At 45.0% G+C, this 72089-nt stretch overlaps 2 protein-coding genes across 3 annotated transcripts; one reads left to right on the forward strand and one right to left on the reverse strand.

Annotated features, from left to right (window-relative positions):
- Window positions 1–39564: 39564 nt before the first annotated feature.
- LOC123084165 (uncharacterized) lies at window positions 39565–49349 on the forward strand. The gene is made up of 8 exons (XM_044505910.1): window positions 39565–40071; window positions 42835–43035; window positions 43148–43627; window positions 45218–45302; window positions 46096–46562; window positions 46650–46832; window positions 47843–48075; window positions 48734–49349. Exons 1-8 carry the CDS (start codon window positions 39721–39723, stop codon window positions 49011–49013), a joined length of 2280 nt encoding a protein of 759 aa, XP_044361845.1. The 5' UTR covers window positions 39565–39720; the 3' UTR covers window positions 49014–49349.
- Window positions 49350–49445: 96 nt separating this feature from the next.
- Window positions 49446–53020, reverse strand: LOC123087826 (probable acylpyruvase FAHD2, mitochondrial). 2 transcript variants are annotated; one of them, XM_044509937.1, is made up of 8 exons: window positions 52761–53020; window positions 52484–52658; window positions 51640–51692; window positions 51024–51086; window positions 50473–50523; window positions 50260–50377; window positions 50032–50173; window positions 49446–49748 (listed from the first exon to the last, which is right to left on the reverse strand). In XM_044509937.1, the coding sequence occupies exons 1-7, from the start codon at window positions 53007–53009 to the stop codon at window positions 50058–50060; spliced, it is 825 nt and encodes a 274-aa protein (XP_044365872.1). In that variant the 5' UTR covers window positions 53010–53020; the 3' UTR covers window positions 49446–49748; window positions 50032–50057. The 2 variants fall into 2 exon arrangements, with proteins under 2 accessions (XP_044365872.1, XP_044365873.1); XM_044509938.1 differs by having other exon boundaries at window positions 49446–49841.
- Between the last annotated feature and the right edge of the window lie 19069 nt (window positions 53021–72089).

Raw genomic sequence — 72089 nt, forward strand, 5'->3', positions numbered from 1 at the left:
AATTGTACGCAAGCAAGGAAGGCACCGGAAGAATCAAGGTGTTGGTTTTGAACGAAAGTTCAATGCCAATGGAGTTGAGTGGGAAGAAGATCAATACCCCAAGACGAAGTTTGTTCCTCAACAAGAGAAGTATGATCCTACTTCTCTCAAAGGGACACAAGCTCAAGATGATCTTCCACCACAAGACCACAAGCAAAAAGGCAAGGACAAGCTTCAAGAGGAAATTGATGCATTTGAAGAAGCTCCTAAGGCCTTGGTCAAGTGGGTTCCCAAGACTACTTCAAGTTCCACTTCATCAAGTACAACTACAACACCGAGGATTCCCATCAAGATGGTGTGGATCCCGAAGAAGAAGAACTAGAGAGTTCTTGAGGGTGACTCCGCCAACATACTTCACTCTTATCATCTTGGCAAGAACAAGTGCAATCAACTTCCACATCTTGCACTAGTTCAAGGAGTCACAAACCCTCTTGTTGGTAAGACAAGGGACAAGGTAACCTAAAAGCTTTCATAGACATCATCTTGTGTGTGCATCACTCTATGTCTATGGATATCCTTGTTTGTTCCTTGTGGGACTAACCCGTGTAGGTATTGAAAGTGCAACTCACTCCAATGGATAGCTTCAAATGATCTACATCAACATTGAGCATCCACATCTTCAACATCTACATGAAGTCATCATCGACAAAACCCAAGGTTAGTTCATCCCTCTTAGGGGGGATCTCACATCTAGGGGGAGCTTTACTCTAAGAATTGAGCTAAAGCAACTCTAATGGTGTGAACACAACAAATGCTTTATGTAAAAGTGGTAACCCCACTTGTGCTTAAACGATGAGTATGACCTATGATCAAATGTTCTCATTTGACTCCTAAGTCAATATACTCATATATAGATGACCTAGTCATCGCAAATTGTTTGATAGATGCTAGAATTGGTTGTGCATGCTTTGCCACATATTTCAATTGCCATTTTATTGTGTGAGCATGTTGATTGCATATTTTACTCATTCGAGGACATCCACTTGTTGTTTTGATTGATTGGTTTTCTTTTCTTTTGCCAAGTGGATGGACAAGAATGCCTAAGAACCCTCTCTAGCTATCTATGCTTTTCTCGTCTCAAACTCTATTCATGCTACATCACAAAATTTGATCAAGTCAGATTCGAACCACTCTGTGTGAGGAGCACTCGGAGTCCCGATTCGTCATAGACTTAAACTTCCAAAACTTCTTTGTGCGTTTCGGTCTGACCGATTCATCCATTTCGGTCATACCGAGATCACTAAGTCGATCTAGGTTTTCAATCTCGGTGCAACCGATTTGAACCTTTCGGTCACACCGAGTTTCAGTAACTGCTTGCAATTATGAATCTCGGTGCCACCGAGTTGTTCCACTCGGTCACACCGACAGGGTCGGGCTATATATACTCACGGGCAAAATTTTGGAAATTTCTCCGAAACCCCTTCGCCCATGCATTGCTCGCTCTGCCTCCTGGGTCTCCGGATCGTCCTCCTCGTCGCCAGCCGCCTCCTGTCGCTGGTCTCCGCCGCCGTCAACGGAATTCTTCCCCGCCGTTGCCGCCGTAGCGAGTTCATCGCCGAACTAGGGTATGGACTCGATCACAGTGCTATCCCCATCCGATTCCTAGCACATTGTGTTCATTATGATTCTTACCACGATTGAAACGATCTTATCCAGTCAAAACACTCCGTAGATTAGAGTTGAATTGAAAATTTAGGGTTAGGTTTCCGCCGAAACCATCTCGGACCCACCGAGTTGTGGAACTCGGTACCACCGATTCGGCTCAGGCCATTGCACATGTAATTTTCGGTCTGACCGAGAATTGCAAATCGGTGTGACCGAGTTCAGGACTTTGTGAAACCCTAGCAGTCTCGGTGCCACCGAACTGTGACTCGGTCTGACCGAGTTCACTAGTTTAGGTTCCAATAGCTGCTTCGGTATCACCGAGTTTACAAATCGGTTGATCCGAAATGCTTTCTGTGGAAAACTAAAACTAAGTTTTTGACTCATTCTTTTGCAAAAACCTCTGCATTTTGTGATGCTCATCCACTCTATATCATCTATATCTATTCACAGGGTCTGCTGTCAGTGTTTGCAATATGTCTGATCAGAGTGACAGCCAGAACAGGTCAGAGGAGCAGGTTCACCTGAGTGAGGGCACTAGTCCCTCTAGCAGTTCAGATGATGGTAGCAGGAGCACTCCCAGCAACTTGCCCAAAGCTGCCACCAGAACAAGGAAGAAGAAAACTTCAGAGTCTGAGGATGAAGACTATGTGGCAGTTGAGGATGAGGCCACTTCCAAGAAGAAAGTGGTTAAGAAGGAATATAGCACTGCTGCTGCCACCAAGCCAGGCATGAAGCAAAAGGTTCCTGCAAAGAGAATTCCAATGTCTAAGGCCAGAGCATCTACTCAAGTCCCTTTGGGATCTGAACCCAAAGAGGCTGCTGCAGAAGGGAAGAAGAGGAAGGAGAGGATCAAAAAGACCACTGCTAGAGTGCTTGGGAGATCCTCAATCATGAGAGATTCTGAAGAGGAAGAGGAAGAAGAGGTTGCTGCACCAGCACCCAAGGCACAAAAGCTGATGGGTGATGCTATAAAGTCAGGGGTGCTTCATCAAAGCCCAAAGAAGCACCCAAAGCAGCCTCCAAGCCCAAGAGTGCACCTAAGAGGAATACCAGGAGTATACCAGCTGCTGAGAAGAACAAGGCCCCAGTGCCTGAAGTTGCTGCTGATGAAGATGATGAAGGACAAGTCCTGAGAAAGCTCAAACCCAAGATTCCAGACCACAATGATGCTCATCCTGTGGCTGAGAACATGAAGATCAGGAGAGACTCAGGGTTGAGGCAATGGAGAGAGACAGACCCATATGCTACCAGGAGAAGGACTGCTGTTGATTACAGGTTCCACACAAAGGAACAGCAAGACTTCTATGAGACAGTGTTGTTGGACAAGAAGCCTATAGTGTGTGAAATGAGGTGGGTCGACTGGAAGTATATCAAGGAAAATGAGGAACACTATCCTGGTGTGTTTGACAGCTTCAGTGCTTGTGGAGTTGCAGACTTTGTTGGGCAGAAGCTCACAAAGTGGAATGAGGAGCTCATAATGCAATTCTACTCCACAGCACACTTCTATCCAGATGGCAGGATAGTATGGATGTCTGAAGGTACAAGGTACCACTCAACTATTGAGGAATGGGCAAATCTGATCAATGCTCCTAAGGAAGAAGAAGATGACTTGGATGTCTATGCCAAGAAGAAGATGGATCACAACTCTATGGCAAACATGTACAAGGAGATTCCTGAAGATGATCTTGAGACTCACCAGTTTGGGTCAGTAAAACACTTGCTGTCAGGGCTGCCTACAATCAATTGGATCCTTAGGCACACTCTCTTGCCCAAGTCTGGTGATCACAGAATGATCAGAGGCCATGCAATTAACTTGCTACATATATTTGATGTGCCACAGAAGTTCAAGGTCATGAGCCTTATAGTTGAGACTATCAAGAGGACTGCAGCTGACCAGAAAAGAAGTTGTGGATATGCCCCACAGATCCAGGAGTTGATAAACTCAAAGATGGGCACAGGCACATACTTGTTGGATAAGGAACACTTGCCTATCTATCCCTGACTTTGAGGACAATCAAGTTGTGATGAATGAGAATGAACCATCATCAGTACAAGCTCAAGAGAAGAAGGAGAAAGCAAAGAAAGAGAAGGCTGCCAAGATGCCAACTCAAGAGGAGGCATCTGAGTACTTTTTGAAAAGCAAGCAGGACCAGCTTGGTTATTTGATAGCATCCACTCTGAGGATTGAGAAGGGGTTGGCCACCCTGACTCAAAACCAGGAGAGCTTGGAAAGAATCGTGGAGCAAAAATTCTATGATTTAGATGTCAAAGTAACTGAGATTCAGTCAGTTGTGGAGCAGCTACAAGATGATATGCAGGAGAGGAAGGGCAGAACAACCACTGATGCATTTGCCAGAGTGCCTAGAGCTCAGAGATCAACTGCAGTGCCAGTACAGACACCAGAGCCACTTCATCTGCACCAGCTACAGCTTCAGCGCAACCAGCTCCAGCACCAACTCCATCAGCTCCATCCACATCAAGTGAAGCCTTCGTTCTTGGAGTTCTCCGGACACGACCACCTGAAGACCAAGCTTGAGAGACGTTCTAGTGCTATGCATTTTCTATGAACTTTTTGGTAACTTGTTGCCAAAGGGGGAGAAAAATGTATAGATCATAGGCTTCGAGAGAGAGCGTTGCTTTTTATTCTCTCTTGCTTTGGTGGTTGAACTTTGTTTGTCTTTTGATTGCTTGAGATACTATGCTATTATCTGTGAGACATTGATGATCATGTGGTTGATCATAAGCTACACTTATGCTTGTTAGATGATATTATCTTACTTATCCTTATATGATCATTCACTTTGCTTGGTGATGAGTGCATGTATTTAATTCTTATCATTTTGAGCGCTCCACCAAGATGTATGTGACATGGAAGAGTAACCCATGATCCTAACTCATTGTGCATTTGCAGTCCAAAGCAAATCTTAAGATATGCACAAATTTAGGGGGAGCTCTTGCTTTTCACATACTTCTCAAAGCGACAATATCTTTCACTCTTATTATCATTTGTCGAAGCTTTGATCTATATGTTGTCATCAATTACCAAAAAGGGGGAGATTGAAAGTGCAACTATCCCTGGGTGGTTTTGGTAATTCCTAACAACATATAGCTCATTGAGCTAACATTATTCCAAGATTAATATTTCAGGAAAAGCTCAATGAATGGCATGGCATGGATGAGGAAAGTGGATCCCTCAAAATTCTAAGGACAAAAAGTTTGGCTCAAGCTTGAAGCTCAAGACTCTACATTTTATATTTTAGTGATCCAAGATCACATTGAGTCTATAGGAAAAGCCAATACTATCAAGGAGGGATGAGGTGTTGCTTAATGGCTTGCTTGCTCAAAATGCTTAGTGATATGCTCCAAAATCCTCAACTACCTTCCCACATCCACATATGACCTAAACCAAAAGTCAAACTCGGCCCCACCGATTCTTTCTATCCGGCGCCACCGAGTTTCAAATGTCATAGCCACTGCCACAAACCCTAGGCAAATCGGTCTCACCGATAGGGATCTCGGTCTCACCGAGATGGGATTGTAATCTCTCTGTTTCCCTTCGTAACGTTTCGGTCTTACCGAGATGAGCGATCGGTCCCACCGAGATTGCAATGTAAACTCTCTGTTTCCCTTTTGTAACATTTCGGTCTCACCGAGATGAGCGAATCGGTCCCACCGAGTTTACCTGACCAACTCTCTGGTTAGCTTATTACCAAAATCGGTCCCACCGAGTTTGTGTAATCGGTCACACCGAGATTACGTTATGCCCTAACCCTAACCATATCGGTCCTACCGAGTTGCATCTCAGTCCCACCGAAAATCCTAACGGTCACTAGGTTTGCTGAATCGGTCCGACCGAGTTTAACCATTCGGTCCCACCGAGTTTGGCAAATTGTGTGTAACGGTTAGATTTTGTGTGGAGGCTATATATACCCCTCCACCCACTCTTCATTCGTGGAGAGAGCCATCAGAACATACCTACACTTCCAATACACATTTTCTGAGAGAGAACCACCTACACTTGTGTTGAGGTCAAGATATTCCATTCCAACCATATGAATCTTGATCTCTAGCCTTCCCCAAGTTGCTTTCCACTCAAATCTTCTTTCCACCAAATCCAAATCCTGTGAGAGAGAGTTGAGTGTTGGGGAGACTATCATTTGAAGCACAAGAGCAAGGAGTTCATCATCAACACACCATTTGTTACTTCTTGGAGAGTGGTGTCTCCTAGATTGGCTAGGTGTCACTTGGGAGCCTCCGACAAGATTGTGGAGTTGAACCAAGGAGTTTGTAAGGGCAAGGAGATCGCCTACTTCGTGAAGATCTACCGCTAGTGAGGCAAGTCCTTCGTGGGCGACGGCCGTGATGGAATAGACAAGGTTGCTTCTTCGTGGACCCTTCGTGGGTGGAGCCCTCCGTGGACTCACGCAACCGTTACCCTCCGTGGGTTGAAGTCTCCATCAACGTGGATGTACGATAGCACCACCTATTGGAACCACGACAAAAACATCCGTGTCTCCAATTGCGTTTGAATTCTCCAAACCCTTCCCTTTACATTCTTGCAAGTTGCATGCTTTACTTTCCACTGCTCATATACTCTTTTGCATGCTTGCTTGAATTGTGTGGAGATTGCTTGACTTGTGCTAAGATAGCTAAAATCTGCCAAGAACTAAAATTGGGAAAAGGCTAGATTTTTATTTGGTCAAGTAGTCTAATCAGCCCCCCCCTCTAGACATACTTTCGATCCTACACTTACTTTTGCTGCAATTAAGATAATTTGCCTCTGTCGGTTATGTGCATCGTCTTCCTTACATTTTGTCGATATGGTCAATATGACTCCTTAGGTTTCATTTGTTGGGGAGGCAGACAAAAACGATGATAACTAATATATTTTTATTTTCACTCACAATAATATTGTCATCAGATACAGTTGCTATTAGGTTAGTGTTTTGTGAGCTTCATCATGTCCCTTTATGGAACCTTTAAATGTTGATTATGATTTATCACTGCTGCTACTTTATGCAGACTATCGATGTTAATGTACTGAAGGAAGTCCAAAAGTCCTATCGATGCAGGAAAGACACTTGATTTGACAAATTTTATCAAGTGGAAACCAACAAATATTATGTTGTTCATGGCTTGATGTCTACCTAGACTATTCTTCACTTGAAACTCGGTAATAACGAGATTTGACTCTACTATTAAATCTGATGTCGCTAATTCGGTTCATAATATTATTGTCGTTATAATTTGCTGATGTAATACTTTGCCATAAATCAATATCAAATTATGAAGCATTGATATAACTTCCAACATGGTACTAGAGGATCATATCTGAATGTACTTCATTAATGGCCATCCAAAGATATACATTTGCTAGGAAAAGTTCACAATTTCAGTAAGAATAGGGCTGATAATTGGATCCTAGCTGAAAGATAAATAACTTCGAAATCTGATATTTTCTGATGTTAACACAGCTTACAATGATTTCCATATAATGAACAGAGAAGAGAATAAGTGTTGCTGCGGCCATGACTTGAATAACAAAAAAATCACAAGATTGGTACTGGACTTTGATAATATATAAATTTTTTTGGTAGAGATTTAGAAATACTTCACATCTCTTTTTAGTGGATTTTGTGACAAGAGCAAGGGTTGAGAGTGAGGGGGTGGGGGTTGTGGTTGATTTGTTCAGTTACGGCTGTCTGAGCAGAATAATTTCCCTACTTTAGAAAAAGTTGCAAATTGCATTTCATTTGAGATGGCTTTGCAACAAATTGGATGAGCGAGCGGTCATATTTTTTTTATCAGGTCAATTTTTTAGGATAAAAGGGTAAATGCATTGGTTGGTTGTTTCAATAGTTAACAGCGGAGACAGTGGCGTATCATTACAACATGGCAATGGCTCGTGTTGTGGTTGATCTATTTGAGAGGAATAATTTCTCTACTTTAGAAAAAGTGGCACATTGCATTTGATTTGAGATGACTTTGCATCAAATTGCAAGAGCAAGCAGCCATATTTTTTTCATCAGGTCATACAAAAAAATTAGGATAGAAGGGTAAATGCATTGGTTAGTTGTTTCAATAGTTAATAATAGAGACGGTGGCGTATCAGTTGCATGCCCAACAACGGATATCATATTTTTGTTTCGTGGTAATGCATGACATTCAATTGTATGTTATAACATGGCAATAGGTCACGAGACATTGAATCTGCCTTCTGGGCTCAGGGGGTGTCATGGGAGACGCACGCCTCCTCCCCCTTGATGGTGGTGGTGGATCGACACGAACATGGAAGGAGGGGATCATGGTAGAGAGTATACGGTTGGCGGCGGGGGGGCTCTTCCTTGGTGGTCCGTGGGAAAGTACGGTATGAAGGGCAGAGATGGTGAATTGAGTCTCATCCGGTTTTAAAGGAGAGGGTTCTAGCGAGAAATGTTCGTCTACAGCAGGAAGGGGAGGGTCCGACATGAGAGAAGGGTGCGCGGTGGGGCGGGGTTTTATATTGTGACGCATGTTGGAGATAACATGGCGGTTAGTCCGGACAGCAACATTGCTCGACCAAACTGTCGAGATGGTTGAATTTTGAGGAGCCCGCAGGGCGCCATTTGATGTCCGAACATGCCAAGACGTATGAAAGAGAAATGAGCTTCAACCTTACAGACGATCATAATCATTTGTTTAATTCATTTATAAGCATTGTAGTTCATAGCAACGCACGAGCATTCTACTAGTCATGCTAAATTGACAGAAGAAACTAAGATGTTTCATGAGAGTCCAGCTCTTGGGACAATGAACATACAACTTAATAATAATGTGGGGCCCTATTTTCAAAGTGCCAAAGGGGTCTGCCAAGGTGATCCACACTCCTCATTTATGTTCAATTTGGCTGTTGATTGCCTCATGAAAATGATCACTAATTCCCAGAAAAATAAATTGTTGGTGGGTTTAGCTTCTGATCTTATCCCAAAAGGGGTGGCGGTCCTGCAATACGCTGACGATACTATCGTATGCTTGGAACATGACATCGACAAAGCAGTTAATTTGAAGCTCCTATTATATATGTTTGAAATGATGTTTGGGCTAAAAGTTAATATTCAGAAAAGTGAAATCCTCAGTGTGGGTGCCAACAAGAATATAGTGAAAGAATATGCTGATATGTTTAACTGCAACGTGGGCAGTTTCCCTATCAAATATCTTGGCAAGCCAGTCAGTTAATACTATACCCTCAGAAATTCTGACTAGGAATTTATCATGGTCAAATATGTTAAAAGATTCGAAGCCTGGATAGGAATGCTGCCTCCATGGGGGGAGGCTTACGTTGCTGGACTCGGTCGTTACTCAAATATCTATGTATCATATGTCTATGTGGCTTATGAATAAAACTTTCATTAAAAAACTTGACAAGCATAGCAGGAAGTTCTTTTGGCAAGGGTGTAATAAGAAGAGAAGATACCACCTTGTTACATGGAAGAGAATTTTTAGGTTGAGAGAGAAGGGAGGCCTCAGAGTTAAAGATCTCCGGAAACAAAACATCAGTTTAATGGTCAAGTGGTGGTGGAAACTTGAGACCCGAGAGGGGTTGTGGCAGGATATCATGCGTACACATTACTTGAGGAACAAAACTATGGCCTCGGTTGAGCCAAGATTTTTAGACTCCCCTTGCTGGAAAGCTCTTTTGAAATTTAAAACTTCCTACATCACTGGTAGGAAGATTAAAATTGAATCCGGAAACCTCATCAGGGTCTGGAAAGATCCCATTAATGGGTTGAGTCTGTTTCAAGAACAATACCCCATGTTGTTTGACATTTGTAATAACCAAGACTATACTGTTGATAAATTCGGTTCTATTGATGTTTGCACCTTCTTTACGATGAGGTTTATGAAGTAAATATGCCCTAGAGGTAATAATAAAGTTGTTATTCATATTTCCTTATATCATGATAAATGTTTATTATTCATGCTAGAATTGTATTAACCGGAAACTTAGTACATGTGTGAATACATAGACAAAAAGAGTGTCACTAGTTTGCCTCTACTTGACTAGCTCGTTGAATCAATGATGGTTAAGTTTCCTAACCATGGACATGAGTTGTCATTTGATTAATGGGGTCACATCATTAGAGAATGATGTGATTGACTTGACCCATCCGTTAGCACGATGATCGTTTAGTTTGTTGCTAATGCTTTCTCCATAACTATACATGTTCCTATGACTATGAGATCATGCAACTCCCGAATGCCGGAAGAACACTTTGTGTGCTACCAAACGTCACAACGTAACTGGGAGATTATAAAGGTGCTCTACAGGTGTCTCTGATGGTGTTTGTTGAGTTGGCATGGATCAAGATTAGGATTTGTCACTCCAATTGTCGGAGAGGTATCTCTGGGCCCTCTCGGTAATGTACATCACAATAAGCCTTGTAAGCAATGTAGCTAATGAGTTAGTTACGGGATGTATCATTACGGAACGAGTAAAGAGACTTGCCGATCATGAGATTAAACTAGGTATTGAGATACCGACGATCGAATCTCAGGCAAGTAACATACCGATGACAAAGGGAACAACGTATACCGTTATGCGGTTTGATTGATAAAGATCTTCGTAGAATATGTAGGAGCCAATATTAGCATCCAGGTTCCGCTATTGGTTATTGACCGGAGATGAGTCTCGGTCATGTCTACATAGTTCTCGAACCCGTAGGGTCCGCACGCTTAACGTTCAGTGACGATCGGTAATATGAGTTTATGTGTTTTGATTTACCGAAGGTAGTTCGGAGTCCCGGATTTGATCACGGACATCACGAGGAGTCTCGAAATGGTCGAGGCATAAAGATCGATATATTGGATGACTATATTTGGACTTCGGAAGGGTTCCAGGCAAGTTCGTATAAATACCGGAGTACTAGGGGTTACTGGAACCCCCCGGGGAGTGTAATGGGCCTATTGGTCCTTAGTGGAGAAAAGGAGGGGCGGCCAGGGCAGGCCGTGCGCCCCCTCTCCCTCTAGTCCGAATTGGACAAGGAGGGGGGCGCCCCCCCTTTCCTTCCCCCTCTCTCCTCCTTCCCTCTCTCCTACTTCTACTCTTGGAAGGGTTGGAGTCCTACTCCTGGTGGGAGTAGGACTCCCCTTGGGGCGCGCCTAGGAGGGCCGGCCTCTGCCCCTCCTCCACTCCTTTATATACGGGGAGGGGGCACTCCATAGACACACAAGTTGATCATTGATCTTTTAGCCGTGTGCGGTGCCCCCCTCCACCATAATCCACCTTGGTCATATCGTAGCGGTGCTTAGGCGAAGCCCTGCGTCGGTAGCTTCATCAACACCGTCATCACGCCGTCGTGCTGACGGAACTCTGCATCAAAGCTCTACTGCATCGTGAGTTCGTGGGACATCACCGAGCTGAACGTGTGTAGATTGCGGAGGTGCCATACGTTCGGTACTAGGATTGATCGATCGTGAGGACGTACGACTACATCAACCGTGTTGTCATAACGCTTCCTCTTACGGTCTACGAGGGTACGTGGACGACACTCTCCCCTCTCGTTCCTATGCATCACCATGAGCTTGCGTGTGCGTAAGAAAATTTTGAAATTACTGTGTTCCCCAACAGTGGCATCCGAGTCAGGTTTATGCGTAGATGTCATATGCATGAGTAGACCACAAAGGAGTTGTGGGTGTGGGTATATACATATTGCTTGCCGTCACTAGTTGATTCTTGATTCAGCGGCATTGTTGGATGAAGCGGCCCAGACCGACATTACGCATATGCATACGCGAGACTGGTTCTACCAACGTGCTTCGCACACAGGTGGCTAGTGGGTGTCTGTTTCTCCAGCTTTAGTTGAATCGGATTCAATGAACAGGGTTCTTTTTGAAGATCAAAAAGCAATCACTATACCGGATTGTGGTTTTTGATGCGTAGGTAAGAACGGTTCTTGCTCAACCCCTAGCAGCCACGTAAAACTTGCAACAACAAAGTAGAGGACATCTAACTTGTTTTTGCAGGGCATGTTGTGATGTGATATGGTCAAGACATGATGCTAAATTTTATTGTATGAGATGATCACGTTTTGTAACACAATTATCGGCAACTGGCAGGAGCCATATGGTTGTCACTTTATTGTATGAAATGCAATCGCCATGTAATTGCTTTACCTTATCACTAAGCGATAGCGATAGTCGTAGAGGCAATAGTTGGCGAGACGACAATGATGCTTCGATGGAGATCAAGGTGTCAAGCCGGTGACGATGGTGATCCTGGCGGTGCTTTGGAGATGGAGATAAAAGGCACAAGATGATGATGGCCATATCATATCACTTATATTGATTGCATGTGATGTTTATCCTTTATACATCTTATTTTGCTTAGTTCGACGGTAGCATTATAAGATGATCTCTCACTAAATTTCAAGGTATAAGTGTTCTCCCTGAGTATGCACCATTGCTACAGTTTGTCATGCCGAGACACCACGTGATGATCGGGTGTGATAAGCTCTACGTTCACATACAACGGGTGCAAGCCAGTTTTGCACACACAAAATACTCAGGTTAAACTTGACGAGCCTAGCATATGCAGATATGGCCTCGGAACACTGGAGACCGAAAGGTCGAGCGTGAATCATATAGTAGATATGATCAACATAGTGATGTTCACCATTGAAAACTACTCCATCTCACGTGATGATCGGACATGGTTTAGTTGATATGGATCATGTGATCACTTAGATGATTAGAGAGATGTCTATCTACGTGGGAGTTCTTAAGTAATTTGATTAATTGAACTTCAATTTATCATGGACTTAGTACCTGATAGTATTTTGCATGTCTATGTTGTTGTAGATAGATGGCACGTGCTGTTGTTCCATTGAATTTTAATGCGTTCCTAGAGAAATGTAAGTTGAAAGATGATGGTAGCAACTACACGGACTGAGTCCGTAACTTGACGACTATCCTCATTGCTGCATAGAAGAATTACGTCCTGGAAGCACCGCTAGGTGACAAACCCGTTGCGGGAGCAACGAAAAATGTTATGAACACCTGGCAGAGCAAAGCTGATGACAACTCGATAGTTCAGTGTGCCATGCTTTACGGCTTAGAACCGGGACTTCAACGACGTTTTGAACGTCATGGAGCATATGAGATGTTCCAGGGGTTGAAGTTAATATTTCAAGAAAATTCCCGGATTGAGAGATATGAAGTCTCCAATAAGTTCTGTAGCTGCAAGATGGAGGAGAATAGTTCTGTCAGTGAACATATACTTAGAATGTCTGGGTACCACAACCACTTGACTCAACTGGGAGTTAATCGTCCTGATGATAGTGTCATTGACAGAGTTCTTCAATCATTGCCACCAAGCTACAGGAGCTTCACGATGAACTATAATATGCAAGGGATGGATAAGACGATTCCCGAGCTCTTTGCAATGCTAAAGGTTGCGGAGGTAGAAATCAAGAAGGAACATCAAGTGTTGATGGTCAACAAGACCACCAGTTTCAAGAAAATGGGTAAAGGGAAGAAGGGGAACTTCAAGAAGAACAGCAAGCAAGTTGCTGCTCAAGTGAAGAAACCCAAGTCTGGACCTAAGCCTGAGACTGAGTGTTTCTACTGCAAAGGAACTGGTCACTGGAAGCGGAACTGCCCCAAGTATTTGGCGGAGAAGAAGGATGGCAAAGTGAAAGGTATATTTGATATACATGTTATTGATGTGTACCTTAGTAATGCTCGCAGTAGTGCCTGGGTATTTGATATTGGTTCAGTTGCTAACATTTGCAACTCGAAACAGGGGCTACGGATTAAGCGAAGATTGGCTAAGGACTAGGTGACGATGCGCGTGGGATATGGTTCCAAAGTCGACGTGATCGTCGTAGGCATGCTACCTCTACATCTACCTTCGGGATTAGTATTAGACCTAAATAATTATTATTTGGTTCTAGCGTTGAGCATGAACATTATATCTGGATCTTGTTTGATGCGAGACGGTTATTCATTTAAATCAGAGAATAAAGGTTGTTCTATTTATATGAGTAATATCTTTTATGGTCATGCACCCCTGATGAGTGGTCTATTTTTACTAAATCTTGATAGTAGTGATACACATGTTCATAGTATTGAAGCCAAAAGATGTAGAGTTGATAATGACAGTGCAACTTATTTGTGGCACTGCCGTTTAGGTCATATTGGTGTAAAGCGCATGAAGAAACTCCATTCTGATGGACTCCTGGAATCACTTGATTATGAATCACTTGGTACTTGCGAACCATGCCTCATGGGTAAGATGACTAAAACTCCGTTCTCCGGAACAATGGAGCGAGCAACAGATTTATTGGAAATCATACATACTGATGTATGTGGTCCAATGAACATTGAAGCTCCCGGCGGATATCGTTATTTTCTCACCATCGCAGATGATTTGAGCAGATATGGGTATATCTACTTAATGAAACATAAGTCTGAAACATTTGAAAAGTTCAAAGAATTTCAGAGTGAAGTGGAAAATCATTGTAACAAGAAAATCAAGTTTCTACGATCTGATCGTGGAGGCGAATATTTGAGTTATGAGTTTGGACTTCATTTGAAACAATGCGAAATAGTTTCGCAACTCACGCCACCTGGAACACCACAGCGTAATGGTGTGTCCGGACGTCGTAATCGTTCTTTACTAGATATGGTGCGATCTATGATGTCTCTCACTGAATTACCGCTATCGTTTTGGGGTTAAGCTTTAGAGACACCTGCATTCACGTTAAATAGGGCACCATCTAAATTCGTCGAGATGACACCTTATGAACTATGGTTTAGCAAGAAACCCAAGTTGTCGTTTCTTAAAGTTTGGGGCTGCGATGCTTATGTGAAAAAGCTTCAACCTGATAAGTTCGAACCCAAATCGGAGAAATGTGTCTTCATAGGATACCCAATGGAGACTGTTGGGTACACCTTCTATCATAGATCCGAAGGCAAGGTATTTGTTGCTAAGAATGGATCATTTCTAGAGAAGGAGTTTCTCTCGAAAGAAGTGAGTGGGAGGAAAGTAGAACTTGACGAGGTAATTGTACCTTCTCCCTTATTGGAAAATAGCTCATCACTGAAATTAGTTCCAGTGATTCCTACACCAATAAGTGAGGAAGCTAATGATGATGATCATGAAACTTCTGATCAAGTTACTACTGAACCTCGTAGGTCAACCAGAGTAAGATCCGCACCAGAGTGGTACAGTAATCCTGTTCTGGAAGTCATGTTACTTGACCATGACGAACCTACGAACTATGAGGAAGCGATGATGAGCCCAGATTCCGCAAAATCACTTGAAGCCATGAAATCTAAGATGGGATCCATGTATGAGAACAAAGTATGGACTTTGGTTGACTTGCCCGATGATCGGCAGGCCATAGAGAATAAATGGATCTTCAAGAAGAAGACTGGCGATGATGGTAATGTTACTGTCTACAAAGCTCGACTTGTTGCGAAAGGTTTTTGACAAGTTCAAGGAGTTGACTGCGATGAGACCTTCTCACCCGTAGCGATGCTTAAGTCCGTCCGAATCATGTTAGCAATTGCCGCATTTTATGATTATGAAATTTGGCAAATGGATGTCAAAACTGAATTCCTTAATGGATATCTTAAAGAAGAGTTGTATATGATGCAACCAGAAGGTTTTGTTGATCCAAAAGGTCCTAACAAAGTGTGCAAGCTCCAGCGATCCATTTATGGACTGGTGCAAGCCTCTCAGAGTTGGAATATACGCTTTGATAGTGTGATCAAAGCATATGGTTTTATACAGACTTTTGGAGAAGCTTGTATTTACAAGAAAGTGAGTGGGAGCTCCGTAGCATTTCTGATATTATATGTAGATGACATATTGTTAATCGGAAATGATACTGAATTTCTGAATAGCATAAAAGGATACTTGAATAAGAATTTTTCAATGAAAGACCTCGGTGAAGTTGCTTATATATTGGGCATCAAGATCTATAGAGATAGATCAAGACGCTTAATTGGAATTTCACAAAGCACATACCTTGATAAAGTTTTAAAGAAGTTTAAAATGGATCAGGCAAAGAAAGGGTTCTTGCCTGTATTACAAGGTGTGAAGTTGAGTCAGACTCAATGCCCGACCACTACAGAAGATAGAGAGAAAATGAAAGGTGTTCCTTATGCTTCAACCATAGACTCTATCATGTATGCAATGTTGTGTACCAGACCTGATGTGTGCCTTGCTATAAGTTTAGCAGGGAGGTACCAGAGTAATCCAGGAGTGGATCACTGGACAGCGGTCAAGAACATCCTGAAATACCTGAAAAGGACTAAGGATATGTTTCTCATATATGGAGGTGACAAAGAGCTCGTCGTAAACGGTTACGTCGATGCAAGCTTCGACACTGATCCGGATTACTCTAAGTCACAGACCGGATACGTGTTTTTATTAAATGGAGGAGCTGTCAGTTGGTGCAGTTCCAAGCAAAGCATTGTGGCGGGATCTACGTGTGAAGCAGAATACATAGCTGCTTCGGAAGCAACAAATGAAGGAGTCTGGATGAAGGAGTTCATATCTGATCTAGGTGTCATACCTAGTGCATCGGGTCCAATGAAAATCTATTGCGACAATACTGGTGCAATTGCCTTGGCAAAGGAATTCAGATTTCACAAAAGTACCAAGCACATCAAGAGACACTTCAATTCCATCCGCGACCAAGTCAAGGAGGGAGACATAGACATTTGCAAGATACATACGGATCTAAATGTTGCAGACTCGTTGACTAAGCCTCTCTCACGAGAAAAACATGATCAGCACCAAGACTCCATGGGTGTTAGAATCATTACAATGTAATATAGATTATTGACTTTAGTGCAAGTGGGAGACTGAAGGAAATATGCCCTAGAGGCAATAATAAAGTTGTTATTTATATTTCCTTGTACCATGATAAATGTTTATTATTCATGCTAGAATTGTATTAACCGGAAACTTAGTACATGTGTGAATACATAGACAAACAGAGTGTCACTAGTTTGCCTCTACTTGACTAGCTCGTTGAATCAATGATGGTTAAGTTTCCTAACCATGGACATGAGTTGTCATTTGATTCACATCAATAGAGAATGATGTGATTGACTTGACCCATCCGTTAGCTTAGCACGATGATCATTTAGGTTGTTGTTATTGCTTTCTCCATAACTATACATGTTCCTATGACTATGAGATCATGCAACTCCCGAATACCAGAGGAACACTTTGTGTGCTACCAAACGTCACAATGTAACTGGGTGATTATAAAGGTGCTCTACCGGTGTCTCCGATGGTGTTTGTTGAGTTGGTATGGATCAAGATTAGGATTTGTCACTCCGATTGTCGGAGATGTATCTCTGGGCCCTCTCGGTAATGTACATCACAATAAGCCTTGCAAGCAATGTAGCTAATGAGTTAGTTACGGGATGTATCATTACGAAACGAGTAAAGATACTTGCCGGTCATGAGATTGAACTAGGTATTGAGATACCGACGATCGAATCTCGGGCAAGTAACATACCGATGACAAAGGGAACAACGTATACCGTTATGCGGTTTGACCGATAAAGATCTTCATAGAATATGTAGGAGCCAATATGAGCATCCAGGTTCCGCTATTTGTTATTGACCTGAGATGAGTCTTGGTCATGTCTACATAGTTCTTGAACCTGTAGGGTCCGCACGCTTAACGTTCGGTGACGATCGGTAATATGAGTTTATGTGTTTTGATGTACCGAAGGTAGTTCGGAGTCCCGAATTTGATCACGGACATGAAGGGGAGTCTCGAAATGGTCTAGACATAAAGATCGATATATTGGATGACTATATTTGGACTTCAGAAGGGTTCCGGGCAAGTTCGGATAAATACCGGAGTACCGGGGGGTTACCAGAACCCCCCCCCCCCCAGGAGTGTAATGGGCCTATTGGGCCTTAGTGGAGAAGAGGAGGGGTGGCTAGGGCAGGCCACGTGCCCCCTCTCCCTCTAGTCCGAATTGGACAAGGAGGTGAAGGAAATATGCCCTAGAGGCAATAATAAAGTTATTATTTATTTCCTTATATTATGATAAAAGTTTATTATTCATGCTAGAATTGTATTATCCGGAAACATAATACTTGTGTGAATACATAGACAAACTAAACATCACTAGTGTGCCTCTACTTGACTAGCTCGTTAATCGAAGATGGTTATGTTTCCTAACCATAGACATGTGTTGTCATTTGATTAACTGGATCACATCATTAGGAGAATGATGTGATTGACATGACCCATTCCATTAGCTTAACACCCGATCGTTTAGTATGTTGCTATTGCTTTCTTCATGACTTATACATGTTCCTATGACTATGAGATTATGCAACTCCCATTTTCCGGAGGAACACTTTGTGTGCTACCAAACGTCACAACGTAACTGGGTGATTATAAAGGAGCTCTATAGGTGTCTCCAAAGGTACATGTTGGGTTGGCGTATTTCGAGATTAGGATTTGTCACTCCGATTGTTGGAGAGGTATCTCTGGGCCCTCTCGGTAATGCACATCACATAAGCCTTGCAAGCATTGCAACTAATGAGTTAGTTGAGAGATGATGTATTACAAAATGAGTAAAGAGACTTGCCGGTAACGAGATTGAACTAGGTATTGAGATACCGACGATCGAATCTCGGACAAGTAACATACCGATGAGAAAGGGAACAAAGTATGTTGTTATGCGGTCTGACCGATAAAGATCTTCGTAGAATATGTGGGAGCCAATATGAGCATCCAGGTTCCGCTATTGGTTATTGACCGGATACATGTCTCGGTCATGTCTACATTGTTCTCGAACCCGTAGGGTCCGCACGCTTAACGTTACGATGACAGTTTCATTATGAGTTTATATATTTTGATGTACCGAACTTTGTTCAGAGTCCCGGATGTGATCACGGACATGACGAGGAGTCTCGAAATGGTCGAGACATAAAGATTGATATATTGGACGGCTATATTCGGACACCGGAAGTGTTCCGGGTGATTTCGGAGAAAACCGGAGTGCCGGAGGGTTACCGGACCCCCCCCCCCCGGGAGAAGTAATGGGCCTTATGGGCCCTAGTGGAGAGAGAGAGGGGCGGCCAGGGTGGGTTGCACGCCCCCTCCCCCTCTGGTCCGAATTGGACTAGGAGAGGGGGGGGGGGGCGCCCCCCTTTACTTCTTCCTCTCCCCCTTCCTTTCCCCCTCCTAGTAGGAGTAGAAAAGAGGGGAGTCCTACTCCTACTAGGAAGAGGACTCCTCCTCCTTGGCGTGCCCAAGGGCTGGCCGGCCTCCCCCATTGCTCCTTTATATACGGGGGCAGGGGGCACCTCTAGACACACAAGTTGATCCTCGTGATCGTTTTCTTAGCCATGTGCGGTGCCCCCCTCCACCATACTCCCCGATAATATTGTAGCGGTGCTTAGGCGAAGCCCTGCGACGGTAGAACATCAAGATCATCACCACGCCGTCGTGCTGACGGAACTCTTCCCCGACACTTTGCTGGATCAGAGTCCGGGTATCGTCATCGAGCTGAACGTGTGCTAAAACTCGGAGGTGCCGTAGTTTCGGTGCTTCATCGGTCGGGCCGTGAAGACGTACGACTACATCAACCGCGTTGTCATAACGCTTCCGCTGTCGGTCTACGAGGGTACGTAGACAACACTCTCCCCTCTCGTTGCTATGCATCACCATGATCTTGCGTGTGCGTAGGAAAAATTTGAAATTACTACGTTCCCCAACAGTGGTATCAGAGCCTAGGTTTTATGCGTTGATGTTGTGCACGAGTAGAACACAAGTGAGTTGTGGGCGATATAAGTCATACTGCTTACCAGCATGTCATACTTTGGTTCGGCGGTATTGTTGGATGAAGCGGCCCAGAGCGACATTACGCGTACGCTTACGCGAGACTGGTTCTACCAACGTGCTTTGCACACAGGTGGCTGGCGGGTGTCAGTTTCTCCAACTTTAGTTGAACCAAGTGTGGCTACGCCCGGTCCTTGCGAAGCTTAAAACAGCACCAACTTGACAAACTATCGTTGTGGTTTTGATGCATAGGTAAGAACGGTTCTTACTAAGCCCGTAGCCGCCACGTAAAACTAGCAACAACAAAGTAGAGGACGTCTAACTTGTTTTTGCGGGGCATGTTGTGATGTGATATGGTCAAGACATGATGCTAAATTTTATTGCATGAGATGATCATGTTTTGTAACCGAGTTATCGGCAACTGGCAGGAGCCATATGGTTGTCGCTTTATTGTATGCAAAGTAATCGCCCTGTAATGCTTTACTTTATCACTAAGCGGTAGCGATAGTCGTAGAAGCATAAGATTGGCGAGACGACAACGATGCTACGATGGAGATCAAGGTGTCGCGCCGGTGACGATGGTGATCATGACGGTGCTTCGAAGATGGAGATCACAAGCACAAGATGATGATGGCCATATCATATCACTTATATTGATTGCATGTGATGTTTATCTTTTATGCATCTTATCTTGCTTTGATTGACGGTAGCATTTTAAGATGATCTCTCGCTAATTATTAAGAAGTGTTCTCCCTGAGTATGCACCGTTCCGAAAGTTCTTCGTGCTGAGACACCACGTGATGATCTGGTGTGATAGTCTCTACGTTCAAATACAACGGGTGCAAAACAGTTGCACACGCGGAATACTCAGGTTATACTTGACGAGCCAAGCAAATACAGATATGGCCTCGGAACACGGAGACCGAAAGGTCGAGCGTGAATCATATAGTAGATATGATCAACATAGTGATGTTCACCAATGAAGCTACTCCATCTCACGTGATGATCAGACATGGTTTAGTTGATTTGGATCACGTGATCACTTAGAGTATTAGAGGGATGTCTATCTAAGTGGGAGTTCTTTAGTAATATGATTAATTGAACTTAAATTTATCATGAACTTAGTACCTGATAGTATCTTGCTTGTTTATGTTTGATTGTAGATAGATGGCCCGTGATGTTGTTCCATTGAATTTTAATGCGTTCCTTGAGAAAGCAAAGTTGAAAGATGATGGTAGCAATTACACGGACTGGGTCCGTAACTTGAGGATTATCCTCATTGCTGCACAGAAGAATTATGTCCTAGAAGCACCCTGGGTGCCAGGCCTGCTGCTGGAGCAACACCAGATGTTATGAACGTGTGACAGAGCAAAGTTGATGACTACTCGATAGTTCAGTGTGCCATGCTTTACGGCTTAGCATCGGGAATTCAACGATGTTTTGAACGTCATGGAGCATATGAGATGTTCCAGGAGTTGAAGTTAATATTTCAAGCAAATGCCCGGATTGAGAGATATGAAGTCTCCAATAAGTTCTATAGCTGCAAGATGGAGGAGAACAGTTCTGTCAGTGAGCATATACTCAAAATGTCTGGATATAATAATCACTTAATTCAATTGGGAGTTAATCTTCCAGATGATTGCGTCATTGACAGAATTCTCCAATCACTTCCACCTAGCTACAAGAGCTTCGTGATGAACTATAATATGCAAGGGGTGAATAAGACAATTCCTGAGCTCTTCGCAATGCTGAAAGCTGTGGAGGTAGAAATCAAGAATGAGCATCAAGTGTTGATGGTCAACAAGACCACTAGTTTCAAGAAAAAGGGCAAAGGGAAGAAGAAGGGGAACTTCAAAAAGAACAGCAAGCAAGTTGCTGCTCCGGAGAAGAAACCCAAATCTGGACCTAAGCCTGAAACTGAGTGCTTCTACTGCAAGCAGACTGGTCACTGGAAGCAGAACTGCCCCAAGTATTTGGCGGATAAGAAGGATGGCAAGGTGAACAGAGGTATATATGATATACATGTTATTGATGTGTACCTTACTAATGCTCGTAGTAGCACCTGGGTATTTGATACTGGTTCTGTTGCTAATATTTGCAACTCGAAACAGGGACTACGGATTAAGCGAAGATTGCCTAAGGACGAGGTGACGATGCGCGTGGGAAATGGTTCCAAAGTCGATGTGATCGCGGTCGGCACGCTACCTCTACATCTACCTTCGGGATTAGTATTAGACCTAAATAATTGTTATTTGGTGCCAGCGTTGAGCATGAACATTATATCTGGATCTTGTTTGATGCGAGACGGTTATTCATTTAAATCAGAGAATAATGGTTGTTCTATTTATATGAGTAATATCTTTTATGGTCATGCACCCTTGAAGAGTGGTCTATTCTTATTAAATCTCGATAGTGGTGACACACATATTCATAATGTTGAAGCCAAAAGATGCAGAGTTGATAATGATAGTGCAACTTATTTGTGGCACTGCCGTTTAGGTCATATCGGTGTAAAGCACATGAAGAAACTCCATACTGATGGACTTTTGGAACCACTTGATTATGAATCACTTGGTACTTGCGAACCGTGCCTTATGGCAAGATGACCAAAACACCGTTCTCCGGTACTATGGAGAGAGCAACAGATTTGTTGGAAATCATACATACAGATGTATGTGGTCTGATGAATGTTGAGGCTCGTGGCGGATATCGTTATTTTCTCACCTTCACAGATGACTTAAGCAGATATGGGTATATCTACTTAGTGAAACATAAGTATGAAACATTTGAAAAGTTCAAAGAATTTCAGAGTGAAGTTGAAAATCATCATAACAAGAAAATAAAAATCCTACGATCTGATCGTGGAGGAGAATATTTGAGTTACGAGTTTGGTGTACATTTGAAACAATGCGGAATAGTTTCGCAACTCACGCCACCCGGAACACCACAGTGTAATGGTGTGTCCGAACATCGTAATCGTACTTTACTAGATATGTGCGATCTATGATGTCTCTTACTGATTTACCACTATCATTTTGGGGTCATGCTTTAGAGACGGCCGCATTCACGTTAAAGAGGGCACCATCAAAATCCGTTGAGACGACGCCTTATGAACTGTGGTTTGGCAAGAAACCAAAGTTGTCGTTTCTGAAAGTTTGGGGATGCGATGCTTATGTGAAAAAGCTTCAACCTGATAAGCTCGAACCCAAATCGGAGAAATGTGTCTTCATAGGATATCCAAAGGAAACTATTGGATACACCTTCTATCACAGATCCGAAAGCAAGACTTTTGTTGCTAAATTCGGAAACTTTCTAGAGAAGGAGTTTCTCTCGAAAGAAGTGAGTGGGAGGAAAGTAGAACTTGATGAGGTAACTGTAACTGCTCCCTTATTGGAAAGTAGTACATTACAGAAACCGGTTTTTGTGACACCTACACCAATTAGACATAGACATGTGTTGTCATTTGATTAACGGGATCACATCATTAGGAGAATGATGTGATTGATATGACCCATTCCATTAGCTTAGCACCCGATCGTTTAGTATGTTGCTATTGCTTTCTTCATGACTTATACATGTTCCTATGACTATGAGATTATGCAACTCCCGTTTGCTGGAGGAACACTTTGTGTGCTACCAAACGTCACAACGTAACTGGGTGATTATAAAGGTGCTCTACAGGTGTCTCCAAAGGTACATGTTGGGTTGGCGTATTTCGAGATTAGGATTTGTCACTCCGATTGTCAGAGAGGTATCTCTGGGCCCTCTCGGTAATGCACATCACATAAGCCTTGCAAGCATTGTAACTAATGAGTTAGTTACGAGATGATGTATTACGAAATGAGTAAAGAGACTTGCCGGTAATGAGATTAAACTAGGTATTGAGATACCGACGATCGAATCTCGGACAAGTAACATACCGATGACAAAGGGAACAAAGTATGTTGTTATGCGGTCTGACCGATAAAGATCTTCGTAGAATATGTGGAAGCCAATATGAGCATCCAGGTTCCGCTATTGGTTATTGACCGGAGACATGTCTCGGTCATGTCTACATTGTTCTTGAACCCGTAGGGTCCGCACGCTTAACGTTATGATGACAGTTTCATTATGAGTTTATATATTTTGATGTACCGAAGTTTGTTCGGAGTCCCGGATGTGATCACGGACATGACGAGGAGTCTCTAAATGGTCGAGACATAAAGATTGATATATTGGACGGCTATATTCGGACACCGGAAGTGTTCCGGGTGATTTCGGAGAAAATCGGAGTGCCGGAGGGTTACCGGAACCCCCCCCCCCCCCCGGAGAAGTAATGGGCCTTATGGGCCCTAGTGGAGAGAGAGAGGGGCGGCCAGGGTGGGCCGCGCACCCCCTCCCCCTCTGGTCCGAATTGTTCTAGGAGAGGGGGGCGGCGCCCCCCTTTCCTTCTTCCTCTCCCCCTTCCTTTCCCCCTCCTAGTAGGAGTAGGAAAGAGGGGAGTCCTACTCCTACTAGGAGGAGGACTCCTCCTCCTTGGCACGCCCAAGGGCCGACCGGCCTCCCCCCCCCCCCTTGCTCCTTTATATACGGGGGCAAGGGGCACCTCTAGACACACAAGTTGATCCTCGTGATCGTTTTCTTAGCCGTGTGTGGTGCCCCCCTCCACCATACTCCTCGATAATATTGTAGTGGTGCTTAGGTGAAGCCCTGCGACGGTAGAACATCAAGATCGTCACCACGCCGTCGTGCTGACGGAACTCTTCCCCGACACTTTGCTGGACCGGAGTCCGGGGATCGTCATCGAGCTGAACGTGTGCTAAAACTCGGAGGTGTCGTAGTTTCGGTGCTTGATCGGTCAGGCCGTGAAGACGTACGACTACATCAACCGCGTTGTCATAACGCTTCCGCTATCGGTCTACGAGGGTACGTAGACAACACTCTCCCCTCTCGTTGCTATGCATCACCATGATCTTGCGTGTGCGTAGGAAAATTTTGAAATTACTACGTTCCCCAACAGGAGGGGGGCGGCGCCCCCCTTTCCTTCCCCTCTCTCCTCCTTCCCTCTCTCCTACTCCTACTCTTGGAAGGGTTGGAGTCCTACTCCCGGTGGGAGTAGGACTCCTCTTGGGGCGCGCCTAGGAGGGCCGGCCTCTCCCCCTCCTCCACTCCTTTATATACGGGGAGGGGGGCACCCCATAGACACACAAGTTGATCATTGATCTTTTAGCCGTGTGCGGTGCCCCCTCCACCATAATCCACCTCGGTTATATTGTAGCGGTTCTTAGACGAAGCCCTACATCGGTAGCTTCATCAACACCGTCATCACGCTGTCGTGCTGACGGAACTCTCCCTCGAAGCTCTACTGGATCATGAGTTCGTGGGACGTCACCGAGCTAAACGTGTGCAGATCAAGTAGGTGTCGTACGTTCGGTACTAGGATCGGTCGATCGTGAAGATGTATGACTACATCAACCACGTTGTCATAACCCTTCCTCTTACAGTCTACGAGGGTACGTGGATGAAACTCTACCCTCTCGTTTCTATGCATCACCATGATCTTGCATGTGCGTAGGAAAATTTTGAAATTACTGCGTTCCCCAACAGTTTGCCTTTGACTTGCTAAGGCAGTGGGAGGACATGAGTAAAAACATTGCAAACATTCAACTAAACCAAGGGGATGACCGGGTGGCCTAGGGCTTTACTAGCAATGGTAAATTTTCCACAACATCCATGTAAAAGTGGCTGGAAAATCCTCTCAGTGGGTGCCACTATAGATGGATTTGGAAAGAAAAAAATTCCTCTTAAAATTAAAATCTTCATGTGGCAGTTATCCCAGGGTGTTGTCTTTACTAGACAGGAGAGGAAGTGGCCTGGGAACCCTAATTGCTCTTTCTGTAATAACCTGGAGTCCTCCCAGCATCTGTTTTTTACCTGTCATGTGGTTAGAGTTGTATGGCACTGTGTTAGGGTGGTGCTGGGTATTGATAGCTGCCCGAGCAATTACTGGCAATATTTTTCCTGGTGCCACACTTTCCTCCCTGCTGGAGTAAAGTATCATATTGCAGGCCTTGCCACTGCTTGTTGGGCCATCTGGCTGGCTCGTAATCGAGCTACTTTTGTAAATAAACAAATTAAGACACCTTTCGAGATTGTTTTCTCCATGTGTTCCTTTCTGTTATATTGGGCAGGTCTTCAACAAGAAGGTGGGGCCAAGGAGTTGCGCAATGGTGTAGAGATGATCAAATCCAGTACGATGCACCTGATGAAGATGTGCAATGCTGCGAGGCGGCCGATAGAGGGAGAACAGATGGGCTGCCTAAGGGTGTTGTCTTCAGCTGGGTTCCCTGGTCGCCCTCTCTTAGATTTTGCTATGCTTGCGGATAGACTTGCGGTGGTATCATGCCCTTGCTGGCTTTTGGTGTAATAGGTTGTAGTTATTCTAAGATTGTTAAATTTGGTGCTGTCCAGGTTTTCGCCCCATGGCATTCGTTTCAACGGCGGGCGAATGCAGTGGGTTTCCTGGCAGTGCCCGAACTTGCTTTCCCTCTTTCGCCCTCCCACTGATGATGTTTCTGGAACTGTTGTATTTCCGTTCATTTGCAATGGAAAGGGGTTATAGCCCGGTTCGAAAAAATGAGAGTCCAGCTCCGGCCCAAGGAGACAATAAAATGGATTGTTCTTTCTTGTCTACTCAATACTTGTTGTGGCACCCCTAAAAAACTTGTTCTAGCAGTTGAGCTTGTGCAATCTGTCGTAAATAAAGCTATGACTCAAAACCAGATTCTGGTCCCTCTAGCTTTCGGTTCATGCCTTGACTTCCTTGTGATTCAATATGTGAAAGACACGATTATTGTGATGCCTGGTACCTGCGTGTGAACAACAAGTTGTTGTTTTATTATTTTTTGCGAAAAGTGTGAATAACAAGAGAGTCTCCTAAAAAATATTCGCATTGATTATCTTTTTCCACCAGGCTATAAGTCAACTTTCAAAAATCTTTCTTGTTGCACATCATTGTCTCTCCAGAAAGAGTTCAAGCCCAAAACCCTAATGCACATTTTCTTATGACAATCGGGAGGGACATGGCGCCCAATAAGTGGAGGGGTATCTCCATCTGCGATGAAGTGAGTATCTTAAAACAGACAATTCAATCGTCATTCGAAGTGGACATTATCATTCTAGCCTGATGCATGGAATATCTAAGGCTTCATAGAATGAAGAAGAACTACCAACCGTAATCCAATTGGTTACAAACTACTCCTCAATAGTTTTATATATAGGTGTTTGCGCAAAAAGAGTGGAATTGCACAAAATAATACAAGTGCAACCAGTACAAAGCTTCAAATAAAAAATAAATACTGAAGATAAATAAGAAAAATATGAAGTGATTGAAACATGACCACCAAGTGATGAATAGAACTTCAAAAATAATCCATGAGCCTGCTTTCTACCAAGTTCGCTAAAACATGGAAATAATACACAGTTGGTCCTCCAACTATACAAGGGGTGTGGGTTTGTCCCCCAACTTCAAAACTAGGCAAACTATATTTTGACAAAACTAGACAAATCTAACCTCGGGTCAGTATTTGCATTGATTTGGTGCGATTCCTAACCCGAGTTAGGACATGGCACTCCATGTCACATAGTTATTTGGACCAATTGTACAATATTAAAATATTTTTCATGAGAAATGTAGTATTAAAAGTTGAGGATCAATCTTGATTGGTGTTGAAATTAGGTATTAAACTAAATTTAGCCAACACGATGCGCTAACAATTGTCTTCTACACATTGGTGGACCCCTGAAACTCATCACTTCATGCCAGTGGATCCAACAATCCACTGTGATGAGGAGGGCCCGGTTGTCGAACCACATCCTTAATAAAATTACGAAAATGCTAAACCTACGAACGGGCTACGTAGCTGCTATGAAAACTTCCAACTAATCTAGGTTGCGGTGGGCCTCACCCTCTCCTCTAATCGAACCAAATACTCCCACGTCAGGTTAGTTCATAAACTTACGTAAACCATTACGTGAATGTAGCATTGCTCATAAAATTACTTTCTTCATTTTTAAATATAAATTTTTTTAGAGATTCCACTACGAACTAAATAAGAATATATATAGACATGTTTTAGAATATATTCACTCATTTTATTTTATATATAATCCGTAGTGAAATATGGAAGAAGACTTATATTTAGGAAGCGGGGTAGTACAAGTGAACATGGCATGGTCTCGTCGAATCAATGACCAGTAACAGCAATACAAACTTCTTAAATTAAATGGTTGTTGACCGTCTCTAACGGTGGCTACTCGTGTCGTGGAATATATGGCACGTCCACTACAGTCGCGGGCATGCATGATAGGCCTATTTTTTTTCACTTATGCAAACGCACGTACTAACCGGAGCTTGCAATGACCCGGCCATGGCCATACATGCATGCGGGAGAGCCACTGGTGCCTACAGATTCAAGCAGACGACAGTGCATGGACAGACACAACCCCGCTCCCGCGCCGCGCGCATGGATTTACACGTATGGGGTACATATCGCTACCGGCTTATAGTTACTGATCCAGTCAGTTCGTGTCTCGATCCATCTCTTGGCAACGCTGCGGTAAACCATGGCCGCCGCTTCGCCTGCCACGCTCGTCTTCCTCCTCTCCCTCATCTGCGCCCCCTCCCGGTTCCTCACCGGCGCCCTGCCACCTCCACCGCTGGCGCCGCCCAAGCCTGTGATGCCAGCCCCAACGACACCGCCCAAGCCCGTGATGCCAGCCCCCACGACGCCGCCCAAGCCTGTGATGCCAGCCCCCACGACGCCGCCCAAGCCCGTGACTCCACCTCCGGTGAAGGCGCCCAAGCCCGTGACTCCACCTCCGGCGACGCCGCCGAAGCCCCTGCCGCCACCTCCGGCGACGCCGACCAAGCCAGTGCTTCCGCCCCCGGTGACGGCGCCGAAGCCCGTGATGCCACCCATCGCGATGCCGCCAACGACCGCGCTGGCGCCCGCGCCGTGGGACGAACCAAGCTACGGGTCCAACCCGATTCCGGAGGAGATCAAGACCGTGTGCAGGCGGACGCCGTTCCCGCAGCTGTGCGGGCGCGCGCTGGGCTTCGTGGTGGACCCGCAGAGGGTGAACGACACGCGGTGGCTGGCGGAGACGTCGCTGCGCATCGCCATCGAGGCCGGCACGGGGCTGGCCGCCCTCGGGTGGGTCAACCTGGGGGGCGCCCCGAGCGGCACCAGGCTGCGGATGTGCGTGCGCGTGGACGCCGCGGTCAAGAACCTGACGGCGTCGCAGGCGGCGCTGAGGCGGGGCGACCTCAGGGTGGCGGTGCAGACGCTGGGCGACGCGGCCAAGGGGTGCGGCATCTGCTGGGGCAGCTGCGCGAGCTTCACCGGGGAGGTCATGCAGGTCATGATCAAGCGCGCGCGCCAGTTCGAGAAGCTCGTCATGGTCGCCGGCTCCGTTATCCTCATCATTATCAAGTGATTTTCTCTGTTAAATTTGCTAGCAGTAGTTTAGTGCGATGAATAAAATGTTGTATGGTAGATTCTTTTTCTGATGAGCAGATCAAAGCCAATAAATTTCAACATGCTGATAAAAAAATAAGATTATTAACATACACAGGACATATTTTTATAGAAGAAGCCCATCCTGATGAGATTAAGGAAATTGACTTCCGACGGAAGTCGAACCCCGGTTTGTAAGGATGCGCCACTGCACCCTTGCCACTAGGCTACTGCCTAGTCCTCCATCACGTTGATAGAATTGTCACGACTGACGACCTAAGTGCCTTTTTAAAAAAACAAGGTACAAACACATCACATTTATCCATACGCAACAAACTCATCCTATGAAAAAATCATCCTATAAACACACACGCACATCCTACTCATTTTTTCAATAAGGGGCACTTTATTACTAAAAAGGATTCAGCATTACACCAGGCTCTGCATAACTAAGATGCACACAACCATAACCAAATTCAAATTCCAAAGAAACCAAAAAAAGCAGAATACAAGAAATCATGGAGACCGTGAAACGCCTAAGGACCGATCCAAAGAACATGTTGTCTTCAAGGTCGAATAAAAGTATTTCTCACCGTGGTCTCCAAGCGTGTACATATGAGTCTACTCATATGAACACTTGTAAGAGACTAAGCTGACAAATCTTATGATGGCTTAAAGAGGGTGTAATGGGGTGAGGTGGCGTATTCACATTACTCCCTTCAAAATTTAGCTATGAACAACATAATTTCATCTATTCCCGTAAACACGGTTCATTAAAAAAGTATGTTTCTGGTTCCTCGAGTTTACGGAAAGTCTACATCTAATACTTCAACTTATTTTTAGTGACATTTCATTACCCAAATATCAAAATTAGATAAGTTACGTCCAAAACCATATTAGAGAGGAAAACCATCCATGAGTTAGCGGTTTTCGGGTACTCCATATTGCCACGTCAAATGGATTTTTTCCACCTGTTATTTCTCTCATTTGCGCAAGATCACCTCTCCGCGGGAATAGGACTTTGGTTTTACCTCCACCTAAGTGTGTTGAACCTGTATAATCCTTGTGTCATCCACTTACATCTCGTTGGATCAAGCCTCGTTTCCCTACCTCTCTCACTGTCAGATTTTTTCCCACGACATTGACAGCCTTCACAGCTAGCAAACCGCCTTCAACTGGGTTTTGTAGAAGTGCATCCACCGTCTCTTGGGTTGATGTATCAACCGCAACCGCACCAACATAGTTGTTCACCATGCACACCTCTGCCATTGAAGTAGAACTATACGAGCTCTTGTACCCATCAGACTTGGAGTCCAGTGCAGGTAGGAAGGAGAGGGAACCAACCATACCGATAAGGATGGCAATGGGTCGGGTTTGGATCGGGTTGAACATTATCAAATCCATACCCATATCCATGAAGACAGTCTTTGTCCGCCCATGAAAAAATCCATGGGTGAAAAATTGTGTCCATGTCCAAACCCGACGGATATCCATATCCATTGGATATCCATTGGGTCCTCTCGAGACATATAAATAAGACATAACACATTATTAACATAAGCTCTTCCATTCTTCACCTCGTGGCAGGCTAGGCCTCACTTATGATAAACATCAACTTATGGTAAATCAACATTCACTAACAACCTAAGATCATTTAGTATTTTTGTAATAGATGAGAATGACGAGTTATTTAACAAGGAGATAAAAAATAAGGAGTGATGTAGTATGTTACGGAGGGGAGTGTCAACTAATAAAAGTTATGATGGGGATTGTGCAATTTCTTTTGCATGTTTTAGATTAAAAAAAGTATCAAATTATAGAGGGACATGTGACTATGAGGTAGGGATAGCAGATTTTTGCCCATTAAGTCATACCATCCTGACGAGTTTGGGTATACCCACGGGTACGAGATTATATCCATGCCCTACCCACGAGTAATCGGGTCGGGCTTGGGCGCCGCCCATGGACACAAAAGTATATCCAAACCCTATCCATTCGGGTCGGATATCCATGGGTATCCATGTCCATGGATAAAATTGCCATCCTTACATACCGACAAGCTCATGAGCAACATTGTCGACGTGCATTGCTTCTAGGGATTGCCTTAGGTTAGGCCCCATCAGTTGGAGCAGAGCCGAGAGCAGGAGGGACATGGTGCCAAAGCGGCTAGCAACGAGGTACATGCTCTTGGCGACGATCGCCATGCCCCCGCGACACTCACCATGCAATGCCAAGTCACCGATGAAGTGCAGCATGCCAAAACGCATGAGCTGCTTGACCTGAGCCCGTCGTTCATTCCCGAAGATGTTCCTGCTTGGATCGCTACTCCAGCGCGCATTCGCCTAATGGTGGGCGCCAATTGTCGCTGTGATTTTATAGTGATACTAATGATTTGGGGATTTTGTGAAGGCAAGGAGCATGTGGATGATCTAGGGCGATATTTCACATAGTGTAACACCCGGATTCGGGCCTCATGTGCTAGGGGTAATATCCTACTCATGTTGGTGTTTTTCTCTTGTGGGAACATGATGGTTACAACGTGGATATCTAGGGATCTCGTTAATCTTCTATCTATCTTGTGTATCTTGTGCGCTTGTCTTGACTTGTTTAGAATCTACAATTATCTCACCTTATATATGGGTGACGATACATGGACTACAACGTCCCCTTGACAATGTAATAATAACGATGCAGTAACTGTGATTGTTACCATTTGTCTTGATCATGTCATGATATAACTAATTCACTTGGATGAACGTTCTGGCGCACGTCAGCCGAGTGGTCTTCGTGCTATCGGCCTGAGTGATTCTCTTGACGAAGACTCGGGTTGTTTGATCCTCCTGGGCCAAATCCTCTTCATGGGTCTACCCCATAGATCTCATCATCATAACATGCGAGATATTTGATGGCAAACCTCAAATATTTGGGGGCAAAACCTATTTTGAGGCATATTGCGTCAAATTGTCGGTGCATCGCACAGACGAACGACCGAGCGGCGAGAGACAGGCCGACCAACTTTTACCGTATTCTAGGTGCAAACAGCCCGGTTTTGTGAACCATCTGGAAATTATAGCTTCGCCTTTTTGTGTTACTTTTTATTCTATACCATTTTTTCTTTTTCTTTTAAAATTATTTTTTATAATTTTAAAAATATTTCAAATGTGTTCAGTTTTTTCCCTTTTTCTCATTTTCTGAATATTTTAAAAATGTTTCAGAAAATAATTTTACAAGTTCATTTTTTGCTAAAATAATCGTGTTTTCAAAAAATGTTTGCACTTTTGAAATAATGTTAGTCATTCCAAAAATAACTGCATCTTTTGCAAGAAAAAATGATCGTGTTTTCCAAGAAAACATTAGGAATTTCAAAAGCTGTTGATAGTTACACAAAATGCCCATGCTTTTCAAAACAATACTAACAAAATGTCCACTATAAATAAATTCCAAAATTCTCTATGTTTACAATAAAATATTCGCAATGTGGAAAGGAGTTTGCGTTCACAAAATATATTAGGCTTTCCAAGAAATACTCGCAAATGTTCAAAATAAATTTACACTCTTCTAAAATATATTTCTCCATGTTCTTCTGAAAAACTAAATGAAAACAGAAAAAAAAATACATTATGGGACTGGGTTCCCTGTTTTTGTCCTTTCATTTTTTTTTGCTTCATAAAAAATCTTTGGTACTTCGAAAGCAAATTGAATTTCAAAAAACTTTCCCAAATTCCAAATTTAAAAAATGTTCATGACTTCAAATTTTCTTCAGGAATTAAAAAATGTTTGCCAATACATAAATGTCCGAGAAGTCAAAAGATTTCCATGGTTTCAATTTTTTCATGATTTCAACAAATGTTTGTGAACAAAAATAATGTTCATGACTTCGAGAAATGTTAGAGAATTAAAAGAGTATTCATGATTTAAAAGGTTTTTTGATAACTTCAAAAAATAAGATCATGATTTGAAATAATATTGTGAATTTTTCATATTTTACGATTTGCAAATTAAAATTGTTCATAATTTTGAAAATTATTCGTGATTTCTCAAAAATTGTTCGTGAGTTTAAAAAGCTTTTGTGAATATAAAAACTGTTCATGAATTCAAAACAAATCATGGATTCAATACTTGTTCTTGGAATCAAAAGATGTTCGTGAATTCAATTTTTTTTGCATGTTTCAAAAAATATTAAAGAAATCAATCAATGTTTGCAAATTAAAAAAATTGTGAAGATGAAAAAATATTCTTGAGTTTTAAAATAAAATATAAACAAGAAAAGGGAAAACAAAAATGATGAAGAAAAATAAAATGAAAAAAAGGAGAAAAAACGGAATAAAAAGAAAACTGGTCTGGGTAGGGAAGACGAGCCTTACTAAATATTGAATAAATACATTATGAAAATATATCTAATAATGGATATATTAATATTGATTTGATATTGTTCATCTTCAAGCTTTTCTATATATTCATGGTCAAACTTAGAAAACATTGACTTTTTGACCCAATTTATATGACAACAATTGGGGAATGAAGGGAATATATAACAAGATGCCCACACGCTAACACATGAGTTCATGCAAAAGATAAAGCTTACATAATTTGACACAAAGTACATAGCCTAAGGTAATAAGAGTCCTATGTGTATTTGGTAGTGTGCATGAGGGCAAAAGTTCCCTAGTAAACTACTTTTGGATGCTTGATAGTCTGCCAGGGGCCTCTTTAGTATGCACGAGCTCAACCCAAATACGCTCATAGCATGCATGAAGAGAGAACACCCCATCAACCGTTCGCTGGTCAGCATGCACGAGCGAAGCGAGCGACGTCATGTTTCAAAAAATCGTTCAGAAATTCAAATTTTTATTTAAAATTTTAAATTTGGCTTGAATTTTCAAAAAAAATGTGCTGGTTTTCAATTTTTTTTAATTTTAAAAATTGTTTAGGAATTTTAAAACATGTTTTTAATTAGATTTAAGAAAATTAGAGTTAAAAAAACTATATTTTCAAATTTCCTAAGTATGTTTCAATTTTTGAAAAAAGCTCAGAAAAATAAAAAAATCTTCAGATTCTCAAATGTTGTTTAAATATTCATAAAAGTGTTCAGATTTAAAAATATATATAAAATGTTCGAAATTCCAAAATCTATTTGAATTTTCAGGAAATGTTCAAAAAAATATTCACATATTCAAAAAATGTTCACGGTTTTCAAATTTTGTTCTCAGACAAAAAATTATTTACAATTTAAAATTGTTCAGCATGTCTAAACAAATGAAGGCTACAAAACAATGTCTCAGATCAACAAGTCTCAACACATACATCGCTACCAAACAATAGTAGATGCATGTATTCAGCATGTATCAAAGGAAAACAATCATGCTAGGTTGAGATGAGAATGGTATCAAACACACTCGTACATGCTGCCATAAAAAGCTCCATGTGCTTCGACGCTGAGGCAAAGACCAGAGCCAATGTGAACATGACTGCATAAGTGGAAAAGAAACATATATCATGAAAACCAAATCATTTTGGCATAACCAAAGAGCCCAACACAGGCTCGCCGTCTCCATTAGGACATTGGATCAAAACCTCTTTTGTATGCCTCACAATCGATAACCAAACCGTTTACAGTTGGATAATTAGAAGCCACCTCCACCAACAAGCATGCATCATGCGCAAACTTACACCAAGGCCTCTTCGATTGAAATAATTTTCATACAAGTTTTGGAGAATTAGAATCCTTCCGATTTTTCATACATAGTCGTTTGGTTTATATGATCAAATCATACATGCAATTTTTTTTCTTACAGATTTGTTTTCACTACATTTCGTAGGGAATTTAGACCCACTCAAACTCTCTTTAAAATAGTACTTTGCTTTCCCATGGTGTATGTAATATTCAAATTAGCTTGATATTTCAATCCTCGGTTTGCCCTGCAAAATAGTTGTTTGATCGATTTTCACAATGCAAAACACACAACGTCTGTTTTTTTAGGGCATCTTCAACGCTTCCCCGCAAACCCGACACCGCATCCGCCGGCGGACCAGGGAGGACCAGACCACGAACACTAATGGGTGAGCCTTCCAGTCAAAGCTATTCGCATACATTTAAAATCATGTTTTCGACTAACTGGACGAATTACATGCAAACCGAATGGTTTTCATACAAATCAGATGAAAATATTTACATTTTGAACATATTTTAACTAAAATATATCAGAGTAGGCTAAAACTAGTCTAAGGCCGGTCGCAGCGGATCTCCATTCCCACGACATGTCTTTCCTATGTCTAGCAGCCCGCTCATCGGACTGCCGTGGGCCACTGAGGGATATGCTTCAACGGGAGGGGAAGAGTGGCCTCCCTTTGTCTGTTGGGTGCGTAGTCGCGATCACTCGCGGCGGATTTGTTGGGAGACGGCGTTGGCCAATGTGGTCGGGCGAGGACAACATGGCGATGGTGGTGGCGCCTGCTCCGGCTCATCGGGCAACCCAACCGGCTGCAATGGCGGCGATCTCCTACTTTTACTCGGACAAGAGGCTTTCCCAGAGGATTGTGGAGCCTGAGAAGGCGATGGTGGGTGTGGTGTAAGGAGGAGCTGGAGGGCGGAGGTGTGATGTGGTTCTTGCCCGACGCCTGGCCATACTTAACTAGCAGGCGGATGCGAGGCGTCAATCAGAGAGGAGTTTAAAGTCGGCTCGCAGAGGGACAAATGTGTAGTGCTCGAGGCGCCGGAGTAGGTTCCTCAGCACACGACCTGGTTTAATGGAGGTAAGCCGACAGATGGATGCACTTTCAATGAGGAGAGAGGGCGTATGCAGCGGGCGGCACTCTCGGTGGGTGAGCCGCTTCAATGTCAGCGCCAGTGAGAGGTCATGTCTGCTCTAGGCCGATGTCAATGCGGAGCGGCCGCTTTCGCGGGAAAGAGCGCGGGCAAGGGAGATGGCTTTGGTTGGGCCAGGTTTGTCGGAAGCGAGCGTCACAGCGGTCCATACTCCCGCAAAGTCCCCTCCCACCGGTGCAAATTTCCTCCCGCGTCTACCCGCGGACAGGGGGGACCAGTCCACGGACATGAATGCGGGAGGATGCCATCCAACCGTAGTCGCATACATTTTAGACTCTTTTTCAACAAACCAGATGAAATTCATGCAAACAAGGTGGATTTCATATAAACATGACAGATTTCATACAAACCGGACGAAAATGGTTACATTTTGGACATGTTTTCAACTAAAAAGCTAAAGCTATGTGCGCGTACGGTCGTGCAGAGCTCTACTCGCATGGCACGGATACACTACACTAGTCTACGACCGGCCGCGGCGGATCCCTTTGCCTTTCCCATGTCCGGCAGCCCGCTAACCGGACTGCCAGGAGATCCAGAGGCATATTCTTCCCCCGTATATTTCCTATGTCTGGCTGCGCCACTTATCGGAGCGGCAAAGAGGGTGATTCAGCCGAAGGGGAATGGTGCTTCCGTTGAGCTCAGGCGGGTACCCAGGATGGTCTGAGATAAAGGAGAACCGACCATGTCACCAGCGGTGGCCTTCATGGGATACAAGCGGCCGCCTCCTGTGTGCTACTTCTCCTCGATGATGGTGGCTGGCGTGGACGTGTTGGCCGGCACCTCGTCGACATCCGTGCAGCTGACTTCTTTCTCTTTGTGCATGGTGCAGCTACGCGCGCGTCGATGATGGATGGTTGATACGTCTCCAACGTATCTATAATTTTTATTGTTCCATGATGTTATATTATCAATCTTAGATGTTTTTATAATCATTTTATATTATTTTTTGGTACTAACCTATTGACATAGTGTTAGCTGCCAGTTGCTATTTTTTTCATGTTTTCTACATCGCAGAAAATCAATACCAAACGGAGTCCAAATGCCACGAAACTTTATGGAGATTTTTTATGGACCAGACGACACGTAATGGGACCTGGCTGCGCCTCGGGGGTGCTCCGAGGAGAGCACAACCCACCAGGGCGCGCGAGGAGCCCAGGCGCGCCCTGGTGGGTTGTGCCCACCTCGGTGCCCCCCGGACCGCCTCTTTGGTCTATAAATACCCCAATATTCCCAAAACCCTGGGGGAGTCAACGAAATATTCATCCAGCCGCCGCAGAGTCCAGAACCACCAGATCCAATCTAGACACCATCTCGGATGGGGTTCACCACCTCCATTGGTGCCTCTCCGATGATGCGTGAGTAGTTCTTTGTAGACCTTCGGGTCCGTAGTTAGTAGTTAGATGACTTCCTCTCTCTCTCTGAATTATCAATACAATGGTCTCTTGAAGATCCATATTATGTAACTCTTTTGCGGTGTGTTTATTGGGATCGATAAACTTTAAGTTTATGATCAGATCTATCTTTTTATATCCATGAAAGTATTTGAGTTTCTTTGAACTCTTTTTATGCATGATCTCTTATAGCCTCGTATTTCTTCTCCGATATTTGGGTTTTGTTTGGCCAACTTGATCTATTTATCTTGCAATAGTAAGAGGTGCTTTGTAGTGTGTTCGATCTTACGGCGCTTGATCCCAGTGACAGAAAGAGAACCGACACGTATGTATCATTGCTACTAAGGATAAAACAATGGGGTCTATCTCTACATAGATAGATATTGTCTACACCATGTCATCGTTCTTATTGCATTACTCTGTTTCTCCATGAACTTAATACACTAGATGCATGCTGGATAGCGGGCAATGTGTGGAGTAATAGTAGTAGATGCAGGCAAGAGTCGGTCTACTAATCTTGAACGTGATGCCTATGTAATGATCATTGCCTGGATATTGTCATGATTATTTGAAGTTCTATCAATTTCCCAACAGTAAATTATTCACCCACCATTTGCTATATTTCTCGAGAGAAGTCACTAGTAAAACCTACGGCCCCCGGGCCTCTTTCACATATATTTGCCTTTGCGATCTATTTTATTTGCCTTTTATTTTTAGATCTATTAAACTAAAAATACAAAAATACTTTGTTGCAATTTATTCTTATTTATTTTATTTGGTGTTCGATCTATCAATATTTATAACTTTCTCCCGTCAACGCACCAATTTCTGGCACCGTTACCCGAAAGGGATTGACAACCCCTTTAACACGTCGGGTTGCGAGTATTTGTTATTTATGTGCAGTGGTTGTTTACGTTGTGTTTCTTGGTTCTCCTACTGGTTCAATAACTTTGATTTCATATCTGAGGGAAATACCTACCGCCGTTGTGATGCATCGACCCTTCCCCTTTGGAGAAATACCGATGTAGCTTCAAGCGACAACAATGGTGCAGTCGCAGGCACTGGATGCGGCGATGCCCGAGCCGTCGTGCTCCCCGCCGTGCTAGGATGGAGCAACTCACCAGTCCTCCGCGAGTTGGCTTCGATCGGCGAGTTGCTGAACCACGCGTCGGCTTGGGGCGACAACTGGCTCCGTCAGGCTAGGTAAGGGAAGGTCGAGCAGCGAGCTGCCTCGCCGGATACGGCGGACTCGATGGGCCACCCAACCGACTTTTATGCTGGAGAACTGCACTTTCGGCACGTCGGGTGCCATCGGAAGAGTGGAGAAAATGGACAAATGGTGAAGGAGGAGATGGGGGAGCGACGAGGGGGGGGGGGGCGATTCTTGCACGACGTATAGCCTCGTTTAAATAGAGGGCGAACGGGCGGAGCTCGGTCGGCGTTGCGTTTAATGTCGGCCCGCTCATGAAACGAACGTGTGGCATGAGTATATTTCTCGGCTTCCATGCGGGTTTAATGGAGACGTTTGAATGCGGCGAGGAGGCGTGCAGCGAGCGACGTCCTCGGCCGGCGCACCGCTTCAATGGCGGAGGCAGTGGAATGTCGCGTCCGCTTTGAGCCATTTTCCATGTGAAGCGGTGCGCTCGATAGCAGCATGAATGCGGGTAGCTGGCACCAGGCAGAAAGCACGTGCGGGAGGGAGGAGTGGTTTTTGGTGGGCCAGGGAGATCAGAAGTGGACTTGGGATCGGTCCGGACTCCAGTATACCCTCCCCCTCCTCCCTCGTTGTTTGTCTCCGGTTTACGGGAGGAAACGTGTCCGACTGCATCACGGATCCATATAGAACCACCTTAGATGGCTCTCACGGTCCGGACGATTGCGGGATGTGTGAGGGTCGGTGGCGTTGGAGATGCTCTTACCATCCACGACTTGCGAGGTTGTCCTTGTGTTCGAAACAACCCCTCTAGTAGAAGGTAGAAAATGAGTGAGCATCTTGACTGATTTTTATTTCCCACAATCTCTTATAATCAATATGGGCATCCACAAGATATTGTAATTTTTAATACTGTATTATCAATATACGTCATATAGGGCGTACTCCAGCGAGAAGAAAACGTGGGAGCATCCGCGGGAATCCCACGAATTAAACCTTGAAATCCACGCGATCCAAGCATACCACACCAGACGTGGATATCCAAGCGATCCTTCGCCGGAAAGCTGTTCAATCAAGACGAATCTTGTGGCACTGCACCCATCACCGGCCGGCCGGCTGGAGTGGCGCCGCGGACAGTTGACACGTCGCCTCGTGAGCGGTGAGCGAGTGCGTCAGAGGGCACGTCAGTCAAGTGTGGTACATTTTCAGTCTGACCATCCCACTTCTGGCGCCTCGTGTGTCTTCACACTGAAGCCGTTCACGTGCACGCTCGTCCTTCCGGCGCCGAACTGGAGCGGCACCGGCATAAATACCACCCGGCCGCCCCGCTCCCGTGTCCACCGCAAACACAACCCAACCCAACACACACACGCCTAGCTCTAGCTTGAGAGAGAGGGAGAGGATGGCGGGAGCGGTGAACGGCGTGGAGGCAGCGCAAGCTCAGGGCGGCGGCGCGGCGGCGGGGGAGGCGGCGATCAGGCACCGGACGGTGGAGGCGAACGGCATCGCGATGCACGTGGCGGAGTCCGGGCCGGAGGACGGGCGGGCGGTGCTGTTCCTGCACGGCTTCCCGGAGCTGTGGTACTCGTGGCGGCACCAGATGGCGCACCTCGCCGCGCGGGGCTACCGGTGCGTGGCGCCCGACCTGCGCGGCTACGGCGGCACGGAGGCGCCGGCCGACGTCGCGTCCTACACCGCCTTCCACGTCGTCGGCGACGCCGTCGCGCTGCTCGACGCCCTCGGCATCGGCAAGGTACGCGCCAGGGCCAATCAAAGCCACGTCAAGTAGTAGTAATTAGTTTAGTCATGCATCGCATCCCGCCCAACGCTGCTGCTCCATCAGTGTCGGGGACGCGTCCCGTTCCGTTGGGTGCGGGTGCGGGTGCGGGTCGCGGTCCGTCTCACTCTCACGGATGGAGCAGCGTTCCGTTCCGTTCCATCACGGCTCCAGAATGTGACAGTCACCCCTTCAAAAAAAAAAGAATGTGACAGTGACGGGCGCCAGCGAACGAGAAAAAAATGCCACCATGGACTCCTTTGCTCTGTTTCTTAAAGAACTCTGCTTGCAACAAGGACGCACACCAATAAATTGGCATCTCCCCATGTGAAAGTGTGACACCATACCACCATGCATGTACCGCCTGCACTGTGCTCTGTACGGCCCCTCCCGGCGAAAGATTACTTTATTCGGTCTCGCCGAGACGCTATTAGCGCTTGTTTGGTTCATAAATCCTTGTAAGTCCTTCTTGAGAGTCTTATTTCATAAGTCTCAAATGCCTAATTTAAGTCTCTATAAGTTCCTCCTGTTTGATTTGGTTTAGATTAAATCCTTAAACCAATAAGTGTCTGGAAACAAACACCCTCTTAGTAGTCTGATTGTTTGTCAGGACAATTAGTTTGTTGTTTTGTCGTGTCCATCAGCGAACAAACCAACTGAATTGTTTCTCCAAAACAAGTTTGTCAGGTCCCCTTTTTTCTTCTTTCCGCCGCTAGGAATGTGACGTTCACGAGCGCGATCAACTTGAAAGCAAATCTTCTTTCTTCTTTTCACTGGTAGAGTATTTTCCTTCTCACTTTCGTTGACAGTGCAGAGGCGGCGGCCGCTGCATAGGTTGTTTATCTAGTGGCGGATCTGCCACGTGATGGAAAATGATGTCTTGTTTCTTTTTGTTTGCCCTGTGACAAGTGGCCAGACGATGTTGCGATTTGCGTGAGGATAAGAGTCTTGCTACACACACGATGAAATTAGACTATGCACAGACGATGGATTAAATCTGACCGGACAAACGTTGATTGAGAAGAGCGTCGGCCGCTCGATTTACGTGCCGTACATAGATCGGCCACTTGTGTCGTGCATGCAGCAATTTCGTGATTTTTTGTCCAAAAGAACCATCTGCCGAGTCAAATTAACAAAAAAGACTATCTCTGAATTTTTTTGATAAAAAAGACCAGCTAGGCCATGGCGGCAGGCGGCGGGACCTGCCGCCACAACACCAGGCGGCAGCCCTGAAATTACTGAAATCCGGCGAGGCCTGCTGCTGGAACGGAACAGCCTGTGGTTGATGGGCCTCGCCGCTACACACCGTGGCGGCAGGTCTGCAGCAGCAGCAGCCAGCTCTCTCGTTTTATTCTTTGTTCTTCATGTGTTGTTAGCTAGTGTGAAATAGGCACGTTTGACTGAGATTTGAATCAATTTAAAGGTCGATTTTGAAGATGATGTAGTTGAAGAAAAAATAGATCAAGGTAAGATGTATCCATTTTTGTGTTTTTCCCTCACATGCACCATGGTTTCGTACTGTATGATTAGTCGTAACTTTATATTCTCTGCTGTATTAGGCATGTGATAATAAGTTTGGGGAGTGTTTTGTAGCATTTGGAAAGTACAAGCCACCATGCATGTAAGCGAAACGCATAAAAATGGATAGATTTCATCTGGATCTATCTTTTCTTCAACTGCAACATCTTCAAAATCGGTCTTCAAATTGATTTAAATTTCAGTCAAACTCGCATATTTTCACACTTGCTAAACCAAGTAAAACAGAGAGCCTTTGTCAAAAAAAAAAGAGTAAAACAGAGAGTGGAATGACACAACATTGTGTGGCGGCAGGGCCCACCAGCCCATCCAATTCCGTTGCAGCAGCTGGTCTCGCCGGTTTTTCTCAAAAAAAAAAGCTGGTCTCGCTGGTAATTCCAGGGCTGCCGCCTGCTATAGTGGCGGCAGGTCCCGCTGCCTCACCCAGTGGCGGCACATGGCACGTGTCGGCGCGCCTGCCGCCACGGCCTAGCTTGTCTCTTTTGTCAAAAAAAATTTAAAGATAGTCTTTTTTGTCAATTTGACTCGACAGATGGTCCTTTTGAACAAAAAATCCAATTTCGTGAGGATAAGAGTCTTGCTACACACACGAGTTTGAGTAACACGATAAACTACTAGTGACACCGACATGTCGTGTGGGCCCTGCTAAAAGAGGGAATGAATGCATAACATAACACGACACGAGTTTGAGTAAATGGCGTACGTATATCATACACTAGTAGTTTATAGGTTGGCAGCCCACGTTCGTTCGATCAATTTAGAAAAAATGTATAGACAAGTAGGGCTGTCAGAGGCATCTTCCACAGTGGTGCAATGGCATGTGCTGTACACATCGTATAGTACTCACTAGCAGTATAGTAGCACAGTGTAGTGGAGTATTATACACTGTCTGTGTCCCTGCCATGCACGTGGATTTTTTCGGTCTCGCCATGCATTATTATTACTCCGGCCCGGCCGGCAAAAAAGAGTGAACAAAACTGTACTACGTAGGGATCGATCTGCTCTGCCCATCATCACTGGTTCAATGGGTAACAGTGGGAGCTTGAGAATAATCCGTTTTCCAAGAGTATTTTGGTACGACGATGGATGATGGGTATGTCTGTCAGCACTGTCCACGGAGCCTGCCCATGGAGCAGATCAAATCGAACGGAGTATATTTACTGACCATGATCTGATTGATTCTGATGAATGAATGGTTTGAAGGTGTTCGTGGTGGGGCACGACTGGGGCGCCATCATCGCCTGGTACCTCTGCCTCTTCCGCCCGGACCGGGTGACGGCGCTCGTCAACACCAGCGTCGCCTTCATGCGCCACGTCTTCATCCGCGCCGGCGCCGCCGCCGTCAAGACCACCGACTACTTCAACCAAGCCTACGGCCCGACCTACTACATCTGCCGCTTCCAGGTCTCCTGTTCATCTCCTCACCTGCTCATACGTGCTCTGTCTACTCTACTCTGCACCATGCATGCAGTAGGTTCCGATCGACTGAGAATCAACCAACGGCGACGTGGTGCAGGAGCCGGGGGTGGCGGAGAAGGAGTTCGCGCCGGCGCACGCGAGGCACCTGATGACGCGGATCCTGAGCGACCGCTTCAGCGAGCGCGCGGCGGGCAAGGAGCCCAAGGACGGCGGCGACGACGACGCCGAGGCGCTCCCGCCGTGGCTCACGGAGGCGGACATCGACTACTTCGCCGCGGCGTTCGAGAAGACGGGCTTCACGGGCGCCATCAACTACTACCGCAACATGGACCGGAACTGGGAGCTGGCGGCGCCGTGGGCGGACGCCAAGGTGGCGGTGCCGACCAAGTTCATCGTGGGGGACGGCGACCTGACGTACCACTACGCCGGGATACAGGACTACCTGCACAAGGGCGGGCTCAAGGCGGACGTGCCGCTGCTGGAGGAGCTGGTCGTCGTCCCCGGCGCCGGCCACTTCATCCAGCAGGAGCGGGCGCAGGAGGTCAGCGACCACATCCACGATTTCATCGCCAAGTTCTGAAGAAATGCTGAAAAAGAAAACACATCCGTGCATCACGTTTCAGTAGACCAGTGGATCGTTGGTCCTGTGTTGTCGGTTTGATCATCGGTCGTTTCGTACTTTCATTGCTTGTTCGTTGGCCTGTCGATTCATCTCATCAGTTACCGTGGATAATAATTGCTCTGCTCGATCGACGGAGCTGTGTCTGTGCATGCCCATGGCCATGCGTATGCATGGTCACGTCAGAATTCCTTTTCTCTTTCTAATAAAAGGGCAAACGCCGTATATTAAGCTCGGCAGTGCAAATAAAAACACCTTACAGAAGTTGAAAGAAGTACATATTTTTTAGGGTGCCGGAGTCTCCTTCCTCATGTTTCTGAGCCTCTGTCTTGGGGAAGTGAACTTGTTGAAACTAAGAAACTTGTAGAAGCAGCGACCAAAAAGTCGTTGATGTACACCATCTGCATTAGCGGATCGCTGTCCTAGAGAAAACCTGTATAGTACCCCATATCCGGCGGCCAGACGGATTCGAGGAATACAACTCTCACATGCACCCCGATGAAGCTGAATGTGGCCAGCCATCGTTGGTCGAAACCGGAGCCGGTAAACCAAGACGCAAAAATGCTTAAACTACAGGCCCTTCCTGTAATTCTCTCTACCACCCCCCTCTGATTTTAACCCCCCATAATCCAATGACAACTTGCCAAGTCAAAATTGCTCCCAAAATCCCAGTAAGCTTTGGTGGGTGTAGCGTTACTCACCAAGATGCATAGCCACGCCATCCACTCTGTAGGACAACGCTAACGAACCAAACTTGTAGAAGAAAACCGCTCTCAGAGAACCATATCTGAGGACGCACCATCCTCCACACGCTTCTCAAGCAAGTTGTTAGTCGGATGTGCAGGAGTGAAATCCTAGCCGCTGCAATAGCTTCCCTACACACTGCCACCTCGGCCCCCACCCTCTTCCTTGTTTGGCGGCCTTGTCAACGATAAGAGGAGTAGGGATTTGTCCATCTTTTTTAGGTTTTTGTTTCCGTGACGACACCGACGAGGTGCCGGCGGCAATTACGTGTTGGAATAAGATTTTTTTGGTCTCTCTCTACCTTGTCGAAGTCCTCACCGGCACCGACAAATGAATTGCGAGAGTTTGTGTCCCCCAATCTGTTAATTTGCTTTCAGATATTGGCAGTTTTATGTGTCTTTTAATGAGAGCTATTGACTGACTATTGGTTTTGACATCTTCTCCCGTGTTGTTCTATGGGGTCCGATGTCTCGAAGCCTCTAAAATTAGTGATGATGGATTACAAGCCTGTACTGCATGGGGTGATGTTGTCCATTATTTTAACTTTATTAGTTTTCTTTGTAAAACTATAAATTATTGGCCACCGATTTCGAGTGTTTTACTTCGTCACTGACAGGTGCTCAGGTTGTTTGTTTCTACAAAACTATGAACCCCAACAGCCAACGAACGTTTCCTGGGGGAGGATGCCATTTGTGAACTGTTTTGATGATAGTTTGTGTTGGCCGAGCATGACAATTTTAGTTAGCGAGTACGGCAACTCCACTGCAATCCTGTATTTCACCATCAGATTGCTCGTGCTTGCAGAAAATTGTCATATTTGCCACCCTTGCAACAACTAAAATTGTCAAACTGAATGTTGACGGGGCTGTAGCAAAATCATCAAATACAGGTGCGGTTGGAGTTGTATGCCGGAGTGAGACTGGTCTTTTCATCGGAGCATCCGTGGAAGTTTTTCATGGAATAATGGAACCAACAACATTGGAGGCATACATGCAGGGAGGCCCTCGCACTAGCTGAGGACTTGGTCGTTCATACAATGCGAATTGCATTAGACTGTCTAAGAGTCATAAACGACCTTAAGAACCCGGGCTATCTGGGTGAGTATTGCATGATCTTAGAGGAGATCAATGAGAAAAAGCAGAAGTTTCAGAGTTATGAACTCGTCCACAAACAACGCGCAAGCAATGATGAGGCACATGGTTAGCTAGAATGGCCACTATCCTAGATATTGGCCGACATGTATGGCTCATCGATCCTCCGGATCATCTTTGTATCCCCTAAACTTGAGCACATGAAATAAAGCGCGTTGTTCTTCTAAAAACACTAAAATTGCTATTAAAACATTTGTCATTGCCATTATTATTTTTTTTTAAAGCTACTCCCTCTGTCCGGGTTTATTAGGCCTCTCAGCATCACAAGCATGTCCTTTTTTATAAGGCCTTGCTTTGGAAAGGTGCATGCATGCAACCATTTCATTGGTTGTATTGAAAGCCATTGTTGTTGGTGCCATGACTGGGAAATTAATACACTTCATGCATATTTTTTTATTGGCTGCATGCATGTGAAAGAGTGCATTGAGAGTGGAATGAAAGAATTAATGTGAGCAATTTACTACGTGTCTTGGTCTAAGAGAAGTTGTGTTTAGGCCTGATAAACCCGGACGGAGAGAGTATACCGTGAAGACCCGTCGACACGTCTGAGTCAAAAGGCAGCAACGCCCAAGTCCCATTTCCCCACCCGGCACAATCTCACCCGAGCTCAGCTCAGCATCCCAAAGCGGCACTGCACGACACAACCGTCGATTCGAAGCGACAGAGTCCAGCCGGTTCGTCCGACCATGGCGGCGGCGGCGGCGGCGCCGGAGATCAGGCACCGGCAGGTGGAGGCGAACGGCATCACGATGCACGTCGCGGAGGCCGGCCCGGCCTCCGCCGCGGCGCCCGCGGTGCTCTTCGTGCACGGCTTCCCGGAGCTCTGGTACTCGTGGCGCCACCAGATGGGGCACCTGGCGGCCCGGGGCTACCGCTGCGTCGCCCCCGACCTCCGCGGCTACGGGGGAACCTCCGCGCCGCCCGACCCCGCCTCCTACACCGCCTTCCACGTCGTCGGGGACCTCGTCGCGCTCCTCGACGCCCTCCGTCTCCGCCAGGTAACCGACCCCCCCGCCAGATCCCCGAGCCGCTAGATCGGCCTGCGGCGGCTGATTGACTGACTGACTGGCGTGCCGGCGGTGAAGGTGTTCGTGGTGGGGCACGACTGGGGCGCCATCGTGTCGTGGAACCTCTGCCTGCTGCGGCCGGACCGGGTGCGCGCGCTCGTCAACCTCAGCGTCGCCTTCATGCCCCGCCACCCCTCCGCAAAGCCCCTCGACTACTTCCGCCGCGCCTACGGGGACGACTACTACGTCTGCAAATTCCAGGTGCGGGATTGCTTCCTGTCCAATGTTCGGCCGCTGTCTTATGAGCAATCCGGGGACAAGAGCTAGGAAACCTGCTGCAAATGCCTAAATCGGGGCATGGTGATTTGAGATTTCTATAGTTGCTATGTAGTATGGTTCTTTTTGTTAGGATGATCTCCACCGTGTGGGCCCACCGGGCCCTTAGATCCGCGCCCTGATCGGAGGCGCTCAACCCACTATGGGTGACGGGCCCCTGTCACCTGCACTATAAAAAGAGGTGGGGGCCGGCGGCTCGCATCACGAGGTTCGTCGCAGCGCTGTACACCCCACCTAATCCCCTACCGATCTAGGGTTAGTGCAGTGCTGATGGGAAGCACCGCCACCACCACTCTGCCATCACGCCGGCACTGGCGCCATAGCCGGCAACCGGAGCTCCTCGAGCCACAAGGAAAGGTAATACCTATCACTGTTGCCGGAATCCTAGCCGAACCGATCCACAAAGTCTATCACTTTTGTTATCCATTTCAGGTGTGGGAGGGCATTGGCTCACCGTAATTTCACAAATTCAGATAAGAAATGGCTGATTGGGCATATGGTTGCTTGTTCAAAGAGGAGAAAACAGACGATATTGAAGTCTAGCTTAGTACTGGCCGTTGTGTTAACTTTTCATGTCAATTGATCTTCCAGGGGTCTAGTTTAGTTTGTGCCTACAAAATTGTCCTTCCTTACCTGCTATATATAGCAGTTTCCTGCCTTGAGATGGCTTCTCTGTTTTTGCGCAAATTGCAGTTTATCACTTGCAATTAAGGAGTTACTAACATAAATGTATTGGCATGGAGCACCCAACATATTGTATATACAATGACAACAGGTGAGGAATTTATTGATAATTCGAACCTCAATGTAGACTAGTTGCATTTCTGCGCCGTCATTTTAACTTGCCTCTTTTCAAGTCCACACTTTACAATCCAAGTTTCAGGCAACAGATTTCTAGGACCTGCCTTTATATAAGTTATTGCATTGGTTGACAGGAACCTGGATATGAGGCACAATTCGCTAGTCTTGACTTGAAGAGGTTCTTCAAAATGGCGATAACTGTTCAAACCACAGGTTCTTCTGCTATGTCCCTCCAAAAAATGCAGTCAAGCAACAAGCAAATAACACTGCCTTCTTGGCTCTCCGAGGAGGATGTCAGTTACCTAGCAAGTGTATATGCAAAAACTGGCTTTGCTGGTGGCCTTAATTACTACCGCTGTCTAGACCTGTAAGTCTTCTCGTTTTAGCAAGAAATCAGATGATCACCTGCACAATTCATACACATTACATTATCCTACACAGTACTGTGCATAGTGAACTTCTAAACCATCTATTTCTAGATGGATTGTGTTTCCGCAAGTCAATGATAGTCTACTAGATAGATGCAGCATATAACATCAGATTGTAATGTACTGATAAAATGAAACTAATGGCAAAAACTTTTTGTGTGTTCCAAGATCTGGAATAGGATTACATGACTAAGAGCATATACCAATTCGTTTATGTTTGCCTTTTAAGTAGATACCATGTTCGAGTGCCAGTATATCTTTATGATTATTATCATTCTCCTCATCATTTACTCCTGTACCAAGCATAAGCACTCAAAACCTCCATGGAATGCAATTGGCGATATACCATAATAATGATCTCACTTTTAGTCAAGGCCAGGAACAATCTGCCATGATTCATAAACCCTCCCCAGAATGATGTGCTGTGTAGACTATGTATACTACTAGTAGATTACAAATTCTAGATATATCGGTGGCACTGGCCATGCTCACAAGTCACGGCCATACATTTGCAATACATAGAGGATTGCATCATCTATCCACAATGCACCTTACATGCACCAGGAAATTGTGACCTCTGAAGATGCATATGCACAGGAACTGGGAGCTGATGGCGCCATGGACCGGAGCGAAAGTGCAAGTGCCGACCAAGTTCATCGTCGGGGACGGTGACCTGGCATACCATCACCCAGGAGTCAAAGGCTACATACACAAGGGTGGGCTCAAGAGAGACGTGCCCATGCTCGACGAGGTGGTGGTGATCAAAGATGCCGGACACTTCATCCAGCAGGAGAGAGCACAGGAGATCAGCGAACACATCTATGAATACATCAAGAAGTTCAGCACAGACCCCACACATAAATTATCAAAATTGTGAGGTCACTCGTTGATGTACAAAATTAATAAAAATACCTGTATTTGAGTATGCGGCCGTGAGATAGTTGTACAACTTCAAAGCCTGTTGGTTCATGCACTGAAATGAGGTACTTGTATGCACTGGCGGAGCTTAGTGCAAGCAAAACTGGGCTGTGGCCCGCCCAGTTTTGCTGCAAACCAATGGGCCTTTAGGCAGAAATGGGCCGTGGAGGTAAAAAACGTTGGGCTTTCTTCAAGCTGGCCCGCCCAGTCATTTTGATGTAGCTCTGCTACTACTTGTATGCAACTTGTACAACTTCAAAGCCTGTTCGTTCAAGCACTGAAAATCTCACGTGGATAACATGAGCCGTGGTTGTACGCCTGTAGATATGTTCTTTGATTAAGAGTAAAGAATTCACAACTTTCTTCACCAGTGGTACAGTTTCATCGTAGCTGGGGGAAAACGACGATTATTCAACATAAACTGATGTGTTTTTCAGCCACATGTTGCAGAAAAGAGGGATATTACAGCTTTATCTGACAGAAACACAAGATACATGTACCAACAAATTTGTGGAAGTAATAGTGTGCTAGGGCATCAGACCATAAATATTTCCAGCTTACAAGAATAGTACACATAATAGGAGACTCCACAATTGTGCGCGGAATTGCACTTGCGGACAATCGTGAGGACTGGGCTCTTGTTTCACTTGCGGACAACACAAGTCGACAGGCAGATCAAATCCAACGATACATTCTGCGGAAAGTGCAGATTGTTCATTGTTATTCTCTGATGAACAGATTATAGCAATATACAGAGTCCATGCAGTGCCAAGTACTCCCTCCGTTCCTAAATAGTAGTATAAGTCTTTTCAGAGATTTCAAATGGACTACAATATACGGAAGTATATAGACATATTTTAGAGTGTAGATTCATTCATTTTGCTCCGTATGTAGTCCCTTGTTGGAATCTCTAAAAAGACTTATATTTGGGAACGGAGGGAGTAATAAAGGAGAAAGCTCCAAGTAGGTATTCATACCAGACCACAGTTTCTTGCTTGCTACATCAGGGAGAAAATGTCCGACTGCGCCTCTGAACATCAAACTCGGCCTCGATGAGACCAGTTATACCAGCTTTGATCTTCTGCCCTATTCGGACAGGGCCTACACCCTCAGGAGTTCCTGCATGCAGAGGACCCCCATCAATAACCCACAACACATATCCTCCGATGCACTAAAACAGTTGTATAGAAAGGATATGTCATTACCGGTTAATATCACATCACCCTCCATCAACGTCATGATCGAACTGATATAACTGATTAGAAAAGGAACCTTGAATATCATATCACTTGTAGGCCCTTTCTGCCTAAGTTCATCGTCCACCTGAATATGGTTGCCCAATTCTCATTAAGAGGATGTCTAAGTTTCAATTACTTTATCTCGCAATAAGTATATTCATTGTGTATTTGTATAATTACCTTTAGCCAGAGTTCTAGATCATCAGGATTAGGGACAGCTGATTTTGGGACCTATTAAATGCACAAATCATCATTGACAAAAAATACAAAAGTGAGAGCATATATTGTCATAATAATGGAATCCCTATGTCGTCTGAAGTCACAACAACAAGATTCTAGCCCTTTTCGTGTTATTTACTTATTCCCTAGTAATCCTGATTTATTTATGTCTTCTGAATGATCAGAAACAAGATCAGTACATCTTCCATAGGCTTTCACTTAGTGTTCAAAATCGGTTTGGAGTGATCACAGGAAAAGTGGCAGGAAGTAGGCTAGTGCAACTTCTTCTGTTTCTTACAAACTGCGTGACTTAAGCTAGTATGAAGAAAAATGAACTATAATTTCCACAGTTGATCTCAAACCGTTTTTAAGCTCCCTTAGTTTCATTCTAACTTTAATAAGATGTTTATTTGTGTTTCTCATACACAAATATTTACAAATGGGACGAAAAAGTAACAGCTCACAAGCTGACTAGTACACCAGTCTTTGGAGGAAGAGAAACATTGGCTTACCACTGCACTAATTGGAGTAAAGGTATCCTGTGCTTTAGCCAAAGTCCAAGGAAGACCTGCAGACTAAGAGTTCATTGATTAAGCAATGCCAAAACATTTGACATAGAAAATATCTTACACTAACAGACAATGGGTTATATTGTTTGTCCTTCTTTCTTTCGTTACTCTTTATGCGATGAAGGGGACTGTGGGTTAATTACAAGGTCATGTTGGTCAATTATTTACTACAGTTTAGCAAAAAATATACCCAAACCATTATGTCAGATTTGCTAGGTGGAAGAAGATAGAAAGATGTAACACAAACAACTAGCGCCAACATAAAATATGGTTTGTGCTCTATGAATTGGTACACAAGATGCAACTTCTGAGACTACAATGCCAAGTTTTTTTGCTGGTTTTACTTGCACAAAGCTGAGCTGATCAGTCAAAAGAAGAAATTCCTAAGACAACAGCGTGCAACTTTATTTTTTTGCTGAATTTCTTTCGTAAGTTCGAGTTTGAATGCTCTTTCTATCTTTTGAGTTTCAACTGCCACCAGGAAATAGCAGATGGCACGAACCAACAATAAACAGCAGCTAGAATAACACCAAAGGAAACTACAAGTGTTAGTGCACACCTTAGCTACAGACTGAAGGTCCCTTGCTGTCATGTCCAAAGCAAGAGCATAACCTGAAAAATGGATATGGAAGCAATTATGTCAAATTTATCATATCACTAGTGAAAAACCTAAATTTATCGCCTCAAACATTTCATGCTCTCTACATTGACAAGAAACACATGGATAGAGTGACCCCAACCTGCTCATTTTTCAGATGGAAAGAGGAGAAACTCACTCAGGACTACACCAAACAAGACTATCCATGAGTATTTGAGTATTTGTATTTCAGAAAGAGAATACATCCAGGACATGAAAATGCGATTAGATCAGGAAATTAATGTGCTAATAAGTTATTGTCATCTGCCTGACCATGGCAATCGGCAAAATAGGCATTGCATAAGCATGTTGACCAAGCAAAACAGATTTCCTATTCCAAACTCCACATTTGCATTTCCAACCGAGCTTATCGAATACGAAGAATTAGTACGGAGTAATTATCTGGAATTCCTAAGTCATTGCCTCACTCTGCTTACTTAATTTACCAAACTGATGCTATTGTCGAACTGAAGCTCCAACATACATTTGCAGCATGGAGAATATCCTAACTAATTTTCAATCAAACAAAATGATATCAATTGCCACCAAATTCTGCAATTACAGCATCAGGGTGAATTCTGTCGACCAACAAGGGAATGCAGAACGGACATCTGATCAGTATCAGAGTGAATTGTCCCTGACCTACTGCCCTGTCTGATAATTTCCTCAGATCAATTGTCGAGTGAAACACGGTTGTTAAGAATGGCAGGTAATCGCGTAGGGGGAGGCAGAGGCGGGGCACCCGGTAACTGCAGCCCCTGGTTACCTCCGACGAAGTCCATGGCGGAGGCCTCGGGCACGTCGCGCGCGCGCCGTGAGATGACGACGGCGAGCTCGACCTCGTGGTGCAGCGACTCGAGCGGCTCGGGCACCTCGACGGCGGTGGTGGCCACGCCCGCGTGGAGGAACGACGAGGTCGGCTTGAGGAACAGCACCGGCTCCTGCAACGAGAGCCGCGACGCGCACGCCGCATCAGAGACCGCGCGGGAAGAAGAAGAAGAAGAAGAGGAGGAGGGGGGTCGGTCAGGAAGGGGGGCGTGGACCTTGGGGACGGGGTGGCCGAGCTCCTTGGCGTGGGCGACGTAGTTCCGCCCGACCCCGACGATCTTCGTGCTCGCCGCGAGGAGCCTCTGCGCCGCCGCCGCCATGGCCGGAAGAGCTGCGACTTGGGAGCTGGGGATGGGGCACGACCTCGACTGGAGGTGGTAGACGACCCGAAGCAAAGGACTGCTCAGCGGAAGGCTCCGTGACAAACGAGACGAATGGGTCCAGATTAGACAGAGGAGGCCCATACGAGGGGAGCTCCTGGGCCTCGGCCCTTCTACATACATCTCAAAACGACGAAACCACTAATTAAGGGCCGTGACAAACGAGACGAAGGGTCCAGATGTCAGGTTAAGCGGTGAGGTGGTGCCGATGGGAGCAAGGAAAAGGTTGGTAAGCCAAGATGGGACAATCAATGTTCATGGACATCCTAGTGTGCCTATACAGCCGGATACCGTGGCAGGGAAAGTATTGCAGATCGAGGCTGCTCCTTCAACACATGTTGCTGCTACTTGTACACCGGGTAAGAACCCAATTGTCAAGAGAAGGCGCCAGGGGGAAGGAGAAGACGAAGATGTAGAGGACCCAATGAATGAGGCGGCATCCCAGATGGATGGCCGCCAAGCCCAATGAGAACCTTGTGCTGGAACTGCCGCGGGATTGGCGACCCTGTGACAGTCCGTGAGCTCCGGGAGCTCATTCAGGAGTGTGCACCGTCGGTGGTTTGCATTGTGGAAACGCAATTGTTAAAACAGCGTGTGGAAGGTTTGACGTCTATGTTGGGCTTTGAGGGTGGTTTTGCGGTAGCCAGCAGTGGAAGAAGCGGAGGGTTGGCTGTGTTTTGGAGACATGGTTTGAATTTCAGAGTTAAGAACTTCTCCCGGTACCACATTGATGCATGGGTGGCTGAACCGGGGAAGGAGGACTGGAGATTGACTTGCTACTATGGTGAGGCAAATCGATCACTTAGGCAGAACACTTGGAACACCATGACCCGGCTTCGAGGTGAATCCACTCTTTCATGGTTGTGTATTGGGGACTTTAATGAGATTCTTAGAAGAGAAGAGCAGATTGGTCCCAATGAGTGGGATGAAGCCCAAATGGCAGGTTTTCGAGAGGCTGTTGATGTGTGTGGCCTAGCTGACATCGGCTACATAGGTCTTGATTGGATGTTTGAAAAGAAAGTAAGAGGAGGGTAGTACTGTCGTGTTCGGCTGGATAGGGCGCTGGCCTCAACGGAGTGGAGCTCCATGTTCCCGTTTGCCACTCTACGTCACTTACAAGCAGCAAAATCGGATCATTGCCCGATCGTCTTATGTAATGAGTTAGATGCTGTAAACAATCGTATTGCAATAAACAAGCCTTTTCGTTATGAGAAGATGTGGGAGACGCATGATGATTTTTTCCCTATGGTTGACCGGTTTTGGGCAGCTGAGCAGGGCGAGACGCTACATGACCTGAAGACCAAAATGGAGCGTTTGGCAGGCTCACTGTCGAGTTGGGGCTCTAAAACCTTTGGGCATGTGAGGGCTGAGCTACGACAGCTGAAAAGGCGGCTGACTGATTTGAGATCGGACAGTGCTAGATCTGGGCCATCCTATGAGGAGATCAAAGTTCAGGATAGAATCATGGAGCTCAATTTTCGTGAAGAAATAATGTGGATGCAACGGTCAAGAATTCAGTGGCTAGCGGAGGGGGATAGCAACACTAAATTTTTTCACCTAAAAACTTCTATGCGGAAGAGAAGGAACCACATCTCTCAGCTTCGGCGGGAGAATGGTACTGTATGCAGCGATGAGGAGGAGATTCGTGGTATGGCCAGAGAGTATTATAAAAACTTATATACATCTGAAGGTACTATAGGAATGGAGGAAGTGTTGTCCCACATACCTAGAAAGGTTGATGATGGTATGAATGACATGCTATGTGCTCCATTCAAAGATTCAGAAGTCAAGGAGGCCCTCTTTCAAATGTTTCCGACTAAGGCTCCGGGCTCGGATGGCTTTCCAGCACATTTCTTTCAAAAGAATTGGGGCGTTTGTGGGGAAGAAGTTACCAAGGTAGTTGTCGTGGAATTATCACGGCAGATGTCCTTAGTGTCAGGACTTAGTCGCGAGGCCAACGCATCTATGTGGTAGATTGAAAGGGGTTGAGCGGGACGAGAGACACGATGTTTTACCCAGGTTCGGCCCCTCACGGTGGAGGTAAAAGGCTACATCCTGCTTCATTGATATTGATGATGATGATCATGGTTACAAGAGTGCTCGATCTCGAGAGCTATTGTCTAAACCTAACTTGTCCAACTTGTGGAACTTGTCAATCTTCTCCCCCTTTGGAGAGCCCTGCCCCTCCTTATATATGTTGGAGGGGCGGGTTATATGTAGAGTCCTATTAGGATTAGGACTAGTCTATCTCCAATACAAACCGGATACAAGTCCAGGTCTTAAATCCTTGTAAGATAATATTCCTCCTGCCTTCCTCTTAAACCGGCCCACCATTAGACGTGAACCGGCCTTCTGGGTCTTGGGCCTTGTCATCTGTCTGCCCCGCACGCCGGATTACCAGTGAGTCATAATGACCAGGTGGGTTGCTTGTAAACCGCCAGGTCAGGGCGGGTCGCCAGTAACTCGCCAAGTGTCAGCGGGGTCTTCAGATAAACCGCCAAGTCCTGGCCGGGTTAACTTCCGGCCGGTTTACACCGCGGGGTATATCCCCGACATTAGCCCCCAAGTTTAGCTTGGATTTATTCATGGTAAACTTATGCTGCAAAATAAACACAAGAACAAGTTTGACAGGTTATGCTCCAGGTTAAGAATTTTTGTAAACCGGTACCTGATCATCCTTAAGTCCTTGTTATTTCCTCCTTCTGGGAAATCCGGGTCAACAGACCAGCTTCATAATCAATTTGCCGACATTGGCTTGTCACCGAGAAATATTGTGAAGAATAACTCCTTTGACTCAGCTCCGCCGGTTTAAGAAATATGGGTCTGAAAATACTTATCTGATATTCAGCCGGTTTGAAGATGTAAAACTTGCCGGTTTAATATTACCAAAATGGCCGGTTTATAAATATTGATGGCGCCGGGTCATAATTGTTGTCGACACCGGGTTATGTAATTGATCTTCCTGATTTGCTCAAAACTGATAAAATGAAGATATTCCTCCTTTATATGCATAATACCCGTAGCCCCCAAGTCTTAAGAGGAGAACATAGTGATAACTTAAGACTTGCTCCAATAAGTGTTTCAACCTTGAAGAAATCCGGTTTGTTCATCTCAAAACTGAATACTCCATATATGTAGCCCCCAAGTGCCGGATTGTCATGCTTGCAGCAACCTGGGACTTGTAATTACTTGATGCTCATAAAAACTTCAACCAGTGTAGCCCCCAAGAGCCGGGTCATTATGCAATAATGAGCAGGGACTTTGTAAGTATAATCTTGTAAACTTTGAACATCAACGTGTGGCCCTCAAGGGCCGGCTTAGTAAGATAATACTGAACCGGGACTTGATATATATACTTTAATGAAAATAACATATTATAATGTAGCTTCCATCATAGGGCTTGAACCCATGTCCACAAGGTTAATAGCTTTGTGCTTTACCAACTGAGCAATGGATTCTTCAATATTATGGACGAAAACTTGTGTACCTTGAATTGTTGACAGGAGCAATTGGTAGCCCCCAAGGGCCGGCTCATTATAATATGATGAGTCGGGTCTTCAATAAGACTAGTAAAAATGACTTTGCATTAGCCCCCAAGTGTCATGGTGCATGCTTGCAGCGACATGAGACTTGCATGTAATCTCAATTTGAATAATGTAGCCCCCAAGTGCCGGGTTGTAAGCCTGCAACGACTCGGGACTATTCCTTCCATTGTAGAATAAATCATATCCTTTGATAAAATAATAGCCATTAAGCGACTTTGAAACTTGATAATACCGGTTATTAATAACCATAAAAATCCAGCCATGTTGGCTATTCAAGATAATATAATCCGGTATGAAAACCTTTATTCATTCAATATCATAATGAAAATTCAGCCAAGTTTGGCTATTTGAATAATATAACCCAATGATTTATAAGCGCATAATTCCAATGGCGCAATACAAATATATATATACTGGCGACTTATAGTCCAAAGCTAGGCCGGTTTAACAAACCTGTTCCTGCATACAACAAGTTTAAAGTGTCCTGGCGGTTTACCGCCGGACGGGTCATAATGCCCGACATATAACCCGGGTTTATAACCAAGGCTACACTTAAGAATAATCAAATATGAAATATATCATACCTGTGACATTGAATCACATTGTTGGTTTTACCAACTTTTTGTAGGAAAGGTGATAACCCCAATCTTGAGTACTGATAACTCCTTCCATATTGTGCCGGTTTATGATAAAACCATACCGGGTTGTGATAAACACCGTGTTACTCCATAAGAGGATGTTAACAACAAGGATCAAACCGGGCAAATAGTCTCCGGATTGAGGTGAACTGTGTTACGTCAATTGATTGGTTAAAAAACTTTGTCGGTTTAAAAAACGCAATAAAAAGCAAAAACCCCCCTTCAAAGAAAAGTGTAAATCAAGTGCAATGACAAAACGTTGCAAAAAAAAGTTTATTTGAGCTGATCAGATGGTGTTACCATGGTCGAACACGACCAAGCTCCCGTTAGGTGTAACTATGGTTCTAGTCAGGTAGGTCCCCAAATGAAACCGTGGCATTTATGCCGATCAAGTGGCATGGTCATGGTTCGGGTTCGACCAAGCCCCCAAGTGATTCCGTGGCCTTAGGCCGACCAAGAGGCATGACTGGTTCAGACGTGACCAAGTCCCCAAGTGATCTGGTGGCTCTTCGCCTATCAAGAGGTATGGTATTGGTTCGGACACGACCAATCCTCCAAGTGATATGATGCTTTTGAAAAGCTAACTCAAGGGGTAAACCGGAGGCCGCTTTAGAACAACTCCGTGTAACCACCCATGATGTAAAAGAACAGAGACCTCGCTTTATGAAGCAGAAGCCCCCATGTGATCAATAATATGTCAGGCCAGTAAGGCGGGATACCCATGTTTGAACCGCGCATCATGGCAACAGGTCCTCTTTGGCAATTTTTAATTTTTTGCAAGAGATAAATTCTTCTTGAACCGGGATCTTGAACCGGATATGGAGACCTTCAAAGCTTTGTGGGAGACATCTTTCCCTTGAACCGGATTTTAAACCGGAATCTTCATTTTTAGCCGGAAATTTTCTGACGGCCTTTAAACTCGAACTTGTGAGAAGTTAATTCCTTTTTGAACCGGAAATTCTTAAACCGGATTTGAGCTCTTCAGAGCTTTGTGGGAGAATAAATTTCTCTTGAACCGGATTGTAAACCGGATATTTGAGAGCTTCAATGAGACTGACTTCCCTTGAGCCGGATTTTAAACCGGAATCCTTTCTGATGACCCGGATCTTCTTCATTGAGCCAGGATTTTGTAACTGTCATATACTTTCTAATCTGGAAATCTTCTGACAGCACGATGTGAATCCGGGACCGAGTTATCTTTCCCTCCAACGTATTGGGGTTCTTGACTTCACTGAAAACCGGCAACGTTTGCTAAGTCATATCATTGTAGCCCCCAAGTCTCAAGGTGACTCGAGGAGTTGGCTTGAGATTCTCCACATTTGACTGTGATATAAACCGGCATAACTTGTATATCATTGGCGTTGATAGCACGATCCGAATCCATAGAAGGTTGAGGTGACTGCGGCGGGTTGTAAATGATCCCATATGAGCTGTATCAGCAACTCGGCCAATGGTTCCTTCCAACTGGTGATTTGAAGTTAACCAAACTGTAGTGGCGGCGATTTGTGCCTGCCCATTGAACCACCAGTGCAGACGGCGGTTGACAGTATATGATGATTTATCTCCATTTTGTTGAAAGAAAAACTGGGCTACCCAAGCTGTGACTTGCTCATACTCAATAAACAGCTCATGCAGACAGGTGCGGCCCGGTATGTTGATGTAGACCAGGCCGCGAGAGACGGACGACAAGGACGACCGCAACATCAGAGGCAGCTCGGACAGATGAGTCATCCGTGGCATTGTAAACTGGTGCGGAGGGGGAAGATCGACACCGATGTCGTAAACCGGCTCGGACGGGCGAGTTAATCGCGGGCGCGGTCCCGGCAAGCTGATGTAAACCGGGCCACGGGGACGGCGACTTTCTCACGTTCATTCACCGGGTGGTAGGACACGGACGAAACACCAGTGCAGAACGTTGCTAGCGCGTGCTCCGTGCCCATAACATAACGCCTCACTTGTAATGAACAATTGCCCTGCATAAACAATATTGCGGACCAAGGCAAAGATAAACTGCTCTTTGATAAAAATAATATGTGCTAATCAAATATATTTCATATGGGTGTCACCTGATGTGTTTAGGCCGAAAATAACCCGCCATGAAGTTGATGATAACTCTATGAAGCTGAAATTAATCACGGGTGAACCGGCCGCAGTGTGGTAAACCGGTGCGGACGGGTGAGTCGGCCGTGATGTTTGTAAACCGGCACGGACAATGAGTCGGCCGCATGCGTGGACGGATGTAAACCGAACAGCGGGGGCGGCGATTTGCATGTGTATCCGTCGAGCAACATGGCCCGGAAGAACGCCACTGCAAAACTATGCCGGCACACGCTCCATGTCCGCGGTATAACAATACATTTGTCATAAATAATTATCCTGCATAAAAACATTACAACAAAAATAGATTGTTTTTTGATAAAAAACAATATATGTTAAAAGTAGACTCGGATGAATATCACCTGATTTATCCGGACGACAAATGATCCGTGCGCAGGCTAGAATTTGATCGGACCAAATATCAGTGTAGATGTGCCATGCATGGCTGTTATTCTGTCTTTCTCTTCCTCTTTCTTTCCAATGATGGACAAGGCAGCTGCTCCTTTTTTTCTTTCTTTAATCAGCCTGAGCAACTTTCGCAACCGATGATAGATCTTGCTGGACGTAGCACATGTTGGTAAAAAGCAAAAGGCTGGACTAGCACTCTGTACTAGCGCAAGTACTAGTGCCTTCACACGTACCAATGGATAATGGAGTAGTAGCTGATGACTTGACTTCGGTTTTCGCACACATCATTGACTTTGTCTTTTGAACTTGGGCTCAAATCTGACCGGATTAATACTACTAGTAATAGTAATTTCCCCCAGCTGTCTCTGGCATCACGTGCCTCCTGTTTCAGATAGGAAACAATGCTTGTTGCTATTTTGGTTTTGACTGTGCTGGACAGACTGCTCCAGCGGCGGATCTATCTCCTGGCGTATCCTTTCCTTTCTTATTTTATTCCGAACTCGGCTGATCTAGCTTGTCCTCTGCCTGGACTTGGTCAATGTATTGATAGTAGAAAAATATATGGGATATTGGAGCCGCAAACTCAGTGATTAGTACGCGTACACAACTCCTGTCGGTTTCGGTCTCTTGCACACGGTATTTCCAACATCGATCTGGCTTCGGATCATTGATGAATTGACGACTTGATGGATCGCTAGATGCCACGCACAACAATCGCCGAGGAAATTTAATCACATCCCTCCGATTGCACAATGACACGAGGATTAGATTCATGTTGGCCTCATAAATCGGGCAGATTGCCCGACGACAGCGATGGACAAGTTGTAGCCCTAATTTTCTTGAATCTTAAATCTCACAGATCTAAAATCTGGTTTGATGAACTGAAGTTGATGCACACCCTTTCAAACCGGCTCATCCGGAAAATTGCAAACTTCTCGATCCCTGGAGAGATCCCTCCAAGAACTCAACACCATTGTGCGCAGGTCCCACGGTGGGCGCCAACTGTCGTGGAATTATCACGGCAGATGTCCTTAGTGTCAGGACTTAGTCGCGAGGCCAACACATCTATGTGGTAGATTGAAAGGGGTTGAGCGGGACGAGAGACACGATGTTTTACCCAGGTTCGGCCCCTCACGGTGGAGGTAAAAGCCTACATCCTGCTTCATTGATATTGATGATGATGATCATGGTTACAAGAGTGCTCGATCTCGAGAGCTATTGTCTAAACCTAACTTGTCCAACTTGTGGAACTTGTCAATCTTCTCCCCCTTTGGGGAGCCCTGCCCCTCCTTATATATGTTGGAGGGGCGGGTTATATGTAGAGTCCTATTAGGATTAGGACTAGTCTATCTCCAATACAAACCGGATACAAGTCCAGGTCTTAAATCCTTGTAAGATAATATTCCTCCTGCCTTCCTCTTAAACCGGCCAACCGGTAGACGTGAACCGGCCTTCTGGGTCTTGGGCCTTGTCATCTGTCTGTCCCGCACGCCGGATTACCAGTGAGTCATAATGACCAGGTGGGTTGCTTGTAAACCGCCAGGTCAGGACGGGTCGCCGGTGACTCGCCAAGTGTCAGCGGGGTCTTCAGATAAACCGCCAAGTCCTGGCCGGGTTAACTTCCGGCCGGTTTACACCGTGGGGTATATCCCCGACAGTAGTGCTATGCGTGCTTAATGGGGAAGAGTCTCCGGAAGTGGTTAATAGGACTTTCATTGTCATGATCCCTAAGGTATTGAATCCAACCACCTTATCTCAGTTTCGACCGATCAGTTTGTGCAATGTGATCTTTAAAATTATTTCAAAAGTTCACGCCAACCGGTTGAAAAGGATCTTACCAGAGATTATTTCACATGAACAGTCAACATTTGTTCCTGGGTGACTTATTACTGACAATATCATAGCAGCTTATGAGTGTTTGCACTTCATGAAACAATCTAGGAGTAAGAAGAATTTGCACTGTGCGTTAAAACTGGACATGATGAAGGCTTATGATCGCGTGGAGTGGGTGTTGGGGAACGTAGCATAAATTCAAAATTTTCCTACGTGTCACCAAGATCTATCTATGGAGTCATCTAGCAACGAGGGAGAAGTGGATCTACATACCCTTGTAGATCGCACGCGGAAGCGTTCAAGAGAACGGGGTTGATGGAGTCGTACTCGTCGTGATCCAAATCACCGATGATTCTAGCGCCGAACGGACGACACCTCCGCGTTCAACACACGTACGGAGCAGCGACGTCTCCTCCTTCTTGATCCAGCAAGGGGGGAGGAAAGGTTGATGGAGATCCAGCAACACGACGGCGTGGTGGTGGAAGTAGCGGGATTCCAACAGGGCTTCGCCAAGCGCTGCGGGAGGAGGGAGATGTGTCATGGGAGGGAGAGGGAGGCGCCAGGGCTTAGGTGTTGCTGCCCTCCCTTCCCCCACTATATATAGGGCCAAGGGAGAGGGGGGGGGGGGCGCAGCCTTGGCCCTTCCTCCAAGGAAGGGTGCGGCCAAGGGAGGAGTCCATCCTCCCCAAGGCACCTAGGAGGTGCCTTCCCCCTTTAGGACTCTTCCTTTCCCTCATCTCTTGGCGCATGGGCCTCTTGGGGCTGGTGCCCTTGGCCCATATAGGCCAAGGCGCACCCCCTACAGCCCATGTGCCCCCCCCCCCGGAGCAGGTGGCCCCACCCGGTGGACCCCCGGGACCCTTCCGGTGGTCCCGGTACAATACCGGTGACCCCGAAACTTGTCCTGATGGCCGAAATAGCACTTCATATATATAATTCTTTACCTCCGGACCATTCCGGAACTCCTCGTGACGTCCGGGATCTCATTCGGGACTCCGAACAACTTTCGGGTTACCGCATACTAATATCTCTATAACCCTAGCGTCACCGAACCTTAAGTGTGTAGACCCTACGGGTTCGGGAGACATGCAGACATGACCGAGATGATTCTCCGGTCAATAACCAACAGCGGGATCTGGATACCCATGTTGGCTCCCACTTGTTCCACGATGATCTCATCGGACGAACCACGATGTCAAGGACTTAATCAATCCCGTATACAATTCCCTTTGTTTAGCGGTACGATACTTGCCCGAGATTCGATCGTCGGTATCCCGATACCTTGTTCAATCTCGTTACCGGCAAGTCTCTTTACTCGTTTCGTAACACATCATCCCGTGATCAACTCCTTGATCACATTGTGCACATTATGATGATGTCCTACCGAGTGGGCCCAGAGATACCTCTCCGTTTACACGGAGTGACAAATCCCAGTCTCGATTCGTGCCAACCCAACAGACACTTTTGGAGATACCTGTAGTGTACCTTTATAGCCACCCAGTTACGTTGTGACGTTTGGCACACCCAAAGCACTTCCTACGGTATCCGGGAGTTGCACAATCTCATGGTCTAAGGAAATGATACTTGACATTAGAAAAGCTTTAGCATACGAACTACATGATCTTGTGCTAGGCTTAGGATTGGGTCTTGTCCATCACATCATTCTCCTAATGATGTGATCCCGTTATCAATGACATCCAATGTCCATGGTCAGGAAACCGTAACCATCTATTGATCAACGAGCTAGTCAACTAGAGGCTTACTAGGGACATGGTGTTGTCTATGTATCCACACATGTATCTGAGTTTCCTATCAATACAATTCTAGCATGGATAATAAACGATTATCATGAACAAGGAAATATAATAATAATAACTAATTTATTATTGCCTCTAGGGCATATTTCCAACAGTCTCCCACTTGCACTAGAGTTAATAATCTAGTTCACATCGTCATGTGATTAACACTCACAGGTCACATCGCCATGTGACCAACATCCAAAGAGTTTACTAGTGTCACTAAACTAGTTCACATCATCATGTGATTAAGACTCAATGAGTTCTGGGTTTGATCATGTTTTGCTTGTGAGAGAGGTTTTAGTCAACGGGTCTGCAACATTCAGATCCGTATGCACTTCGCAAATCTCTATGTCATCTTGTAGATGCAACTACTACGCTACATTTGGAGCTATTCCAAATAACTGTTCTACTATACGAATCCAGTTTACTACTCAAAATAATCTGGATCAGTATCAAAGTTTGCATCGGCGTAACCCTTTACGACGAACTCTTTTACCACCTCCATAATCGAGAAAATTCCTTAGTCCACTAGTTACTAAAGATAACTTTGACCACTGTCCTGTGATCCATTCTTGGATCACTCTTGTACCCCTTGACTGACTCATGGCAAGGCACATTTCAGGTGCGGTACACAGCATAGCATACTGTAGAGCCTATGTCTTAAGCATAGGGGACGACCTTCATCCTTTCTCTCTATTCTGCCGTGGTCGAGCTTTAAGTCTTAACTTCATACCTTACAACTCAGGCAAGAACTCCTTCTTCGACTAATCCATCTTGAACACCTTCAAGATCATGTCAAGGTATGTGCTTGTTTGAAAGCACCATTAAGCGTTTTGATCTATCCTTATAGATCTTGATGCTCAATGTTCAAGTAGCTTAATCCAGGCTTTCCATTGAAACACTTTCCAAATAACCCTATATGCTTTCCAGAAATTCTACGTCATTTCTGATCAACAATATGTCAACAACATATATTTATCAGAAATTCTATAGTGCTCCCACTCACTTCTTTGGAAATACAAGTTTCTCATAAACTTTGTATACACCCAAAATCTTTGATCATCTCATCAAAGCATACATTCCAACTCTGAGATGCTTACTCCAGTCCTTAGAAGGATTGCTGGAGCTTTGCATACTTATTAGCATCTTTCAGAATTGACAAAACCTTCCGGTTGTATCACATACAACCTTTCCTCAAGAAAATCGTCGAGGAAACAATGTTTTTTTTTGACATCCTATCTGCAAGATTTCATAAATAATGCAGTAATCGCTAATATAATTCCAACAGACTCTTAGCATCGCTACGAGTGAGAAAGTCTCACCGTAGTCAACTCCTTGAACTTGTCGGAAAACATCTTAACGACAAGTCGAGCTTTCTTAATGGTGATACCTACCATCATTGTCCGTCTTCCTTTTAAAATCCATCTGTACTCAATAGCATTACGACCATCGAGCCGTTCTGCCAAAGTTTACACTTTGTTTTCATACATGGATCCTCTCTCGGATTTTATGGCCTCGAGCCATTTATTGGAATTCGGGCCCACCATCGCTTCTCCATAGCTCGTAGGTTCATTGTTGTCTAGCAACATGACTTCCAAGACAAGATTACGTACCACTCTGAAGTAGTATGCATCCTTGTCATCCCACGAGGTTTGGTAGTGACTTGATCTGAAGTTTCATGATCACTATCATAAGCTTCCACTTCAATAGGTGTAGGTGCCAAAGGAACAACTCCCTGTGCTCTGCCACACACTAGTTAAAGAGATCGTTCAATAGCCTCATCAAGTCTCCACCATCCTCCCACTCAATTCTTTCGAGAGAAACTTTTCCTCGAGAAAGGACCCGATTCTAGAAACAATCCCTTATTGCTTTCGAATCTGAGACAGGAGGTATACCCAACTATTTTGGGTGTCCTATGAAGATGCATTTATCCGCTTTGGGTTCGAGCTTATCAGCCTGAAACTTTTTCACATAAGCGTCGCAGCCCCAAACTTTTAAGAAATGACAGCTTAGGTTTCTCTAAACCATAGTTCATATGGTGTCATCTCATCGGAATTACATGGTGCCCTATTTAAAGTGAATGTGGTTGTCTCTAATGCCTAACCCATAAACTATCGTGATAATTCGATAAGAGACATCATGGTATGCATCACATCCAATAGGGTGCAGTTATGATGTTCGGACACACCATCACACTATGGTGTTCCAGGCTGTATTAATTGTGAAACAATTTCCACAATGTCTTAATTCTGTGCCAAACTCGTAATTCAGATATTCATCTCTATGATCATATCATAGATATTTTATCCTCTTGTCACGATGATCTTTCAACTTCACCCTGAAATTACTTGAACCTTTCAATAATTCAGACTCGTGATTCATCAAGTAAATATACTCAACATCTACTCGAATCATCTGTGAAGTAAGAACATAACGATATCCACTACATGCCTCAGCACTCATTGGATTGCACACATCAAAATGTATTACTTCCAACAAGTTGCTTTCTAGTTCCATTTTACTGAAAACGAGGCTTTCGGTCATCTTGCCCATGTGGTATGATTTGCATGTCTCAAGTGATTCAAAATCAAGTGAGTCCAAACGGTCCATTTGCATGGAGTTTCTTCATGCATATACACCAATAGACATGGTTCGCATGTCTCAAACCTTTTTTTCAAAAACGAGTGAGTCCAAAGATCCATCAACATGGAGCTTCTTCATGCGTTTTATACCGATATGACTTAAGTGGCAGTGCCACAAGTAGGTGGTACTATCATTACTATCTTTTGGCATGAACATGTGTATCACTACGATCGAGATTCAATAAACCATTCATTTCAGGTGTAAGACCATTAAAGGTATTATTCAAATAAACAGAGTGACCATTATTCTCTTTAAATGAATAATCGTATTGCGATAGACATAATCCAATCATGTCTATGCTCAACGCAAACACCAATCTCGATGGTAGAGGGAGCGTACGATATTTGATCATATCAACATTGGAAACACTTCCAACACATATCGTCAGCTCACCTTTAGCTAGTCTCCATTTATTCCGTAGCTTTTATTTCGAGTTACTAACACTTAGCAACCGAACCGGTATCTAATACCTTGGTGCTACTAGGAGTACTAGTAAAGTACACATTAACATAATACATCCAATATACTTCTATCGACCTTGCCAACCTTCTTATCTACCAAGTATCTAGGGTAATTCTGCTCCAGTGGCTGTTCCCTTTATTACAGAAGCACTTAGTCTCGGGTTTGGGTTCAACCTTGGGTTTCTTCACTAGAGCAGCAGCTGATTTGCCGTTTCATGAAGCATACCTTTTTGCCCTTGCCCTTCTTGAAACTAGTGGTTTCACCAACCATCAACAATTGATGCTCCTTCTTGATCTCTACTTTTGTGGTGTCAAACATCACGAATATCTCAAGGATCATCATATATGTCCCTGAGATATTATAGTTCATCATGAAGCTCAAGCAGCTTGGTGGTAATGACTTCAGAGAACCATCACTATTTCATCTGGAAGATCAACTCCCACTTGATTCAAGCGATTGTTGTACTCAGACAATCTGAGCACAAGTTCAACAATTGAGCTTTTCTCCCTTAGTTTGCAGGCTAAGAAAATCGTCGGAGGTCTTATACCTCTTGACGTGGGCACGAGCCTGAAATCCCAATTTCAGCCCTCGAAACATCTCATATGTTTTGCGATGTTTCAAAACGTCTTCGGTGCCTCAACTCTAAGCTGTTTAACTGAACTATCACGTAGTTATCAAAATGTGTATGTCAGATGTTCGCAACATCCATAGACAACTTTCGAGGTTCAGCACACTGAGCGGTGCATTAAGGACATAAGCCTTCTATGAAGCAATGAGGACAAACCTCAGTTCACGGACCTAGTCCGCATAATTACTACTATCAACTTTCAACTAAATTTTCTCTAGGAACATATCTAAACAGTAGAACTGAAGCGCGAGCTACGCCATAATTTGCGAAGACCTTTTGACTATGTTCAGGATAATTAAGTTCATCTTGTGAACTCCCACTCAGATAGACATCCCTCTAGTCATCTAAGTGATTACATGATCCGAGTCAACTAGGCCGTGTCCGATCATCACGTGAGACAGACTAGTCATCATCGATGAACATCTTCATGTTGATTGTATCTTCTATACGACTCATGTTCGACCTTTCGGTCTTCTGTGTTCCGAGGCCATGTCTGTACATGCTAGGCTCGTCAAGTCAACCTAAGTGTTTCGCGTGTGTAAATCTGTCTTACACCCGTTGTATGTGAACGTTAGAATCTATCACACCCGATCATCACGTGGTGCTTCGAAACAACGAACTGTCGCAACGGTGCACAGTTAGGGGGAACACTTTCTTGAAATCATTATGAGGGATCATCTTATTTACTACCGTCGTTCTAAGTAAACAAGATGCAAAAACATGATAAACATCACATGCAATCAAATAATAGTGACATGATATGGCCAATATCATATAGCTCCTTTGATCTCCATCTTGGGGCTCCATAATCATCTTGTCACCGGCATGACACCATGATCTCCATCATCATGATCTCCATCATCGTGTCTCCATGAAGTTGCTCGCCAACTATTACTTCTACTACTAGGGCTACCGGTTAGCAATAAAGTAGAGTAATTACATGGCGTTGTTCAATGACACGCAGGTCATACAATAAATAAAGACAACTCCTATGGCTCCTGCCGGTTGTCATACTCATCGACATGCAAGTCGTGATTCCTATTACAAGAACATGATCAATCTCATACATTACATATCATTCATCACATTCTTCTTGGCCATATCACATCACATAGCATACCCTGCAAAAACAAGTTAGACATCCTCTAATTGTTGTTTGCATGTTTTACGTGGCTGCTATGGGTTTCTAGCAAGAACGTTTCTTACCTACGCAAGAACCACAACGTGATATGCCAATTGCTATTTACCCTTCATAAGGACCCTTTTCATCGAATCCGATCCGACTAAAGTGGGAGAGACAGACACCCGCTAGCCACCTTATGCAACTAGTGCATGTCAGTCGGTGGAACCAGTCTCACGTAAGAGCACGTGTAAGGTCGGTCCGGGCCGCTTCATCCCACAATACCGTCGAAACAAGATTGTACTAGTAACGGTAAGCATATTGAACAAAATCAACGCCCACAACTACTTTGTGTTCTACTCGTGCATAGAATCTACGCAATAGACTTAGCTCATGATGCCACTGTTGGGGAATGTAGCATAAATTCAAAATTTTCCTACGTGTCACCAAGATCTATCTATGGAGTCATCTAGCAAGGAGGGAGGAGTGGATCTACATACCCTTGTAGATCGCGCGCGGAAGCGTTCAAGAGAACGGGGTTGATGGAGTCGTACTCGTCGTGATCCAAATCACCGATGATTCTAGCGCCGAACGGACGACACCTCCGCGTTCAACACACGTACGGAGCAGCGATGTCTCCTCCTTCTTGATCCAGCAAGGGGGAGGAGAGGTTGATGGAGATCCAGTAGCACGACGGCGTGGTGGTGGAAGTAGCGGGATTCCAACAGGGCTTCGCCAAGCGCTGCGGGAGGAGGGAGATGTGTCATGGGAGGGAGAGGGAGGCGCCAGGGCTTAGGTGTTGCTGCCCTCCCTTCCCCCACTATATATAGGGCCAAGGGAGATGGGGGGCGCAGCCTTGGCCCTTCCTCCAAGGAAGGGTGCGGCCAAGGGAGGAGTCCATCCTCCCCAAGGCACCTAGGAGGTGCCTTCCCCCTTTAGGACTCTTCCTTTCCCTCATCTCTTAGCGCATGGGCCTCTTGGGGCTGGTGCCCTTGGCCCATATAGGCCAAGGCGCACCCCCTACAGCCCATGTGGCCCCCCGGGGCAGGTGGCCCCACCCGGTGGACCCTCGGGACCCTTCCGGTGGTCCCGGTACAATACCGGTGACCCCTAAACTTGTCCCGATGGCCGAAATAGCACTTGCTATATATAATTCTTTACCTCCGGACCATTCCGGAACTCCTCGTGACGTCCGGGATCTCATCCGGGACTCCGAACAACTTTCGGGTTACCGCATACTAATATCTCTATAACCCTAGCGTCACCGAACCTTAAGTGTGTAGACCGTACGGGTTCGGGAGACATGCAGACATGACCGAGATGATTCTCCGGTCAATAACCAACAGCGGGATCTGGATACCCATGTTGGCTCCCACATGTTCCACGATGATCTCATCGGATGAACCATGATGTCAAGGACTTAATCAATCCCGTATACAATTCCCTTTGTCTAGCGGTACGATACTTGCCCGAGATTCGATCGTCGGTATCCCGATACCTTGTTCAATCTCGTTACCGGCAAGTCTCTTTACTCGTTTCGTAACACATCATCCTGTGATCAACTCCTTGATCACATTGTGCACATTATGACGATGTCCTACCGAGTGGGCCCAGAGATACCTCTTCGTTTACACGGAGTGACAAATCCCAGTCTTGATTCGTGCCAACCCAACAGACACTTTCGGAGATACCTGTAGTGTACCTTTATAGCCACCCAGTTATGTTGTGACATTTGGCACACCCAAAGCACTTCTACGGTATCCGGGAGTTGCACAATCTCATGGTCTAAGGAAATGATACTTGACATTAGAAAAGCTTTAGCATACGAACTACATGATCTTGTGCTAGGCTTAGGATTGGGTCTTTGTCCATCACATCATTCTCCTAATGATGTGATCCCGTTATCAATGACATCGAATGTCCATGGTCAGGAAACCGTAACCATCTATTGATCAACGAGCTAGTCAACTAGAGGCTTACTAGGGACATGGTGTTGTCTATGTATCCACACATGTATCTGAGTTTCCTATCAATACAATTCTAGCATGGATAATAAACGATTATCATGAACAAGGAAATATAATAATAATAACTAATTTATTATTGCCTCTAGGGCATATTTCCAACAGTGGGAGTATTTGCAAGCAGTGCTGGAGAAGCTGGGTTTCAAGCATTCGTGGGTGATGAAAATCATGGCATGTGTATCTACAGTCTCATTCTCAGTGCTAGTAAACGGGGATATAACAGAGGAGTTCTAACCATCTAAGGGGATCAGGCAGGGAGACCCTATCTCCCCATATTTATTCTTATTGGCAGCAGAGGGTTTATCTTGTCCGTTGAAATCAAAGAGTACCAATGAGGATGTGAAGGGAGTGGTGATAGCCCCAACGACACCCCCAGTTAACCACCTATTATTCACTGATGATTGTTTGCTCATGTTTAAGGAAAATTCAGGGGGTGCCCAGATTATTAGAGACACCATTCATCAATACTGTGAGGCATCCGGGCAGAGAATCAACCTCACAAAATCTAGCATCTTCTTTGGAAAGGGATGCCGAGAGGAAATAAGGAATGTAGTGAAAGGCATTCTGGAGGTCACCAATGAGTCACTCTCAGAGAAATACTTGGGCTTACCTACTGAGGTGGGCAGATCAACAAATGGGACTTTCAAGTATATAAAGGATAGACTATGGGGGAAGATTCAAGGCTGGATTGAGAGGTTTCTAGCAGCAACAGGTAAAGAAGTCCTGATAAAATCTGTTGGTCAAGCAATATCAACTTTTTCCATGTCCTGTTTTCTACTTCCCCGAGGGTTGTGCCAAGCTATAGACACCATGATACGAAAATTCTGGTGGGGAAGCAAAAATGGCAAAAGAAAGGCATCATGGGTCTCCTGGGATGTACTTACTATGCCTAAGTACATGTGTGGCTTGGGCTTCTGTGACACACATCTTTTTAATCTTGCAATGGTAGCCAAACAAGTGTGGTGTTTGATACAAGATACTGAATCTCTAAGTGCGCGCTTGCTGAAGGCCGTTTACTACCCTTCCTGTGAAGTTTTATATGCAGAGCTCGGGAATCATCCATCTCAAATATGGCGAGCTATTGTTCAGGGAAAGGAGGTCCTCAAGCAAGGCCTAGTTAGAAGAATAGGAGATGGGAGAACCACGAGCATTTGGAATGATAATTGGATCCCGAGGGATTTTATGCTGCGTATTGTACATCCTCGGTCCACTAATCCACCTGAGTTGGTAGCAGACCTCATCGAAAGCATGGAGAGGTGCTGGAACAGAGGAATAGTTCTTGAACACTTACAACCTATTGACGCCCGGGAGATACTTGGCATACCATTATCGACCATCCCTACAGATGACTGCTGGGCATGGCAGTATGAATGTCGTGGCCATTTCTCTGTGAGGTCTTGCTACCGAATGCTTAAAGAAACCAAGAGGAGAAGAGAGGATTGGCTTGAGGGGATTGGAGGGGATTCAGATAGCAGTGAAAAAAAGCAACAATGGTGCAGCTTATGGGGGACTAAGGTTCCAGCAAAGTTGAAAAACTTCTTATGGAGGTTGGCTCATAACTCAATACCAACTGAGGGAGTCAAATTTCATAGACATATTTCTGATTCTAGTTTGTGCAAAATATGCAATGGAGCTGAGGACAACTGGAAGCACGCCCTTATTGATTGTCCAATGTCAAAGTGTGTTTGGGCTATGGTGGATGAGGAGCTAGTCGAATATATGATAAAAATTCAAACCGGAGATGCAAGGCTGTGGCTTGGTGAGCTTCAGCGGACAACTAATGAAGGTCAGTTTTTGAAAGCGATTGTGACACTATGGTCCATATGGTGGGCTAGAAGGAAGACCATTCATGAAGAACAATTCCATTCGCCTCATTCAACTCTGTGCTTTATCAACAGGTACATCGCAGACCTGGCTCTAGTACCAAAGAAGCAAGAGATGAAGCATGGGGTTTCAAGAAGCACTAG

The sequence above is a fragment of the Triticum aestivum genome, chromosome 4A, assembly GCF_018294505.1.
Source record: "Triticum aestivum cultivar Chinese Spring chromosome 4A, IWGSC CS RefSeq v2.1, whole genome shotgun sequence".
NCBI classification, from domain to species: Eukaryota; Viridiplantae; Streptophyta; class Magnoliopsida; order Poales; family Poaceae; genus Triticum; species Triticum aestivum.

What these genes read in the sequence shown, in the direction of transcription:
- LOC123084165 (XM_044505910.1), top strand. Translation starts at nt 39,721, where the DNA reads ATGGCGGGAGCGGTGAACGGCGTGGAGGCAGCGCAAGCTCAGGGCGGC. An exon ending in ACGCCCTCGGCATCGGCAAG is followed by an intron (nt 40,072 to 42,834) that starts GTACGCGCCAGG and finishes AATGGTTTGAAG; the next exon opens with GTGTTCGTGGTGGGGCACGA. An exon ending in AGCAAAATCATCAAATACAG is followed by an intron (nt 45,303 to 46,095) that starts GTGCGGTTGGAG and finishes TATACCGTGAAG; the next exon opens with ACCCGTCGACACGTCTGAGT.
- LOC123087826 (XM_044509937.1), bottom strand. Translation starts at nt 53,009, where the DNA reads ATGGGCCTCCTCTGTCTAATCTGGACCCATTCGTCTCGTTTGTCACGG. An exon ending in CGCCATGGACTTCGTCGGAG is followed by an intron (nt 51,693 to 52,483) that starts GTAACCAGGGGC and finishes TCCATTTTTCAG; the next exon opens with GTTATGCTCTTGCTTTGGAC. An exon ending in ACCTTCAGTCTGTAGCTAAG is followed by an intron (nt 51,087 to 51,639) that starts GTGTGCACTAAC and finishes ATGAACTCTTAG; the next exon opens with TCTGCAGGTCTTCCTTGGAC.